At 43.8% G+C, this 69,815-nt stretch overlaps 3 protein-coding genes across 4 annotated transcripts; 1 reads left to right on the forward strand and 2 right to left on the reverse strand.

The window, feature by feature from the left end:
- Positions 1-4,764: 4,764 nt before the first annotated feature.
- On the forward strand, positions 4,765-30,993 carry RMND5A (required for meiotic nuclear division 5 homolog A (S. cerevisiae)). Of its 2 annotated transcripts, XM_010577836.1 has the most exons (10): positions 4,765-4,798; positions 4,838-5,065; positions 9,672-9,814; positions 16,144-16,278; positions 16,441-16,541; positions 21,653-21,819; positions 22,562-22,727; positions 25,432-25,534; positions 27,766-27,920; positions 29,289-30,993. In XM_010577836.1, the coding sequence occupies exons 2-10, from the start codon at positions 4,924-4,926 to the stop codon at positions 29,350-29,352; spliced, it is 1,176 nt and encodes a 391-aa protein (XP_010576138.1). In that variant the 5' UTR covers positions 4,765-4,798; positions 4,838-4,923; the 3' UTR covers positions 29,353-30,993. The 2 variants fall into 2 exon arrangements, with proteins under 2 accessions (XP_010576138.1, XP_010576146.1); XM_010577844.1 differs by lacking the exons at positions 4,765-4,798; positions 4,838-5,065 and adding an exon at positions 5,705-5,793.
- Positions 30,994-39,211: 8,218 nt separating this feature from the next.
- Positions 39,212-46,314, reverse strand: CD8A (CD8a molecule). Its single transcript, XM_010577855.1, has 6 exons — positions 45,967-46,314; positions 45,020-45,388; positions 44,319-44,408; positions 43,684-43,800; positions 42,096-42,126; positions 39,212-39,737 (listed from the first exon to the last, which is right to left on the reverse strand). The coding sequence occupies exons 1-6, from the start codon at positions 46,010-46,012 to the stop codon at positions 39,683-39,685; spliced, it is 708 nt and encodes a 235-aa protein (XP_010576157.1). The 5' UTR covers positions 46,013-46,314; the 3' UTR covers positions 39,212-39,682.
- A 14,492-nt stretch (positions 46,315-60,806) lies between these two features.
- Positions 60,807-66,627, reverse strand: CD8B (CD8b molecule). Its single transcript, XM_010577866.1, has 5 exons — positions 66,582-66,627; positions 63,425-63,775; positions 61,494-61,589; positions 60,965-61,054; positions 60,807-60,847 (listed from the first exon to the last, which is right to left on the reverse strand). Exons 1-5 carry the CDS (start codon positions 66,625-66,627, stop codon positions 60,807-60,809), a joined length of 624 nt encoding a protein of 207 aa, XP_010576168.1.
- Positions 66,628-69,815: the final 3,188 nt, after the last annotated feature.

Consider the following 69,815-nt stretch of genomic DNA (forward strand, 5'->3'; position numbering starts at 1 on the left):
TAAAATCAAGCTTCGTCTTTGAGACGAAGGCTCTCCTCTGAAGGAAACTCAACGTTTCTTTTGTGTGTGTAAGTTATTTTCAGAATCCATAATTTGCATGAAAATCGCCGACTCATACAGTTGAGCACAAAAATAGCACAGGTTCATCTTAAAAACACTGACAACCCCCCAGAGTGCACACGCTGAAGTAATTTTGTGCTATCGAATTTCAAAAAGACACACTAATATTGACCTGTAGAAAGCATTTGAATGGCTGCTCTCCTCAGAGCCTTTAAAACACTTTTACAGGGTACTTGGCGTGCTGGTATGATTTAAAAAGGAGAAAAAAACTCCACCCAGGTTCAGCCCGTTTTGTCAGGTAGCCACCACGACTTCTTCAAGAAGAAAAATCATGGCACCCTCTTCTTCAGCAGCGGGCTCATTTTGTTTCTTGAAGGGGGAAGAGCAGAGGGATTGCAGAAGCAGCTGCTCACAAAACTAAGCCCTTAAGGGCTGGTGAATGTCGCGCCTTGCACTGGGAGTCATGCAAAACTTTATACTTCAGAATTTGTATGTGGTAAAGATTGGAGGTGGACTGCAAACCCCTATCTCTGCTGATGCTGCTCAATTAAATACAAAGGGATTTCAGCAGCTCAGCTGGGTCTGCAGCGAGCCTCGGGTGGGAAGTCCAGCCGGGACAGAACGTACTGGAGGGACGGTCCACTGAAGGAGCTCGCTGGAGGCCGGGCTGAAGTGCTGCTCGCTCTCTCCTTCAAAGCCGCTGCAGTTTGGTAAAATCCCCGTTCAAGAGAGCCAGGGGCCATCTCCCTGATGACAAAGTGGCAAAGCATCAGTAAGATGAATCCTTTCCCCTTGGCAAAAAACAAGAGAGCAGCTTTGTTATTGCAGCTGGCAGAGCCCAGGGACTTTCAATTAAACGCACGCGTAACATCACTCGTCATGGGGGCCAGAGGCAGGCTCTCCCCGAGCCCTGAAAAGACACCCTAGGAACAGAGTTATTTATCAAAAGCTTTGTGAAGGCCCATTGCTTTTGTCACACGTACAAGAAGTTGCCCGATTTCTCTTCCTTTTGTTTCGAGTGACCAGCTCGAGCGTTATGTGAAGTGATGGGCGGGAAGAAGGGATGGGAGTTAGGTGTTTGAAGAGGAACATTGTATGTTTACCTTGAGTTAGAAAACATATCGTTTGGGGGGGGGGGGGTTGGTTTGTTTGGTTTTGATGAGCACCGCAGACCCCCCTCCACCCGATCCCCGTGTTTCTCCCCTGCAACGCATTCGGGGATGCCCTCGCTTCCTCCAGCAGGAAGGCACCTACCAACAATGACGAGTCCACGCTCACAGCTAAACTATTTGTAACATCAACTGCTGGGGAGGCTGTCACCAGTATGTCATTTCCTAATGCTCATGGGCTGAGTTAAATCGATTCTTAACATTCCCCAGTGGTAACTGATGATGAGTCCCCTGCAGAGATGAAGCTCATCATCTGCCAAAACTCAGAACCCTGGAGTTGTTTCAAGAAAGTAAAAATGATGTTTCAAACCACTACTCGAACACCGCCAGCACAAACAAAAGCAAAGTGGCTACCAGCAGAGAAGCACCCAGGCAATGAGGCAGGACAGGGGCAGAGCTGGAAACGAAGAACAGGGACGGGTATGACCAAGAACTGCAGGTGATAAGTTGACCAAAGGCCTGGCAGAGAAAACCTAGTTCCTCTCGCAGGCTCTCTGGTCCTCTCTTTCCTCCCTACCTTTACATCCCTGATTTACTAAGCCAACCCTACCAGAAAATGTTACGTTTTCTAGATACAGCCATGATTTGTTGGTTTCCAGCTGCAACTCAGAACGTCTTTGACATGTCACCTGCAAACAATTTCTCAGGTAGTTTTAATTATCTGGAAAATCTAAATATCTTAACAGTGAACTAAAATTCATTTGGGCTGAAGACAAAGCTGACACACACTGGCATTTTTAAAGACCCCAGGGTTAATTCTACCTAATTAATGACACTGAACAGTCATCACTCAGTCAGTCCTGTGCTCATAGAGCAAATATTACAAATGTGAAGAAAATGAAGAATATAAATTCCACTGTTAAACAAAAACCCAAAGCAGGGATCTGCTTTTAAACAATTTTGGCAGCAAAAATATTTTACTGTGATTTACGAGAGAATGAGACCAAATCCTGAGAACTGGGACAGCCATCTTTTCTTGTCAGACAGCCAAATCTGAAGTCTTGGCTGCCCGTTGATAAATGGCAAGGATTCCCTCTCCTCCCCCATCCTCTCCTATGAGCAGTTGCTGACTGTGCAGCCTGGGAATACAGACAATAATCCACTTTCTGGACTTCTATGGGGAACATTAAGAAAAGTATTGGCATTCTGAAGTCACTAAAACCGAGGACTGAAAACCTTAATTCAATCCCTTACCATGTTAAAATATTATTATGCCTTTTTTTTTTTGACAGTTTTAATGTTGCCATATATCAAGATAACTTTCAGCTACCTGAAACACAGTTTTCCTAAGAGCTAGCCAACTCTGTAAATACAGTTGTTAGGAGTTCACTAACATAGAGTCTCTTGATGTACTTCTTAAACAGCACAGGTGCATCTCAACACATTTTCATGTGTGACCTGAAACTGTGACTACTTGTCATTTTCTGATATGAAATAAACCACAAGCCTGTATGACAGCCTCAAAGCAAGATGACAGAAGGCCAGATGCTATTTTATTGTACGTAGAGGAATTTTAAATCAGAAGATGTTTCCTACAATCTACAAGTGGCCAAATGGAAGCAGATTTAATATATAGGTGTTATTCTGTAATACAATGGCCAATATTTGACACCTCAGCTAAAGCACCGGCTGTTTGGGTGAGGCAATCCTGACGTGATCTAATAGTGATTCACCCAGTAATTCAGGTTGGACAGGAGCTCAGGAGGTTATGAAGTCCAACCTTCTGCTCAGCGCAGGGTCAGCTGTGGCACCACAGCAGGTTGCTCAGGGCTTTATGCAGTCTACATTTTTTTCTGATAGTCACCCCTTCCTCTCTTGTGGCAATTTTCCTTGCCTACAAACATGCAGTGGTCAACACCACAGAAACATACATCAGTCAAGGCCAAATGAACTTACGGGAGAAGAATACATTAATTAAAGCTTGAAATCTTAAGACACTTTTTTCCTAGGCAGTTGGTATTGTCTTTTTTTTTTGTAACAGTGAAAAACTATGTGTTGCCCCCTGGAGAAGACAGGCTCTGTTTAATGACCAAATAAAAAAAAATAATGGGGAGACCTTGCTTGAATGTGCTGAGAAGACCAAGGAGGCCATAGGGTAGAGAACTTAACAAACTAAACCACTGTGCTAATGACTCAAGAAACAAGAAGATACGTGCGTGTCTTTAAACATTGTCTATGATTACATGAAGAGCAAGGATACAAACAAAAGCAGAAGTCTGGGCCTAAATCTGACTGAGTGACAGTGACTTGTAAGGATCTACCCAAGTCATGTATTCTTATGAGAATACAGATTTCTTGATTTTCTTGTCCTGTTCCAGCAGTATGGGCACAGACGAAGCAACACTGTCCCAGGCTCAGACCAAATGCTGGTTTTGCAGTCAACTTTGTCCAGGTTTATTAGGAGCTTTGGTGGTACAGTCGCATGTGCCTTGTGCTGCCGTTTCCACATACTGAAGCTGGAGTATGTTAAGCAAGTGGTATTCGAGCCAAGAAATGTCTTTTGAGCACATTTTTACAAGGCGCTTGCCAGTCAGATGCATGGTTTCAGTCTGTAAGCCAACATAAAACTGAAGAGGAAGTCTACTGACCAAGTTAACGACCTAACCACAGACTAAATGTTCTGTTCCCGGCACTCCAGGCGTCTTAATGCAGCCCTGACTCTGTTTAAACCCGCTCTTCGGTATGTCCTCGTGAAACGTCCGGGCCGGCTGCGAGATGCGTTCCCCACAGCCTGACTGGAAGCGAACCCCCTTCTGCCCCCGGTGCCACACCACTGCGCTGATCCCCCCCCCCCCCCTCCCCCCGCCCTTTCCCCCCCCCCGGGGGGTTTACCTCAGCGCCGACACTACACCCCCCCCACCGGCCCTAGCGCAGGCCTCGGCCTGCCGCCGCCCCCCCGCAGGTGCTGCGCGCCGCCAGGCACCGAGCCCAAGGGGTGGCGGAGCCCGACCGTGAGGGCGAGAGGAGCCGTCCCAGGCCCCGAGGCCTTCTACGGGGCCGGGGCAGCCCGGGGAGTTGTTGCCAGCCCCGGCCCCGCCCGACCCGACCCCGCCGCCTCCCCGGGCGCTCCCATCGGCCTCCACGTCGCCATGGCAACAGCGCCCCGCCTCAGGCCCCCGCTCTTAGCTGCCTACCTTCCTGCCTGAGCCGTAACACCTCCAGGATCCCCTCTCCCCAAGCTGATATCCCCACCGCCTGCCCCATGGGACACCTAACCGAAAAGCCTAAAGCCCAGCGCCACCCGGGACCCCCGAGGCCATCCGGGACGGCGGGGAACCGGCAGAAATCACCCGGCCCCCTCCCCCCCCCCCGCCACCGGCCCTGAGGGCTGTCCGCCGCGCTGCCTGAGTAATAATCTCTGCTCCTCCCTTCGCGGGCTTCGGCGAGGTCCCCGGCCGGGGTTGTCCGCGGCGCTGCCTGTACCCAGCGCCGCTGAGGTCCCCGCCTGCCCTCGGCGACTGCCTGCGCACAACTGCCGCAGCCTGAGGAGACGGGGAAGTTGGGAGCGGGCGGCGCTCCGGGCCGGGCCGAGCTGGGCCGCGCCGGCGGGACGGTGCTGGCGGAGGGCGGCGAGGGTGGGGCGGGCAGAGAGGGGGGCCCGGGCAGAGAGGGGGGCCCGGCGGCGGAGGAGGAAGAGGAGGAAGAGGAGGAGGAAGAGGAGGAGGAGGAGGAGCGCGGCCCGGTGCCGGCCGCTATGGACCAGTGCGTGACGGTGGAGCGGGAGCTGGAGAAGGTGCTGCAGAAGTTCTCGGGCTACGGGCAGCTCTGCGAGCGCAGCCTGGAAGAGCTCATCCAGTACGCGGGCGGGCTGCGCCGGGAGATCCTCCAGACCGAGAGTACGTGGAGACATTTCCCCCCCCTCCCCTTTTCCCCCCCCTGTCCCTGAGGAGAAGGGGCCCGGCTCCTTCCTCCGGGGTTAAAAAGCTCAAAAGTTTGGGCCTTTGCGGGCTGGGGGTACCCCTCCAGGGAGAACCGTCCCCCTCCGGGCTGAGCAGCCCTCTCCCGCTCCCGGGGGGTTCCAGCCCCGCTTACGGGCCGGCCCCGGGGAGCAGGGGAGGTCTCTCTGCCGGGGGGGGCTGGGCTGGAGGTCTCCCCCCTCCTGGAGTCGGAGCTTTGTGTGCGTTTCTGATGGGGTAAAGTTAAAGGTAAGAGCAGGTATCGGCCCTCCCGGGCCTTCTATACGCTGCCGGAGTGTTTGTTCCTGATCGGCAGGTACGGCGTGACCCCGGTCAGCCTGTTCATGCCTCCTGTGCCTCTACGTTGAGTTACAATGGGGTTGGTCACCCCCAGGGGGAATAAACAGCAGGGCTGCCCTGTTTTTTCCTCCCCTCCCCCTTATTTCTCCCCCCTCCCCGCCTCCTAAGTCACTAAGTTGTTTTCTTTTGCTGTGGCTCGGTTTGGAAGTGTTTAGGCTAAAGCCGCTCTTTAGCAGGAAGTAAACGCGGCCTCCTAAGTGTTGTCTGTGTTTTACAGCTGATGTTGAGCACTTGCGCAGGCGGGCTAGATGGCCAAAGCCCGCTGTAAACAAGAGACATTTAAACCTTGCGAAATCCCTGAGATGGAGGTAAACGCAGTGTTTATTGATGGAGTGGGAGGGGATGGTGAGGCAGCTGAAGTGATTTACCCAAGGCCGTGCAGGAAGCAACTGATGGCTCAGGGATTAAAAATGGGAACGTGCAGGCTCCTGAGCCCAAATTTGAGAGCAGACTGTGCTATTTCACTGTTTTCTGGAATCTGCTTTTGTCTGGTTCAGAGAAAAATGTGTTTGCGGTAGTCCTGTACAAATACAGGTGCAAAGCTCACTCACAAGTGCATATAATTCCAGGAACGTAAACAAGAATGTATTAGAGCTGCTGTGTGTACACAGCAATTTCCATAGAGAACAAACATGGAACTCCGGTTCTGAGACATTTATTTGGGATGAAATAAGGTTTGTGGTTTTTGGCATTGTTTTGAACTGTCTTTCAATAAATGTATTTTGTGCTGTTCGAAACAGTTTGTGCTCGTGCATTAAGCACAGTCAATAAAATGTGTGTCTTCACAAACTGAGATGTTGACCTTGCCTGGAAAATTGTGGCGCGTGACCCTTACGCTTGTATTGATCTTCATAGGACTCTGTGAGGCTCTAAAGATTTGTCTGTGAGAATCCTGTTGCAGATTCAGAGCTTTTACTCTCTTTGTAATAAAATCAAAAGGTTTCAGTGTGCAGTTCCTTCAGGGTCCTCATTGGGTTTTCCATCCAGACTCATAATCTGAGTTTTTGGGACTGTCCTGTGAAGGCCCTGCACGTGTTTTCAGCACTTTCAAATAAGTGGTGAAGCTGTCCTTGCAGAGTGCATCCCAAATTGACCTTTCTTTCAGTAAGTACTCTAGAACAAAGCCAATATGTTACTACTCATGCACCCTCAAACATCTGGGCACTCTGTTCAGTTTTGGCATCTGAGGGTAAGGTGGCTTCATATGCGGAAAAATTGGTTTTGGTGTTTTTTTTTTTCTTTAACGTGTTATTTATTTCTAATAAGAACAGGTATTTGCAGCTTTTGTATACTGTATCCTGAGTATTTTTGAAAATTGATGGAAGTGGAAGCAGCCAGACATCTTAATGTGGAGCTCTGTAATTCAGGGGTGTGAACTGCAGAAATATCCTTGTGTATACAATTTCAAAGGAGAAAATGAAAAGAAAAGAAAAACCTCACTGCTGAAGAAGACATTGATGCTGTAGGACAAGATTTGAGGGCAGAGGTGTATGAAAAGGCCTTAAATATAGGCAGTGAATATAAAAAGGAAGTGGATGGAGAAAATGAAACTGTTAGAAGCTGCTTCAACCTCTAAACTGGTTTTCTTTTCCCCACTCATACAGTCCCTTAAAATTTATTGAGCTGTATTCATATTAAAGCCTAAGCACAGAACAGCTCTATGCTAAGGCCTGTGAATAGGAAGACAAAGTTTGTTTTTCTTCTGTCTTTCCCCAATATATCTCACCTCCTGGAGTAGCCAAGGCAGGATTGTGAATTCTTGGATGGTGTGAATGTGTCTGGCTGAGTAAACTTGGCTTTGGACTCTACTCTGTGCCTGGTGTCTGCTCGCTAATGTATTTTTTAAAAAATTGTGACTGTGTACACAATGCAGAGAGAAGCTGTCGGTCTGTAGTGTTCTCTGAACACTGAATTACTGGTATAACTGTCTGCAGGCTTTCTTCTGATGATTTATGAGAAGTATCTCATAGTTTAATTAAAGCTGAAAGAGGTGGGTGCAGGGGAGAAATCTTTTCTCTTATGGCTCTGATGGCTCTTCCTGTGTAGACATTTTCATTGCTTTACTGTAGTTGGTTTCTGCTACAGTAAGTGTTAAGGGACAGTAATTCACTTATTTGCTTGGGGTAGAAACAGTTACGCATGTAAGTTGTTTGGGTTTTAGCTTAATGGCTTTTCTTGCAAAAAAAATGGCTATTAAGAGCGTGTATTTTAACCTCTCTGTTTATTGGGGAATGAGTATTTCTATTTTGCTTGTTGCGTAATCTCTGACTGATCATTTTGTCTTGGAAAAAGTCATGAGACAGTTATTTAAGAGCCTGCATGTGATTCTAAATGTCTATCATAGAAATTAAATAGCAACCAAGAAATAATGACTATTCTTGAAATAATTTTAGGAGGTGAACTTTATGTAATAGTTGAGTGAAATTTTCATTTTTAATATAGGGTGCATAGAGTTGTTAGTGAATATGCGCTGAAGAGACTGTTTTGATCCTATTACTCCTCGCTTATACACTAGGAAAAATGCAGAGCCCTATTAGCCGTTTGCCCAGGAGGCAGAAAAAAAGTTAAAGCTTTTTTTTTTTTTTTTCTTAAAAGCTATGGCTGTTGCAAAAATGCTATTAAAGCTTCCTCAGCGGGGGCATGTAGGGGTGAACAGGAGCTATTTACTTTTCTAGAAATGCGCTAGTGTATAGTGTGTAACAACAGAAGGTTGTTTTCACTGTTGATGTCAGCAGCAGGGTTGAGAGTCAGGATGGATAAAGGAAGGTATCTAGAATAACTGACTGGTAAATTATTACACACCCCCACCCCCCATGATTACAGCTTTTTTCTGGATTTCCTTTGCTCTCATCAGAGGCATACTGCTATAAGAGTTACAGTTTGTTTTTGTTGTTCTTGGGTTGCTGGTCCTGCAGCAGCAGTTCGATGCACCTGCATTTTGCTTTCCGTGAAATACCAGAAACTGGACTCTAACGTGCTGCTGAAACCAAAGGCATGTTAAAATACACAATGAGAAAGGAACAAATTTTATGGAAAACATAGTTTCTTTAGAAGAAAGATTTAAAAAGCGATATTTTGGGGATTTTATTTTTTCACATAAAGGGTTTGGATCCGGTATGTTAGGGAAGTATTTCTGGGCTGCTCTCCCACTTAAATTAGTCTTCCTGTGCAGTTGAAGACTGTTAAGTCTGTGTCCCCAAAAGAAAAATTCTTCATGTAGAATGAACTTTTGAGCAAAGAGAGACCTTCAGAGGTAAGACTGGAAAAGAGCTTCTCTTTGTATTTTGAAATCAAAACCTGAAAGGGAGGGCTGGAGTAAAGCACAAAAGAATGTAAGGTGTTTTCTACTAAAGCTACTGAGTTGTGTTCGAGTTGAGGCACCGGCACAAGGAGTGTGAACTATTAAGTGTGGTGATGCAGTCAGGGGCTTGTAAACATTTCATATTTATTATTTTGTCCACAGAATGTGTCATACAGCATTGCACTGGTTAGTTGGACATCAGTTTAAAAGTGTCACAGTTTCTAGAGAATAAATCTTATAACAAGAAAGAGTGGATCTGATGTTCACAGTCAGGTCCTTTACGGGCTGTTTCTCGTCCACTGAGGAGAATTTAAGACTGGTTGGCTGTACTGTTTAGAGCTCTTTCCACAAGTTAGGAAGCAAAAGTTTCATACAGCTCAAATGCAAACAGAGTCTGCTATAAATGGGTAGCTTGCAGGGTAGGAATGAATTGGGCCCTCATTAATCCGAATTTTGCTTGCACCTAGTTGAAGTTAAACATGACCTTCTGATCTATCTTCAGAGAACTGCCTAAAAGAAAACTGATCCTGTAGTAGGTTCAGTAGCTTCCTATTATGTCCCGTGAGATTTGTGGATTGGGGTGTTTCTTTGACATGTGTTTATTAATCTGCTGTGACTGAGACACATGAGATCTTTACATTAATTTTTTAAACTGTTGCACTTGTTCAGGGTTATTGTGCACCCAACTGGATTCTGAATTCCATGGGTGAGCAGTCTCCTGTACATCTTCCTTCATTTAAACTGATCTTACTTTGCAAATACTCTCTAGATAGCATTTCTTTCTTTTAATACAATTTCTTGTCTTTATATGTTGTTGCATATTGAGAGATTTAATGTTAACAATTGTTTGTAACAAAGTTAGTAATTTTCCTCTCTTTTGTTTAGATCAAGATGGAGACTTGTCGGGGACAATTTCACTTGTTATGACACAGTGTTGTAAAAGAATAAAAGACACAGTTCAAAAACTGGCCTCTGATCATAAAGACATTCACAGCAGTGTATCCCGAGTTGGAAAAGCCATTGATAAGGTACTTATATTGTGGTTTGATTGTATTATCACATATATTCTGTGATATGTATTGTGCTTCACAAAATTTATACTACATTCTACATATACATGACATGCATATGTACCTATACCATGTGATTTATACTACAATCAATCTTAATTAAATCTTCCTGTCAACTACAGAAGCATAGGCTTGGGGCAGAGGCAAGACAGTGGGGTGTACAGTACTTGCTTTCAGAACTCATCATATATAGACTATTCCTTCTGGGGCAGCTCAGATCTCTTAATTTCTGAGAGAACATGCACTATAGATATTACTAGACTTAGTAGTAGTATGCGTTATATCGGTTTAGCAAAATGTTTGCTTCAATATCTGTCTCAATAAGGCATAGGTTTTTTAATAGATATATATTGCATTTCTAGTTAATTGTCAGTAGCAAATAACCCCAAAGTGGCATTTTGTTCTAGAAGGCAGTATAAAATCAGAATTTTAAAAGACATTTTGTACGTATTTCAGGGGTGTTGTCAGTTCTTAGGGCTTAATTTTATAACATGCAGTGTCCTTAATGCGAGTAGAGTAGATTCAACTTCTCATAGTGCCTGTGTCTATGCCATAATAAATAATAAGGTAGGGCAGCTTATCTTTGAAGCTTTGCATATGAGACATTATTATATGAATTCCAGGTTCAAGAGTAACTGGGATCTGAATATGTTTTTGTAGGTAGATATAACAATTCTTCCAAATAGTACTAAAACACTTTTTTTTTCTCTTTCTTTTTCTTTCAGTAAGTGGTGCTATACGTATGCTTTCAGGCCATGCTTTTCACCATCTGTGTATTCTTTCGTATAAAGTAGTTCTGTATGCAAAGAGTCTTGTACTTGCTTTTGTGGACATTCTTATGTGATAGTTTCATATCAGAGCATGCTTATGTTGATAGGGCCTAAACATTTGGTTTGAGGTGCACCTTGTCATCTTACTAAGGAAGACACTAGTAAATGAGTCTTCATCTGGACAAAGACATTTGCAGCATTACAGAATACTCATTCAACCTTTGGGAATCTCATTGAAACTTTGTTAGTAACGATAATCTGTTAAAGCAAAATTTAACAGTAGTGCAATGAAGAAACAAAGTACATAATGCTGCATTATTGGGTAGAATGTCTGTGCAACTGTTATATTTTTTCCTTATATTTATGACTGACCATCATGGAGAGCTCAAACTTTGTACTAATAGCTTTAATCCAAGCATCACTGTTATCCAAAGCTTAAGGACGCATCTGTCTCTAATCCTTGCTGCTATATCTAAACCAATTAACTGGAGTAAAATTCCATCCTTATTACTGGCTTGAAGCCTGAAATAAATCTATGTAATCTTGTCCTAAGTTTGAAACTTTCCTATTCTGCTTTAGCAAGTAGACTTTGTACACATAAGCTTTCAGGTTTGGCTATACCTTTTCATTTACATACTCTCAGGTAGAGCAGCCCTAGGCCCTATATAGAGCGTGCGAATATTCAATGCAAATTGGTGATGGTATTTCTTAGAATCCAAAGAAAACAACATTTGCAAGGTTAATAAAGTTTAGACTTTAGTCCAGTCTCCAAATAGCTGTTTCAGTTGTCATGTGCATAGTTTTTCCAGTGTTGTTTCTGTCCTGCTGTTTTAAGTTTATCTACTGTTTTTATTTGAGAAAGGATAGCTGTAAATAAAAGTATTTTTTTAAATTTCAAGTGTTTGGTTTTGTAAAATAGTAGAAAGGATACCGGTAATCTGCTCTGTGCCTGTTGAGTGTCAGAAGGGCTGTTTCAGTGAGGTGTTCAAAAATGAGCTCAATTCACTGTTTTCAGTGTGCTCATTCCTCTGGATTTTCAAGTTTGCTTAGTGCCTGTGGTGTTTACATCAAAAGACTAGAAGCAGTGGGAACTGCATGAGTCTCTGGTCCTGCTCTTAATGAAGGACGTATTTTTATGAAGTTCAGAGCATCAGTTAGGATTGTCTCCTTAAATATGAACTTTATGTTTGACTTTTTTTTAATGCAAGTAGTTTGAATTTTATATTTTCCTCGACTGTAGTATCTTAAGGGGACTATTTTAAAATGTACCTTGAAGTCTTGGCCTGTTTGTGAGATGAATACATGTAATGTATAAATCCAGGTGGAATTTAATGCTACCCTGGACAGTGACATTTGAAGGAAATCTTCCATATGTACTTAATGCAATTTCCATGTGCTGCTGGAAAATATGCTTGAAACCTGCCAGCAAAGTCTTTGTTGGCATCCGAGTCCCATAACCTATTGAAATTGCCCTCCCCCCCATTCCTTCACCATAATACACTTAAGCTTAAACCAATAGAAGTAATTAAGTGTAGTTGATACAGTGAATTGATTCTCAGCACGTTCTGGGCAAAATACTACTTCTTCCTAAATAAAGTGCTCGTTAGAATTTAAAGAAGCACAGCTCTTGCGTTGATTCATGAGATTTGAGTTTTGTTTCTGTCACATGTAAATCCTCATTTATTTTATAGCCAGATTAACATCTCTAGAATACTGCTATGGTCTTCCTAGCTGTATATTTTGGATTTTGAAAGAACTTGCTGTATTATCTGCTCGTGGCAAATTTCAGGTTAAATTGCTTTTTTCCAGTGTTGAGGCAGGGTTATACCTATATGTAAAGTTTAGTCTGGTCGTTTTTTAAGTTAGTGTAGTGATTGCTTATGAACTTGGATGGGACCTAGATTTGTCTGCCTGCAGAGTTCACTCTGAGAACAGAAGCTCCTAAGTGTTTGAAAAATGAGGTTCAAATTTGGCATCAAATATGAACCATGCTGAAGTCTGAAATACCAAAACTTTGTGTGTTGCTTTTTTTAGTTAGCAGTTCCTGGAAAGTTTATCTAATAAGCTAGACCTTTTTTCGTAGTAGTTCTATATGGATTACATGCTTTTGATCCATGAAGCATTATCCTTTCTTCCAAAGAGCATTTTCTCCTTTGAAAGGAAATGTTTGCATCCAGTTTTTCTCTTTATTGTACTAGCATTTGCTCTGCTTCCAGAACTCATCATGTCACTGTTGTTCAGCAAGTTGTTATCAGGTAGCTCACTCATCGGTCTCCCTTGTAAATCAATCACTCTTTTGGAATGATTTGAATTCATCTCAAAACATGTTTGATGGGGCTAGTAAATGTTCTCCCTCTAGCAGCAATCTGTCTGAGTAGTGGTTAAATGCCTTCATTCAGGAAAGTAAGTGGAGTAATTGGTAGCTCCTTCCATTTTTTCCCTGAATTTTAAGCCTGTTTTTAAAGGACCAACATTTTAATCCAATCTTTGTTTTGGGAAAGCAAACTTTTACCGAAGTTAGTGTTTGTTTCATGTGAAAACTTGTGTACAAACAAACAAAAAAAACCCTTTACTGAACATCACTTAATTATGTTGCTGTGAAGAATATGGCTAGATAAATACAGAGTCTTTGCAAGTCGAGCTTTATCTTGTGAACCAACAAACTGAACAGACAAGGTAAACATGTATTTTATCTGTATCTTGGGTCAGAATTCAGAAGAAGGGGGGAATGCATAAAGTAATCTCGACTGAGAAACTGAGGAATAAAACTGTCCTAAATAATCATCCTTCTTCCTATCATGTTGTTGCTAATAACACAGAAGTTTGTATGTTGGTTAAAATGGCCCATCTTTTGTGTCTGCACGTCTTGAAGTCCTTCTCGCATTTCAGCAGCTATCAGTAATGTACTTTACATTGTATCACTGGTATATTTAGCATGTAATATTCTATATTTTAGCCCTAGGCTTACTAGTTAGGCTTTTAAAAAAAGGCTTGTTTCTCAGGAACATTAGCTGACACTCTTCTAAGCTTAAAACCTGAAAAGCACAAAGTAACCTTTCTGGAGTTTGTAACTTATGGAATTTATTTCAACTTTGGAAATCTTATTAAATCCCACATGCTATCAATTAGCATACTGTTCACATTTAGAAAACTGAGAGATGTGTAGTCACCAGCATGTCATGCGTGCATGCCAGTTATGAAATATGTAAGCCAAAGGCAAGCAGTAATTTGTTCTGACATGTGACAGTCACTCACTGTAATATGTGCCGTCAGTTCTTGAAGCTCCTCAGGACCCAGAGGAGGCAGAGCTGTAGAATCCCACATTATATATATGTAATAAAGATCTCAGAAATTGTTAAAAAAAAAAAAAAAAAGTTATTGAAATGAGAACTTGGTCAAGACTGGGTTGATTGGAGAATGGCTGAGGAGGAAGAAAAAAACTGAGGCCCTCAGGTTGTGTGATGTGACTTGAATCTATAGCAAATCTAGGTGAATATGACTCATTGTTACCACCTTTTATGGATTTAAAAAAAAATCTAATTTACGATGGGGTTTTGAAAAGGTTCTCAAGGCTCATAGGTTTGTTGTTTCAGAACAAAATGTGGATTTTGTGAAGGAGCCGAGGTAAGTGGCTCTACCACCTCTGCCCCCAAGCAATAAGAAGGCTGTGACAACATTCAAGGCATAGGTTCAACTGTAATAGTTGATAACTGCCCAGAAGAATACAGTTTCTTCTTATAGGATTATACATTCAGTAGGACTTGAAATTTCATGAAAAACAACTTAGTCAACTATTTTTAGATTTCTGATGATCCCCCCCCCCCCGCCCCCCCCCAAAACCTAAGTAACAAAAGCAAGCTTCTTGCTACTGCTTCTGGTATTTCTCTAATGCATTGTTGATGGGTTTATGTTACCTGCTAGTGGTGTTTGGACAGTGATACCAGAATCGGCAATGGTGGTGAACCTTAAAGGCTTCAAAGGGTTGGCATAAATAAGAACAGTATTATTTAGTCTTCAAGATTTCTAAGTTTTTTTCAAGATACAGCTTAAAGATGAGCAGTATGACAAGGAGCTTACAGGTTAAGATACCCAAGTGAAAATGTTGTTAAACATGAGACTTGACTTAGTGGCAGTAATTTAAATGCTTGTCTTGTTCCACCATCTCTGAAAGATGGAAGAGGTGATTTGCTAGCCTAAGGTTAATGTTTTACTGAAAGTTTGCTAAGAGACCTGAAGAGACTGGTGGTTTTGAAGCCACACGTGCAGGGATTCTCACAATGACAGAGCAGCATCAAAGGAGATGCGGAGGTGACCGATGAAGGAAATTAGTAAGTGGTGAATAAAAGGACGATGCAGTGCAGAGCTGAGCTGTGCAGAGTACTGGAAGATAGCTCGTACCAACTTTGTGTTATTTGCTCCGCCTGCTTTGACAGAAGCATGCATTTGTGCTAGGTCAGTGTTCCCATATTGTGCAGGACTGCCAGCTGTCACAGAGCCACAGCTGAAGCACTGCTATTTTCACTATAATTCTGACTTCTGAAGTTCCTTCTTGGGAGAGAGCCATAGTCATCAGGTCATGCAGCAAGCAATGCACTGACTTCTAGACACTGTTTCTTTTGAAAGAGGATGGTTATAGGCAATGGGTGAGGATTTTTATTCAAATTAACCTGCCTGCCCCGATCATAAAACATGTTAGCAGTTAAAATCCTGTTTTATATCTTGGATTAGAGTAAGTGTTGCTCTCCTGCTGCCAAGAGGCGCAGTGCCAAGCAGTGCCAAGTGTTACTGAAGAGTCACCGTGACAATATTTTTACTTATTCCTGGAATATGTCTGTAGGCCACTGGCCTAAAAATACACAGCAGTAGGATCGTCAGTGTTAGATCTGTAAAAGATCTCTCAGATCTTCAAAGCTCATCCTGTTGCTGGAATGTTGAGGTCTTTAGAGATTTGAATTTCATTGTTGTTTGGGGGTGGGGAGAAATGACATTTTCCTTCTTCAGCATTGTCTACCCCCCCAGCTATGTAAAAAATTCTTGAGTTAAAGCTTTTACTTCTAATTTGGTGCGCTGTAGTGACAGTGATGCATTGATAACGGTATTTTAATTCTAGTGTAGGCAATTTTGTTTTCTGTTCTCTATGCATTTTCTGTTTTCACATATGGAAAAAGCCTTTCCTGCAGATAATTCCTTCAAAAATGCATCATGGTCTGCAAACCCCTTTATTGGTTAACTAGATTTCTAATTTGCTAGCTAGACTTGTAATTTGTCAGTGTAATTCCTTATAGTGAATAATATTCAGACTTGAAACGAGCAAGCAAAAGGATTTTTTCTTCTGTACACAGGAGATAATGAAGCAGCTGACAGATACATTTCACTTTGAACAGAAGGTAATTGAGGGCCAACTGAGTAATAGGCAGAAAGCATCAGGGTGGAGACATAGGTGTCCTGCATAATTAAAGAAAAAATCATGTGGGGAGATTTGTTCCAGCATATTAACTGTTAATTTGTACATTTCAGAATTTTGACTCTGACATCAGCAGTGTGGGGATAGATGGGTGCTGGCAGGCTGACAGCCAGCGAATCCTCAACGAGGTGATGGTGGAGCACTTCTTCCGGCAGGGGATGTTGGATGTAGCCGAGGAACTTTGTCAGGTAATAAGTGTGGATGTTGAATGTTATCGACCATGGAAAATGACATTTTGCAGTAGCATCCTTATTTGAATGTTCCAGGTGAATGTTTAAGCTGTCAGAAGAACAGCAGTTTAATCCCATTGGTTTTTATGCTTTAACTAAAGACTGCCTTTGTTTTTTCAGGAATCTGGTCTATCAATAGATCAAAGTCAAAAAGAACCATTTGTGGAGTTAAATCGAATATTGGAAGCATTAAAAGTTAGAGTTTTGAGACCTGCGCTAGAGTGAGTCTACTCAGGTTTTTTTTTTCTCTCTTTTTTGAATGCTTTTAACAAATCCTTAGTTTTTCACTTTAAATACTGTCTTTAGTATATTTCGATGTGTCCCTGTTTGTCCTTTGAAAGGTCTAGTTACTGAGTGAACCCCTTCCTTTCATCCCCTGTGTCCCTCCCCATGGGCAGTGCTTAACTAAGGGTGTCTTCCTTAGATTAAGGATTAACTTGAATCATTTGTGATGCCGATTTAAGATTTCAGGAAGAAACATAACTTGGAGAAACAGTTGTCTGCCATGATGGTACTTAGCCTTATAGTGAATCATTAGTGAACCTTATTTTAAAAGGTCCAGTTATGAAGGATACCAGGACTTATTAAAGGTGTTGGGTACCACCAAGTCTTTTTGGCTTCACCAAGCCTTTGGGGTGAGCAGAACTTGACTCTGGATCTAAGTTCTCACTTTTCCTCCATTTCCAGATAAGGGACCACAGGGCGGGAAGAGGGGGTGAAAGGATAGGTGTGTACTTAGCAGACTGCTGCTGCCAGGTAGGTGCCGAATAATGCTGGGTGAGAGGTGAGCTGCCGCTGGGAGCCTGGACTGACAGTGAGATCTGCTAGATTTTTTTCTGAACAAAACGATTCAGTTAATGCAAGTCGGTGCTGAACGCTCAGATGAAAACCAAGTCTGGAGGTATCTGAGGTTTATGAATCAACCTTAGACCAGGATGTTTTCTTGACCTTAGTAGACTTTGCAACCATTAGACATGTAAGCTGGTGCTAAAAGTGACAGTGAGGAGGGAAGATGATGAAATGTCTCATGGGCTACTGTTTTATGATTTACAGTAGTGGGTGTATAGCTGTGCTGTACCATTTCAGAATAGCTTTTATTTTAAAAATAAGAAAGCTTCAAACAAACCCTCAGCCTTTTTTTTTTTTTTTTTTTTTTAAGTTGTGAGAGCTTTGGTAAGCTTAGGTTGGTCTCAGAAGTAAGGAAGAAAACCCAACACCCAAACAAACACAAAACCCAAAAACAAACAAATAAACCCGAACCACCTTTGAAGTGACCTTTTAAAAATAGAAACAAGGAAACCAAAGCAAATTCAAAATTTCAGTGTTTCATTCCAGACAATTCATATACTTAAGATATCTTTTTTGCATTAATCAGTTAAGTACATTTTCATATTAACAAACACTTTCTTTTCCCTTTAACACGAACCAACACAAGTATGTCAATTCAGAGCTTATTGGCATCTAAACTAAGTGCAGGGGTACTCTGATATTCACACTGTGGTGTTCATAAACTAAATCCTGGATTATGCCTCTGGGTCATGCAAAGCTTGACCTAAATAGTTGGTCTTTGAATATAGTTACAGAGAAAGAAAGCTCAGGTGGCTTATTGCTATTGAATTGGCTAATAGAAGGGAAGCAACACTGAAAGGCCTGGTGTTAAACTGAAACAGGATTTACTGTCAGCCACACCACATACTTCTTGTAGTTCAAATAGTAGCATAGCTGTTGTAAAGGATACTCTCTGAGGAACAGTAACTTGCTGTTATGTCTATTCACGTGAAGTCACTAAATGCAATTTAGCTCCAGTTTGCTAGGCCTTATGCCTTACTCGTTGCTACTTAGTCGTATCTTGTAGTTCCTGCAGTGTGTTAAATATTTTTCAAACAAAGGAGAAGGCGTGGCCTTTCTTCAAAGGAACTCTTATTCTGAAGACAGCTGAATGGACAGAGAATAATAGTGTGTATTGTCATCACAGTTTGTATGCTGGTCTCCCTCCCCTGCTCTGTCTCATGTATGTTTATTCTCTTTAAACTCTTCAGTGCAAAAGCTATCTGCTTCTCTTTGCCTGCTGCTGGGCACAGAGTGTCATTATTTATGTGATGCTTATGTAAAAAATATGGTTGTTGGTGAGGATGATCAAAATGTCACAAAACTATACAGTTTAGGAGGTAACCGATGTCTTAAATACCCAGTTATTCTGCAGAACTGCTGATGCTAGTGAAGGTATTTCCCATATTATTTCCCAGCAGACATGGGTGTTCAGGAGGAGGGATAGAAACTGCTCCTGGAGGGATGGCCTCTATGTGAGAGGCGCTTGGGGGGGTGGCATTGCGCTCTTTGGGCAAAAAGCTAATAAATGGCTAAATTTGGTGTCAGTAAATACAGCTTCATGGGTACATAAAAGCAGTCCCAAACTGTCCCATTCTAGGGTTAGGCTACTGACAGTGGTGTTGAAGCAGAAAGCAGGTGTTATGCAAGGATAATTAATTACAGTGTCATGAACCAGGAAGGGGAGTATAGCAGGGTTTACCCATGCAAAATTGTGGAACGTTGGGATGAAAACAATAACCAGTCTCTCTGGCTCTGTCAGTGCTCTGCAGTTGGTGCTTAGCTTAACTCAGTGTTAGAAATGAAGCAAACACGGCTGTCTTCTGGTCACTGCCATCAAAAGGGAGTTGTCAGACTAATGACTTTTCAAAAAGACTTTCGAAGCCCTGCTGTGGTGATAGAGAGAAGTTAGTATTCATATCTAACTTAAAAACCAAAAAACACCCAAACCCCCTAGCTATAGTTTTTTCAGATTTTCTTACTAATACAAATTCCAACACTTAAAAATACTACACTTCAGAATTAAATACAGTATGACTGGCCATAAGGTTTTTCTTTTGTTGTGGGGTGTGCAACTTGACTTTGCAGATGCCCAGTCTGATCCTGCACCCTAAGCTGTGTAATCTGTGTACCTCCATGGGTTCCCATTAATTTCCAGTGACTTTTCTTACTGTAATTTGATGACGGGGGAGGAAATCCATAGGTTCTTTCTGGGTGGATCCTGGCCCTTCTGAGCCCAGGTGGGTGTGGTGGAAATGACTTGCAGCAGGTTCAAAGCTTTTGACTGTAATCTCCTCGGGAAGAGGTACTGTCTTCTCTTTTGTCTGTCGAGCAGCAAGGTGCACAGGTCCTGGTATTTGCTGGGACCTTTGGGGTATGGTTTGAACTTAAATTAATCTTTGCTACGTTTTGCAAAATTCATTTTAACTAAATCCCATGTGGGAGCTAGAAGAGGCTCTGTGTACCTGTTGTTTGAATAGTATACTGTAAACTTTAAAAAATTAAGATAGATTTGAGTCTTAGAAGTGAAAACACTCAAAGTATTGTTTTGAGAGGAGGTAGAGACAGGTGTTGTGATTACTAACGATTTTGGATGGCGGTAGAGAGTATGTGGGTTGAATGTTTTAAACCTCACTTGTTGGTTTTTTGTTTTTTTTGTTGGAAACAGGAACAGCATGTCCTAGACCAAACACCTCAGGCCTTGCTTCTGTGGCTGCTTTCTTCTGATACAAATCTGTGCTGCCACTCAAAGAGCTAAAAATGGAAAGCCTGCCTAAAAGCTAATTTGGAAAAATAGACTCGATCTCAGCAAGATGAAGTACTATCATGTGGTTGTGAATATTGGCTAGGGAGAGGATGGAGGCTCTCTTGATGCAATACAAATTAATATCTCATTAATGGGACTGTGGACTAGTCTTACTGTTTATTGATAATAGTTTTTTGTCTTTCAGCTGCTTATTGGTCTACGGTTAACGTCAGGCTTTTGTTTTGTTAATTAGGAGTGAGCTTTATTGCCACTATACTCGGTTTAAACTATGGACACGGATCATAAAACAAAAAACACCAAAAAAACCCAAAACAAAAAAAAAACCCAAAAAAAGCAAACAAAACAAGCAAACAGAAAACCCTCCACAACCAATGGTTAGTGAGTGTGCCCTTCCCTCCTGGTGGAGGTTACAGTGTTGACAGTCTTGTGAGGCTGCTCAGCTGAAACTGCTTGAAACTGGGGACAGTAGAGCTTGTTCTTAGTTCAAAGGCTGCATTTTTTCACTGTTTCCTGCTGAAAGGTTACTGCTGTCATTACAAAGCCTTGCCAGTAAAGTCAGACTCCTGACACTTTGACCACAACAAATTGAAAGTAGATACTTGCTCATTAATGCTACATCTTAATGCAGCAGGCTAACTTGCATTGAAAGCTTTACCAGTACTGTAAGAATGCTTAATTTTCTTATTTTAGTATTGGTTGAAAAGAACAGAAGTCTCACATACCCCTTCTTTTTAAGGAACACAGACTACCTCACTTCCTTGCTGAAAAGTGAAAAGCTCTTTGCTTAATGGGGCCCCCACAGTGAAAGCAGTATAACTAATTAACGCTAATGAGAAACAGATGTACCAAAGAACATTGAAACTTGAAGTTAAGAGAAAGATTGGATTGATTTAGGCCTGACTAAATTGAATTAAGGAAAAAAACCCCCACAAAACACAAAAAAACAAGAAAGGGATGAATAAAATCTAAATAATAACTTTTTATGAAATGCTTTGAAAGTTCCAGTTCATTTTACTTGGTGTGTGTTTAAGAATTCTTCCATGTTATTTGGGAGCCAAACATTAGTGTTGTCATGGTGAATGAGACCCGGAAAGTGAGAAGTATTTTTATTGTCTAAGTTGAAAATAACACAGAAAGCAAAGTTTAAGCAGGATAAAGTATGATATTTAAACTGATTGCCCTTCCCTTCCCCCTATCCTCTATTGTAAGGTCTTGATAATGTCTATCTTCAAGGCCCCCATAGACGCATTTCCCCTCTCCAGGGCAACATATGCACATATATAAACATAGCGGCTTAAAGGAAATATTTGGTGAGTGAGGAAGTTGGAAAATATGTTCTTGAAAGGCTTGGTCAAACTTCTTCAACATGCAGCTGGACTATCTGTAATTGTTAAGATTCGGAGGGGTATTAATCCAAATACAGTATATTCTAGCTATTTCTACCTTATATTGTGCCTAATTCAGTCCTGCCTTCCAGCCACCATGTGTTGAATTTTCCAGAGGTTAACCTGTACAGCAGCACCAGAAGTACCATCGTTCATGTGTTGTGTGCCCTGTGTAGCTCCGTTACTTGTAAAGGGTCTTGTCATTTTCTGTGCTCTGTATAGGCTCATAGAAGTTCAGGGAACAGTCATACTCTTCTTGAAATAGGTGTTTGATAATTGTAATAATTTCATATGGTGTAGGCTGACAGTTACTCTTGTGTCACGTCCCATTGTACCTCCTCGTTACTTCTAGGTGGGCGGTATCCAACAGAGAAATGCTCATGGCACAGAATAGCTCATTGGAATTTAAACTACACAGATTGTATTTTATTAGTTTATTGATGGGTGGAACAGCAAATCAAAGAGAAGCACTTCAGTATGCGAAAAACTTCCAGCCGTTTGCCCTAAATCATCAGAAAGGTAAGTCTTCAGTCATATTAAGGGGATTTAAAGCACTTGGATGTGGCACCTCATAGTAAAATATAAATCATGTTACAAATGTGTTTTACTCCATTATTTTCATTTTGTTAGAGGCTTCTTATTTTTGTATTTAACGTGTATAACCTGAGTACTTACAATTTGAATTAACTCCCCTTTTTTTTTAAGAGGGCACAAAATTATGTTTTAATATATCTGCACATTTGCTTAAATTTAAGGTTTTTGACTCTTTAAATAATATGCAGATTACATCTAGAATAGGCCTGCTGCCAGGGTAAAGTGTTAAAAATGCACAGAAATGTTCTTGGAATAGTCATCTGCTATTTTCTGCTGCGTGGGGTAATACAAAGAGAAATGAAACTTTTGAAAAATGGGGAACATGTGAGTTAAGTGAACCATCTCAAACTGAATCCAGTAAAGCCTAATTTGTAGGGTACTGTGTGTGTCAGAAAGCTTACAAAAAGGTAAACCTGTTCGAAGCAAATTAATAGGCAGCATGCCATGCTTGTAGAGGGGCAGATGACCCCTCCAGTCTATCACAGTGAACTGGAGCTCTCATAGCTGTAGACGTCTGTACTGTGATGGCTATAGTTGTATTTTGCAGAGGTGAGGATTTGTAGTATTGATTTCATGTATCTGCCTGTTTTGCATGTAAAAGCTAAAACTGTAGTCACTAGCTTTTATTTGTAATATTAAATAACTAACTGTTCCTGGTCCCTCACAGATATTCAGGTTTTGATGGGCAGCCTGGTATATCTGCGGCAAGGTATAGAGAACTCTCCATACGTTCATCTATTAGATGCAAACCAGTGGGCGGACATCTGTGACATCTTTACAAGAGATGCCTGTGCTCTTCTGGGTCTCTCAGTTGAATCACCTCTCAGTGTTAGGTATGCTGTTTTTCCCTTGCTTTTAAGACGAGGTACACGGTGGTTTGGTTTCTATTTCTTGTTCAGGACAAGAGAAACTGCTTTTGAGAAGTAGTCTCATCTAGCTTGTATTAAATAAAGAGTGTAGTTACAACTAGCTCAAACAAGATTTGCAAAGATTAGAAATCAGAGGTTCCCGTGTGCTGTGCTTTAGCCTGCACCTTTGCAGCTCAAGAGGAAGCATTCATGGATGGAATTTGGCTTCTGTAGTTTAGACATCAGTGAGAAAGATGAGGATGGCAATCAGCCAGCTATTCCCACAGCAAATGTGTGAAAACTGTCCCTGCTGTTTAACTGCAGAAAACCCCCCCAAACTGTGGCCATGATTCTGTCAGCATTTGATCATCTTGGTTTTTAATCCACATGTTACTTTACCTGTCATCTCCTTAGAAGAATGCTTAAGAGTTATGTTGTGATTTCAGCTGCTAAAAATTCCAAATTGTTTGCTGGACCTCATTTGCAAAGAAGGAAGAGGCACTTTCAAGCTCAGTAGCTAATCTGACAAAATGCAAATCTGTAGGAGGCTGTTGGAAATGTGAAGAAAAACCAACCTAATCTTCTTCTAGCTTCTCTGAAGATAAAATGGATTAGCTGCTATTTAGCCTTTGGATGTCAATTCCCCTGATATACGTGCCTGATGTTCTTGTTTTCATTTCAGACATTAAATAGAAAATAAATTCTGTGTATCTTTCTGGGCTAGATTTGGTAATTAGCAGAAGCTTCACTACCTCTTCTTTTTTTTTGTTTTGTTTGTTATGGCTTTTTTCTTTTACTGTTTGCATGTTACTATTATTAGACTTCTGTGCTTAGTTTAGAGCTCTTAAAATTGTCAAGCCTTTTGCTTCTCCTGTTTGCACCTCTCACAAAATACAAGAAAGACAACAAAGGGAGCACTTTCAGATTAATTGTCTTTCTACAGTAAACATTACGAGTTTCATTTTGAGGGTTTTACAGATATCTGAAACTTCTGTCTCTGGTTTTTGGTTTTAATCTTTTTCCTGTTTCAGTCAAATTAGCAGCAATCCTTTACATTTTAATTGCTCATGCACTGATGCTGTAATGCAGTTTTCAGTGCAAATGGCTAAGAGATTTTCGGTGAAGTGGAAAATCCCTGTTATTGATGTGTGGATTGGTTGGATGCTTGCTTTATGCTTGGTGTGAAATTGATTGCACCGAAATGTATTTACTGTATAGGTGGTATCAATAGTCTTGTCATAAACAAGACTGTTCTAAACTGGCGTGACCTTTGAGTGCTGCAAATCCTTTAGAAATTAAACCAGCTTGAAGTTAAATCCCTGCTATAAAACATATTGCTTTCTGGAACATGAGTAGTGGTCACTTTTTTTAAGACTGGTTGGTTTCTCCAATATTTATCTAATGCTGTACAGGCCTCATGGTCTGAGTTACTGCGTGGAGTCAGTGGCAAAACTCTTGTACTAAGGAGGTCATGGTTCAGGGTCTTGAAGGACTACAGGACGCCATTTGAATTTGCTATTTACTTGAGTTGTTATACTCTTAAAGGGCTTTTCCAGAGATGTTTTCATACAGAACCATTAAAGCAGTAATGCTTTTATTTCTACAAATACTACTTGTCTAAACTTTCCACAGCATTAACACAAGTTACACTTAGGGCTGAAATAACCAAAAAGCAAAGTGTAAGGATTAAAATGGCCAGTTGCAGGTGAGTAATATGATTTTTTTTTTTTTTTTTTTTTTTTTGCTTAGGCAAGGCATCCATACGTTTCAGGCACACTCCTCCCAAGTAAACTAGCCAGAATGTTCCTGCAGAAACATAAAAACAAGTACCTGGAACAGCAGAGTGGAGAGGAAGGTTGTGACTTCTGTAGAAAGTAAAAATTGCCCAAATAGTAAAATGACCTGCCAGAGAAACAGAGCAGGCTGATACGAAGGTCAAATCCTGTTTCTGTTTTTGCTGATTTCCAGGCCTATAGTACTGTCATTAGACTTAAATCCATTGAAACATCTGTTAATTTGTGGAAACTCAGTGTCATACTTTCTTTTGTAACATAGAGAAATATTTCAAAATAATGCAGTAAGTTCTGGTAATGGGTAACTCCCAGAGCAGGCTGAACTTCTGGGACACTGACTTTGTTCAGTTGTACACTGCCATTCTTGTTATAGGCTGTGGTTTCCTTCCTTCACTTGCCTTCCTATGTGTTTTCAACATTTGTTTTCTTGATTGAAGGTGGAAAGACATGTTTCTTTATGCGGTAATTACATATAATTAAAGGATTACGGGTTGCGTGTATGTGTGTATTATGTGGAAACTCTTAGGCTGCATGTGTTCTTCCATAGTTCAGAGAGCAACTACCTATGTAAACTAACATGATGTCTTCCTCTTGTACAGCTCAAAATCAAAGTAGGTGGTATAGAAAATAAATTCATTGTAAGGCTCAGAGCAGGGATTAACTGTTGTTTTCAGTCCAGAATATAGTACATGAGGGTGCTAGCCTAAGATGGAGGGTAACTGATAACCTGCCCCATAACTCTTGCTTGTTATACTTGAAGGGAGCTTAGAAGTACAGACAATAACTGAATGAAGTAGTACAATGCTCTTGTGTCCCAGTTAACCTTTAAAGTGGAAAGACAAAAAAATGCTGGTTTCCTAACAGGCACCGTATGGTAACATTTCCTTTTTCTGCAGTTTTTCAGCAGGTTGTGTAGCATTACCAGCTCTAATTAATATCAAGGCAGTTATTGAACAAAGGCAGTGCACAGGTGTGTGGAACCAGAAGGATGAACTACCGGTGAGTTCATGCTAAGCTGTCCCAGGGCAGATTTCTAATGTTGAATGCTGTTTTCAGGTTTCTTCTGTGCTGAACATTAAGAGATGTTATACACGTCCGCTACTTCCAGCAGCTCAGGCCTTGGGTCTTCTTACTGTACAGAGACGTCTGAGTCTCCATCCCAGGCTGATGGACATGGCTGCTGCTTTCCTGTTTGGAAGTTCAACCAGTAGTGAAGCTGAGTATGAATCGCAGACACCCACACACATACACACACAAAGGACACTGATACAACCAGCTACACAGGCTGCCACAGACAAGGCGCTGCCTTCAGCAGCACCCACGTACAGGACTTGGATAAAACAGAAGTAGAGACAGCCAGGATCTCTTCCTCCTCTTTGGCTGGTAAAGATTGAAATTCAGTGGTGAAAGCACACATACAGCACTCTAGATTCACAAGCAAATGCATGTTCAGGGACCCTCAAATACTGGCATGGCCCTTCTGGCCCTTTTATACCCCTTTCTGGCCATTCCTCCCCAATTCCCTTCCCCTGCACGCTCCTCCTGCAGTTCGTATAGTTCTGCTGACCCCTCCTCCTCTGAGACCCTCAGGTTTGCATTCTTACCTGTTGCAAAGTCCCAGGTTTGGTTGCAGTTTCTTGATGACCTGTCAATTAGTGTGACTGACAAGGTTGTTTCCTATTATTGTCTCCATTATGTTTGTCTGTCAGGTTTGTATCTCTCGGTTTTGTTTGTTGCTCCCCCCTTCACTTGTTATTCCCTTTCACATTGAAAAGGTCTTTGATCAAATGACCTTAACAAAACAGATGCTCTCACCTTCCACTTAACCCTTACACTGAACGTATGAGATGTTTCTGTGTAACTGGAAAGGAAATGCATCCCACTGAGAAACAATAACTTTCTTTAGCTAGGCTTGAGCTCTGTCCACAGGTTGCTTTGCACTGACTCTTTATCAGGCAGATAGGAGATGAAAGAATTAGTGCTACATCTGGGAACACGGGAACTGAATTGGGATCCAGTGCATTATGCTTCTAGCAGAACTCATTTATATCAGTTGAAATGAAGTTCAGTTGTTATGAAACCACAGTTTCCTGTTATAGCTCTTGCCAGGTGTGTGCAGCTCTCAAGTGGCCTGCTCCTGATTTGGAAAGAAAACCTATTTAGTGCAAATTGGCCATGAACTGAGTTAGCCTCTTTGTAGCTGGAAGAGATTCATTTATAGTGTAAGTACATGCGTTGAGTTTCTCCCAGATAAGTTTTCTGTAACGCTGAGAGTGTAACCTCCAAGTGTGACAGATTCATGCCCTGCCATCCAGACAGGAATGATTGGCTAGGGAGCATTTGGGAAAAGATTGCTGTCAGGTGCAGATCAGTTAATAATAAGTAAATATGCCTCCTTGCATTTTCTAAACCTAAGGGTCTTTAGTGTGTACTGCTAAGGCAGTATGGGGATGGGAAGCCTTATTTTCATCATGCAAAGACAGAGATTAAGTAGCATGAAAAGGTTACATTGTCAGGTTTTGTTGAAGGTTAAACCTATCGGAACTGAGGACTTGTCAGAGCAGAGCCAGGAGCTTCAGGTACAGAAGCTGTGACTTTTTTTTTTTTTTTTTTAGTTTTCAATCAGTTCCTGAAGTCACAGACCCATTCTTCTCTGTGAGATGTCCCTCTCTGAAATAGTTTCGTCCTGATGGCAAGAATTCTGCTGTACCAGTGTCTTCTGTGTTGATACTGAAAATAAATGATTCTCGTACACTTGATTATTGACATGACATGTAGGTGTTGGGAGAGTCTTTCAGGAAGCTGTAGAACATGAACATAATCAATCCAAGGGTTTTTATCTCTTATTTTCTCCCTGCCCCCCCTCGGCTTTAAATGAGCTCTACATCTAAACCACTTTGGAAACCACTGGCTAGGAAATACAGAAAGTCTTGTTGGGTCATCAGCTCAGTTTTCCTGCCAGGGCATAGATGTGCACTAAAACATGCACTTATTCCTTGGCAGAATACTCTGCTTTGTTGGGAATGGGGAGAGGCAACATAAATCACCATTTTAAGATCACAATTAAGTATTTTTGGCTGGGAAATTGTCAGGCATCCACAGGATGGATTTTGCTGCCTTCACAGCTGAATTGTGAAATCCAATAATAAGGGCCATGACTTAAAGGGATAATTGTCTGGAAATGTAGTTTCTCAAGATAAATTGTTATGTTAATTTTTTTTTTTTCACAGATTGAAGTGGACCTTGGTAAAAAGTGCTGGTATCATTCAATATTTGCCTGCCCCATTCTTCGTCAGCAAACAACAGATAATAATCCACCTATGAAATTAGTCTGTGGTCATATTATATCAAGAGATGCTTTGAATAAAATGTTTAATGGCAGCAAGTAAGTACCATTCTTTTATTTCAAGCAACACATAGACAAGGACAGATCTTAAGACCAGAATACTGTGTTTTGGGAAAACTGAGTCCATAATTACATAACTGGTGGAAGCTTGTTAATCTTAGAGAATGACTTAAAAGCCAGATAAGCTGGGTAGATGCGCTGGAGAAAAGCGTAATAAAGCCTCTGACATTGTAGAAAGTGAGATTACATGAAGGAGTGCAATGAGCAGAGTAATTTTCCAAGTTGTACGTACCATTGTGTTGTCTTAAATTCAAAAGGGAAGCTTTTACACACACAGTTTTTCATTGGGAGCAAGGTTAGTAATGCATGAAACATCCCTTAAAAAATAAAATTAAACCTCTGGGGAAATACGGCTTAATAATTGAGCAGGTGATTGAATTATCACTGTGGAAATACTCCTTAGATAATCAGTAGGGTGCCTACAGGCTTTTGGAAAGGAGGAAATGGGAAAGAGCGAGCTATACAGGTTTCCGTGAGGAAGAACCAGTGATAATTTGAATATTTGGAGCTTCCGTGGAGGCTGTCAGCTTAATTTGGAGCTGTAAATTGTTTTGCAAAATCCAGTGTGGAAGTAAGTGATGACACGAATGAATATGTCGAGTGATGTTTGTGTTCTTTGTCCTGTTAGAAAAGCCTAAAGATAGCCCTTCATGGGTGACTTTAGCCATTTGAAGCCACTAAACCTGCTGCTACGTTATTCCTGTCTCTGATTGCTTGTTCCTGATGCTTTCATTGATCAGCTTGAGTGACAGCACAACTCTGACAATATTAACTTGGGATGGGTTAAAGGCCCAAACTTAGACATGGGGAAAAATAGATCAATTTTTCCACTAGAAAGAGGAAATATTGTAAGCAGGTGGAATTTTATCAGTGGAGACTTCAGCAGGGAGGCCAGGCTGACCTCCTTAGTCATAGCTTGCAGGAGCTGGCTGATCTAAGCAGGTTGTAAAAATCACGGCATTTTGGGAACCAGGCAGTAAAATGCACTGGATACCAAGGAAGTCAAAGTGAAAGCTACCAGCCTATTTAAAATTACTAAAATGCAACAAACTAATCCAGAAGGAGAAATGATAGATTAATCATGAAGTGTAATTTCTTGGTATTTAATAATTCAGGGGTGTGTGGGTGAAAGGTGAGAAAGAATATAATTAGAAGAAAAAGCGTGATAAGGTCTCTCTCAACTAAAGTTGACTTTTAATGGAGCCATGTAAAGCATTATGGCTTAAGAGTACATTTGTTTCATGCTACAGGGGAAAAAAGAGGAAGGACTATCACTGCAAACTCGATCACTTTAATGCTCAGTTGTCACACATTGGTGCAATTCTAACATGTTGTCTTTGTCCCCAGATTAAAGTGCCCCTATTGTCCGATGGAACAGAGCCCCGGAGATGCCAAACAGATATTTTTCTGAAGAAAAGTTTCATTATGCAGTTTGTAAGTGACACTCTGGATTTCAGGAGAATTAAAACACACTTGTTCCGTTTTATGCAGCAGACTGAGGACTCCTATGTTTGTATAAGCTAATGCTACAGAAACTTTGCCAACATTTAGTATATACATACCAAGTGGAAATGCTACAGAAATATTATTACCATAGGGCTTTACTATACTCTTGGTCTCCATACCTGATCAAGTTACTACACCAGCAGTTGTCATTCAATGCAGGTTTTTGTACTTAATTATATGGTGACTTTTTACTTTTTAAAAGCAGAAATTGATCGCCCCCATTTGTTTAATATTCTTCCTGCTATTATTCTATCATTCTCTTGATAACTGTCACCTTAGAGAATGTTTGTGGAAAAAGTTTTATTTCCTGTAATGTGTGTACATAATTAAAGGTAAATACTTCAGAAAAAAAAAAAGTTTGATAAATTGAATAGTGGTTATAAAACTAATTTGTATTTTTTTCGCTGAAAAAGCTGTGATATATTCTGAGTTTTTCTTTCAAACATTTTTTCAACTTTTACATAGAATTCAAAGTAAATGTGCATATATATAAAGTATATAAAATATATAGCCCCGAGGGGCTACCTGTTAAAATCCATCACTAATTTATAAGGGTGATGTGTGGCTAAATTACTACTGGAGCAGAGAGGGAATAGAAAATCCTGTTCCTCTGGTTTCACAACCGAGAAGTGTTTGTGTAAGAGAACATTCAATAAATTCTGAAGTGGAAATGCTTTTAGTCGATGACATTTGCTCTCTGGCCTTTGTAGTCATGTTCTTTGAACTTTGTATTCAGGATTAGGCTATAAATGTCATGTTGCTGTATAGTTTAATAGTCATTATAGTGTGCTATTTATAAACAGTTATCAAAACCAAATAAATTGTAGAAGTATTCATTGTTAAATGGGGGAAAAGCATGTTCTGATGCAATCTACTGATCATGACTCTGCACTTGGCAGAACTGGGCCCTACGTCATATATTAGGAGGTAGCAAGTTTTCTGTAGCTTGAGAACACTTTGCTTCTAGCCTTGTTTTTGTAGTAGAATATTACTGCCATTGCCACTTTTTCTGCTAAATTTGTCATATTGTTGACTAGGTAAATTTGTACTCGTAAACGAGATGTAGATCATGGCAGTTAAATCTTTTCTAGTGTGCATATATTTGTATTTATTGCACTGTCCTATAGTAGGGCAAGCAGCCATAAGGCATGCAAAGCTACATGTAAAATTATATTTCTGTATTGTGTAGTTAAACCCCAAGCTTATATGGTTGAATACTGACACACTGGTTGAATGCACTAGCACAATGCACTACAGAGAAGATCGTCTTTGAGAAATCTACACCTTTTGAATTTGTATGTCACCTGACTTGAGAGACTGAGTTGGACTCTATTGGATCAGTGACAATGGACATCCCTAAAGAGACATTAAGAGGAGCAAGTCAAGGCACACAAATTTTAAACTTTAAATGTGTTTGATACATGTGAAAAATACAGGTGTGTGATTTTCTGCAAAACTTAAATTGTATTCACACTGAGTTCAAAACAACAGCGTTACCAAGTGGTAAAATCAACAATAAACGGGTGAGGATATTATTTTCCATGTAGGTTTCCTAGTCTTGCTGAAATTGCTTTTAATCTTTTCTTTTGAGTGGAATTGCTTAATGCTTTGGATTTATATGAAATGTCATAGGAATTTTTAAAAAAACCCACAATAATAACAAAACCCTCAAAACCCATGCTGAAATGTAAGTGCTGAATCTCTTTCTCTCTTATGCTGCTGGTATTTTGGCATTGGTGTGAACACCGGTTAGTGTTGATAGTGCCTCTAATGCAATTGCTTAGAGTACAAGAATGGCACAATTATTAAACGGCAATAGGGTACAAATTCAACTTACATATTAGAATGTGTTTAATACAGCGTGGTCCCGTTCTCGCTTTTAAATAGTGCATATTATAGATCCTGAGCTAATTCAGAAACTCAGCTGTTTTCAGCAGATAACTGCAATTCTTTTTCTAGCTGTCTGTATGTTTACTTAAAAATAATTGCTTGCAGTTTTGAAGCTCCACCAATAGATGATGCTAGCAGTTTAATCTAGAAATGCTTATGTGCTTACAGTAATGAGCTATTGTGCTGGACATGTGTGAAACATGTCTGCATTTTGATTGTTACAGCTCTCCCGTTTGGCTTTTGAGGTGATGCAAGTTGTCTCCTACTACTGCCTGATATGCTTCTGGTAACTAGAGAAAGTGCATGCAGGGGGAAGAGTGAAGAATACTCTGAAGTTTTCATACTTAAAATACAGTTAGCACCTGATACTCATACTTCTTCTCTAATGGGGTTTGGGAATATCCATAGTAAAAAAGTATTTTATTTTTAAAGCTACAGTGGTATCTGAGGTCTGTCTCTATTACACTTTTGGACCAGATTGTGAAGCCTTTAACTAGTCCCTTTGTGCAGTAAGTGCCTTTTAATGAGACTGCTGCATAATGAGAGTAAGGAGACTCAGCACATTTATATCTATATCGAGATCACTGTGTCACTTCTGCATACTGCATTGGGCTTGCAACTGGTGCTTTCCCCCTTCTTTGCAAAATGTGTCAGAACAGCGGCTCTGCGGCAACAAGCGCACCAGTTAGTAACGTAGATGGGCCTTAAGCCAAGAATTTTTGACTGTGCTTATATAAAAGGTTTAGTTTAGCTTATGGGTGCTCCAAAAGTAATGGAAGTTAATAAATATGATTTATGTAGCAGCAGCTTGTTAGTAGTGTTAGTTCTATATCTATTAATGGACTGAGTTTTAATTTTTGTCGGTGTCTTAAATAGGAAATCTATTGTGATATGTTCTTGTGGGGTTTCAAGTCTGACTTGTGGTATATAACATAATCAAACTTTAAAAACATAGTAGGAAATGAAAACAGTGCATAGCCTTTTTGATCTCGAAAGGTATTGATCATTTTTGTAGTACTATGATTGTCATTAGCACAAAGCTTGTGTCCTTGCTTCCCGTTAGTAGTCTCGATGATCAGCTGCTCTGTGAAGTATTTTTGAATTAAGTGAAGTCTTCCTGCAGTGACTTCAGCACTACTCACTGCAGATGGACGTGGCTGAACAACCAATCTTCCCTCCTAAAAATCAGTGTTTCTCTACTGAAATACTGTCTTGATTTCAGTCTTCTATCTGTAAGCCAGGTTAATTAATGTGTGTAGAAGCTGCAGTGAAAGCTGTGTGTTACAAGTAATGAGTTAGAGCTTCTGTTCCTTGTGAACTTAGACCTGTCTCCATCCTGTTGCTTTTGTTCTTTCTTCTTAAAATTTTACAGGATGGCTGTTGCTAAAATTTAAGGTTGAAGTTATTTGTGACTACTCTGAGCCAACTCGCCAAGTTTAACACAGTAAGTTTGGGTTAGATTTTCCTTGCAAGGTTTGTTTGCCTACTGCAAGATACCTTTTTCCTTTGTGTGCTTATCGCTGCAGAGGTTGATGAGTCTCTAGGAGGGGAAAAAATGCACGCTCCTTAATCCATCCCAACTCTTGTACTTTTCCTTTTGTGATTAGGAGACTGCAGTGTAGGGAAAGGCTCTCTGAGAACAAGGGAAAAAAAAAAGAGTGGCAGCAATGATCTGTAGTGAGTAGAGCTGTAAAGTAGTGCTACATTACTATTCTGAATTTAATTCGAGCCCTCTAATATATATAAAGGAAGAGTGGTTTACAGAAATATATATATTTGGGAGAAGAGTGATTTCATACTCCTTTATGACTTCATGTTTGCATTGAATTAGCAGTCCTATAGGGAAATATGGAAAATCGAGTTGTTCACAGCCTACTATAAGCTCTTACTGAATCCTGCTGGGCCTATATGTAGGAACTGGTGTTTTCAGATCACGCTGACTTGTGGTAGATTTTACAGGACAGCTGTATCTCTGTATTCAAATGCAAAAGCCCTGGTAGTGTTCTCCAGTTCCTATTCCACTTTAGAAGTAAGAATTTTTCACATTATAGAGGGGTTATTTTGAATGTAGCCAAGCAGCACGGTTCCAGTGCAGACTGGAACAAAGACTCAGCGCTGAAGCTGGTGGGTGCTGCGACCTGGACTGGAGTGAGCAAAGCTCAGCCTTTGAAAGGGATATCCCCTCTTCTCCTGCCTCATATTTATTTTTCAGACTTAGTGACCCTGCTATTGGTTTCTTCCTTCTTTGTAAGTGTCAAGTTATCGTTGTGGGTTTTCCTTTACTTTGGCTAAAGAAGCAAAGGGATGGGGAAGATGCAAATAGCATCTCAGTTCAAGTCTTAAGCATCATCAATAAGACATTTGCATGTGGGGGTAGGAACTAAATATACAAACACAGCTATTTTGTCTGATGATTTTTTTTCCCCCCTCAGAACTGAGGGCAAATCTCAGTATTTTCCTGGGTTTCTAAATTACATGAGAGGTTTCCAGGAACATGGAGCACAAGCAGATGTGATAGGTCTCCCACTACAAAAATCATATGTATTCAATTTATTCAGCACATGTCAGGATGGGAATCCAGTGATGGATAGGTCATGCTGACCCTGCATGTCAAATGGATTTGATTTCAGATGAATCAGAAGGAAAAAAACCTAGTTACAGGAAGGTCGTGTTTCACTGTCTCTTTACTGTTCTTCCAGAGATTTCTGTAATTCTTTCCTTGCCTTATTCTGCTTTTCTGTCTTGAATGCTGCAGAAACAGCAGCAAGGGTAGGGTTTCTGGAGGGTGCGAGTTTCCAAGCACTTGCACAACATGCGCCACAGCATTAGTCTGAGAAGTCTGGGATGAACTTGGGTGCCTTCACTGTGACAGGTCACCTGTCAAATACAGGCTTGGACGGACAAAGTGACTTCAACTGACCAGTCTAGTTACTGGCTCTTCTGGGATCATCTTAGCTGTGTTATTTATCTGGAGCTTATTTAACTCATCAAAATCCTTTATCGTTCGGAAAATACATCAGAGTAAGTGAAGCACTGGGTGGGGTAGAAGCGGTTGTCTAACGAAGGCAATAAATTCTAGATGCTTTATGTTGTGGGGGCATCTGATGCCTCCCTCAGCTTCATAGGGCTTTCAGTGACCATCTTGTGCCCTTTTTTCTTTCTTAATTGAGGTTTTGCTTAAATTGTAAATAAGCTTTTGCTCTTTCCGCCATTAAGTGTTAACTCCTAGGTTGTTTGCCTTTTAGCCCGTCAGCTTCTGAGAGTTTTGAGCTACTCCGCTATTAGTTTTGAGCAACTCTGCAATTAGGTAACCTTCAACCTCTGAACAAATTTAGTCCTTCCACATCTCTTTGAAAGTAATTCTCTATCTCAGACTCTTGTTTGCCTCGTATTAACCTGTAACAGCTTCCAGCTTTTGCTCCTGCAGCCGGTGCAGTCACCTCAGCGTGTAACATAGAACCTCCCTCACGCACTGTTAGCAAAAAGCTGTCAGATCTGTAGGGCCTGTCCAACAACAGCTTTCTGCACGGAGAAACGAGCACCCTCGAGCTGCTTCTCTAGAGTCCAGCTCAGCCAGTCCTCCTCTCTTTATCGGTGCAAGCAGCAGTCTAGGCTTCTTGCCCAGATGTTGCTACTCAGCCAGTTTGCTCCGGACTTGCTTGATTTTCTAGAGGCATCTACATACCTTCTAGCTTGATGCTGTGTTAGTCATTCACCTCTACGGCAGGGCTGGAGTTGCTTTCAGCTCCTTCCCTTCTCACTGCTGCACTGGTACTTGCATCTGGTTGTTGAGGTTTTGGTGCGAAAGATGTGGTTCTGTTTTTGCCTGCTATCAGTAGCTTATCAGTAGGGGTGCAAAGGTAAATATCTTGTGAAGAAAATGCAGGTCTTGCTAAGCTAATTGTAAAGATCATTGTTCTTCAGCTCTACATGTAAATGGAAAACTTAGCAGGCCTTCCTTGAGCTGTAGGTTTAAATCTGAGACGCAGTGCTGGCTACAGCTGACCTAAACTGGAAGATGAATCGATCCTGGGACTGTGGAAGGAAGAGCTGGCGAAGGAAACTCAGTCTTGTTTGGGGAGCTGTGCTGTGTCACCGCCTCTGCTGGAGGGTTCCTTGGTGAAGTCAGTCTGGTGGTTTAAAGCAAACTTCTTATGGATGTGTCTGCCCGTGAGGTGTTCCTCTTTTTTGGGGTATTCAACGTGATACTGGGAGCAGTGAGTAAAGAAGAGTAAGTGCTTGTTCTGGTGCATGCCCCAAGCTGCCTCTTCTGGTTCCCTCAGCCTTCTGACCTTCTGCAGAGGTAGTTTTGCTGGTTGGGTAGCAAATGCTGAATCACAGCAGTTCAGTCCAGTGTATTTGGTGTATTTCTAAAACAAATTTAAATTGCAGCAGTTCACAAATAGAAAGGCCCATGTAAGAAGAGAAGAGATCAACAACTTTTACCCCTGGTATCTTGGGAGGGACAGCAGTCCATGAACATGTACTTGTAGTAACTCACAGAGAGTCCGCAGGTGGAGAGCTGGATATGCTTTTAAAATTAATTCCTTAGTAGGTTTATGCTAACTTACGGTATCTGTTACAGTGGTACAGAGGGATAATATTTCTACTGATACTTTATGTGCAGTTTGCAGCCAAGCTTAATAGGCAGTTTGGGTGATGCATCCCTTTGGTCGTCTACAGATCTAAGAACCAAAATCAGACACCACCAAGATCTGTGTTTTAAAGAGAAGCAAAGACACGAATAAAGATAAAGAATTGAAGATGATGCCTGGCTGATAGTTAGCAAGTAAGAAGCTGAAAGCTGCTAATAGAGTTCAGTGAACAGTCATGTATTTTTAATAGCTTGATTATACCCAGTAAAAAGCCATGCCCTCATAGCTTACAGCTGTGATGATGCTGTCCAGAAGTTGGCAGGCAGGAGAATTTTTAATAAGTCCGTTAACTGGGCTTTCTTTGTATGTGAAGCATACCTCCTAAAGAGGGAATGTGCTATATAGGCAGTACTATTGCAATGAAAGTCCTGTCTTTGCAGTGCTGAAACTGCTGGGAGCTTGCTAGATTCATGAATTTATGAATGAAGGCTCCAGTTATCCTCAAAGATGAGATTTCAGTTTTGGTTTCTTTTAAGGCATCTGGCTGTGCAGCCAGAGCTTGAACCAGTAGATACTAGTTGCCGCAGGCAGTTGTGTGATGGTTGGTTTTTATCTGGTTTTGTGATACCTGGGTGCATGCTGGGTCCTGAGGGTTGTGCTGAGCAGGGTGTACCCCGGGGTGCTGCGTGAACTGTGGCCTGCAGAGTGCAGGCTGGGGGTTCAGCACAAAGTGCATAGAGGGAGGCAGGAGCCATCCCAAAGACTCCTGAATTCGGCATCGGGGTTAAAAGAGATCAACGATGTTCTGTGATTCTGAACTATTAAGTCAAAAATCCATAGCCCCCACTGCACGGTGGATTTTGTGCTGTATTCAGGAGGGTAATTACAACTGTCAGTGTTGTAATTTTTTTTTTTTAGGTGTTGGTTTCCTGTGCAAATGAAGACTACTAAAAAAAACCCAAACCCCAACAAACCATATACTCCTTCCAGTTCTTTGCTCCATTCATCTGTGGTGTCAGGAGGGCTTTGGCTGCATCGATCTCGCTTTAGGACCAGGGTCTTGGTGCAGCGCTGCACGGTGGAGCATTACTATTAGTAATGTCAGTAGTTAGTAATGCCTAAATATATGTATTTTACATTGCTTGGGGTATTATCTTGCTCTGTTTATCGTGCATGCAGTTTCTGTAGCGAGGGATTTGTTGTACATGTGTTCATCTTATTGAAATGCTTTTTGATTTTAAATACCCATATCCTGTTTTTCACTGCAGGATTGACCTCTGTAGGCTTTCATAGCAGAAGAACTAGCAATAAGTATTTAACCGGTGGATCATGAAATAATAATTTCATTTGAAAGAATAGCATAGCTTACAGGGAGTAAAATACAGAAAAATGCTTCTGCTAGGTTTTCTGTTCAATGTTTAATGCTATACATTTAATCTTGGCGTGTGTCACATGCCACATTCAACTACTGTGCCAGAGAAAATGCATTTTCTTGAAATGCAAGGAAATGCTCCCGTGCATAATGTGGCCTTTTGTGGGGAAAAGAGATGCATGCAGTCAGATCATTTCACCTTCTGTCTACAAAACCATTTGAAAGAGCTGGAGTGGGAGGGGAAGGTCACTGTGGAAGTGTGGAGACAATCTGGTGGAAAAGGATTTAGGTTTGGGGGTTGGTACCAGGTCAGGAGGAGCATTGCCTGGCAGCCTGGGTTACAGGAACGTGGCATGATGTACACCAAAGCGCTGGTATAATGTGAAAACCCAGGATAAAATGATTGAGAATAGTGGGGAAAGAGCTGTAGAGAATGCTATCAGTGAGATAGTGAAGTTCCTGCCTTTTGTAAGCTGTTTTGCAGAAATGCTTTATGAGTTAAGACTTTATAAGTGAAAACTTTTAGCTCAAACTAAGTCAACAAGAGACTCTGGGACAACCTAATAATAAAATTGATGCCCACAGGAGAGAGAGAAAAGGTATGAGCTTTTCATCTGCATGGTTAGAGCTGACTGTAGGATGAGATCGGACTGATTCAGGTAACCGTAACGTATTAAAACGGGGCTAAAGGTTGGACCTAGTCTGTCTAGAAACAGGTTGGTGAGTGGATCTGCTTCACGTTGTTGTCAAAATGCAGCTGCACGTTGGTGACAAGGCTGACGCGGTGATGGGGCAGACTGGCACCGCAGGTGCCGCGAGACCCTCGCTTCGCCCCAGCTTGGCACCTGGGGTATAAACGAGGTCACCCTTAGTAGATTGAATGTGTCTTAGTGTTTCTTAATGCCTGTGAATTCATAAGACATTTTAATGTTAAGGCTTTTCTGTTAATTTTTTCTTTAGTGTGTAGATACACGTAGTTGTCATTCAGTATTTGCTTGCTATTGTTTACACTTACCGAGTCCCTGGTTTTTTGAGGGTTGGTTTTTTTTTTTTAAAAATTATTACAAAAAACTAAGTTTGGAAGAACTTTGTTTCTCTCTGAATTTCTCTCTTTCCCAGCTTGTTTGCAGGGAAGCAGACTAGCAAAGGGTTTCTTTCATTCTTTTTTCCCCCAGGTTTTTATCAGCCCCTTGGCAAGAATACGTGAATACCTCCAGAGTCTTTATCTCATCCACCTTCACAGCATCTCCCTGTGATGGGGGAGTGTTATGGGGCCCATCTTGCAAGTCCCTTGGAAAATAGTTTTAGATAATTTTAGGCAGTGGTAATCTGGAAGCTGAACTCTGGCATTCTAAAGCTCAGGTTGGTATGTAGATTGCTGGCTTTTCTCTTACCCAAGACTTCCTCAAACCCTCACTTATTATCTTCACAAAGGATTTTAGCTTTTCTGAGGCTAGGAACTGAAGAAAGAAAGAAACCTTATTGAGTCTGACTAGAAACAGTGTTTTATTTTTTTTTCTCAGTTCTTGATTGCAAGTGCAGTAAGGAAGTAGTTACATCAAATACAGAGCTGAAAAAACAGAATTCCTTTTAGTCAATCAATATGTCCCAAGTCAGTATGCTAAAAGTTCTGCTTAAACAAAACAAGTGACAAAGACTTTTTTTTTTCCTTCCTTTACCAGTTGGCTATTTCTTTCAGAAAGAAAATCCTACCTTCCCTGCTCAGGCAAAACTCCAGCTGAAATCGGTAGAAGTGGGGCTAGCAGCAGAACAAGGATAGCAAGAGGGGAAACAGTAAACCATAGCCCCCAGGACTGTAAAAGCCTAAAAAGTAAGACCCTTTAATCCATATTTACCTTCTCAGTGCAGCCTTGTGTTACAGTAGATAAAACAGTAAAACTCTTAGGAGATACATGGCACCACAAAAAGAGGATGTGTTAAGTGAGGGCATTTATTTTTATGTCATTTTGTAGCAAATTCAAATTTTGGCTGCATTTTAGAAAGAAGTATCGCACACCCTTGAGCAAAGGTCCAGCTAATACCCTTATTTCTTATCAGCTTATGCCTGATACAGGTCAGCATCAGGATTGATCTGTTTCTTTAGCTGGAACCACAGAGCTCCGTCACTGGGAACAGAGATGGCATTTGGCCTTGGGAATTAACTTGAAAACCTCAAGTTTTGGAAGGAGCTGTGCTTCAGTGTGCAGTTCACAGAAAAAGTGCTTGCTTGCTGTCTGTGTGTCTCTGCTCCATCCTGTCTTTTCAAATTTCTCAGGGTAGACTGCACGAGTAGTAGTAGCATTATAGGTACCGTAGGTGATGGGCTTATGCGGTGACAGCTCCCAGAAGATGGTCCAGAAGCCAAAAGGTGCAGATGCTTATGTGTGTTGGTTTGGTGTCCTAGGTTTCACATTGGGCTTCCCGTTCACAGGTCTAGAGGGAGAAAAGGGTTTGATTTACTTCGACGTGAAAGGAACAAGAAGGCAATTAATGTATGGCTGCTGATCAGCTCGTTCAGCCTTGGTCTGCAGCCAGGGACCTCCAAGAGCAGGCTGCAAAGTGTTCCTAAATCCTCTTCGTGCTAGTGAAGGATCTGCCAGCATTTCAACTAGTGACAGCCAGAAGGACTTCTTAAGATACACTGCTAATCAATTTTTTTTTTTAATTTACCTCTGACTTCTGCACACTCCTGTCCTCTCATCGAGCCCTTCTCCATATTCAGAAATGAATGAAGAAAGAATTGCTCAGGGCTTTTTTTGGAGTTGGAGAAACTGTTATCAATTCATAAGGACTTTTTCTTGTCACAAACCATTTTCCTGCACAGCAGTTTAAAAGGAGGCTTTCTAGACAACCAGCGTGCTCCCAAAATGATAGAAATTACTGGTCTCTAGCAACTGATAGTTTTATGCTGATTTAATGAGTTGGAGATTTGGCACCCATTTTCACTGAAGATTAATTTGTGGTGGAAAATGAATCCTTCAGCTGCCAGCAAGAATCCCAGGCCAGATCCTGAGGCGCTCTTTAATTGAGTGAATTGCACTATTAACTTCCAAAGAGCTTCATTTCAGTGAGTGGGAACAGCTCAGAGCAGCAGGAATTTCCTCTCTAAATAAAAGCTTAAATATGCTACAGTTGCTTAAACCAGAACTCTGTCATGTTACTGCTGCCGCCGAAGGAAACCTGTCCTTGATGAGATGATTTCCTGAGGCACTTGTAACCCAACCGCTCCATCGGTGCAAAATTGAAGAGCTCTGCAGTGTGTTTTTTCCCCTTAGGGACAGAACATCTTTGCACAGGGCTGGCAACAGGGATTGAGATAAGTGAAGAATGTGAGTATCGTCCTAAACAAGGCTGCTAGAAGAGCTCTTCATTATCACTTAGCCCTTGGAAAGCCAGGCGAGGATTAGAAGAGCACTGGGTGTAATAAATATCCATCATAAAAACGACAGGCTGTTCCCTTTTTTCAGACAGGTAAAAAAAAAAGGCAGGTCTGTGGGTGCAGCTGTATTCTGATACGTACATAGAAAGATTGCACCCAAAGGGCAGAAGGCATTGCCGCTCAGTGCCACTTCCCTTAAATGCTGCTGTTGCTCAAGTAATGATTTCTGATGTGTTCTGCCTTTAAAAAAAAAATTGTAGGAATCTATTTTCTGTTCATGTAAGGGGACGGGGGTTCTTTCTGAGCGATACTGTTACTTTGGACAACTAAAAAACTGAACTTTTTTACTATGAAACCCATGCATGTGTAACAGGGAATTTGAATTCATCTGACTTAAAAGATGCTTGATTTGCAAAGCATAAGGCTCCGGAGGTGTGACAATAATGTTCCAAACTTTCTTGCGAGCCAGCTTTTCCAAGTGCTAGCCCAGCAGTGGCCTGGCCGGAGCAGTAGCGGGGATTTTGGTGCTGAAGCACTCTCTTGCCAAAAGCCCTAGGGTGCACTCTCGGCACAAGGCTTGCAAAACTGCCAAAGTGGTTTTCTGCAGAGCAGGCGAGGTGAAGAAACCGGCCGCGGGGAGGTCGATTTGCAGAAGCAAAATGCACATTTGTTGCAGGCAAAAGGATTTCTTGTTCCAAACTGGCAAATTGCAATTCCTATTCCGATAGTGTTTTCCTGGTGACTCAGGATGATGGGTGGGTTGGGGAGGCAGGAGGGAAGGCATAAAAAAATGGTTCCTGTCTGTCCTAGAAAATGGGTTAACTCTAAAGCTATATATATATTTATCTGCACTGCTGTTTCTCGAGAAAGTCACCTAAGGCTGCATCAGCCTCTCTGCTACTGTTACTTAGTGCCTGTTGGGGAAATAGAAGCATAAAGCTGTGATGATGTTGGTCCAAAATTGTGCAAAGGAGAATATGGGATGCAATAACTTGCATCTAATCCATGGGCACAACCTGAAGGTCCAGTGATGAAATCAAATGAACAGTTTGGGGAGGGGAAGGGATGAAACACGGTCACCCCCAGGCTCGAGTTGGAGTGGTGCATGAGGAGCACACAAATGTGATATTAATTATAAGCATCAGGTGATGCACAAAGTTTTTAGGCTGGCACAAACACCTCCTGTCTTTCTGTTTCATATCTACTGCAGTGTCAATGCTCACTGAACACGGGAGAAGAGTCTTATCTCTCTCTTTTTTCACCCCCTTAATTCATTACACAGTCCCTTCCCATCCACCGTACATCGGATGAAGAATTTTTAGGTCACCTTTTGACACCTGCCTGCTTTATCACTTGAGGGCGAGATGCTGCCAAGTTTAAGAGAAAAATGTCAACATCTCTCACTTACTAACCTTTTACATCTGCATCTTCGTCTTCTGGTTTCTAAAATAAAAAAGAAAATGGTTTAGTTCCAAGATCCCATGGCACAGCTCAGTAAAGAAACACTGCAGCAAGGTAGGGCTGGCAATTCCCTAGCAACTTGCTATCTTTAAGACTAACAACGGATAACCCAAACTTATTTTTGAGGAAAGCCATGCAACGGAGCGGTGCTATAGCTTACATTTGCCCAGCAGTCCACTTCAGTATTTTCATTAATTAAATTTTCATGTGAGTAACAGTGGCAGGGTCAGCCTGGGAACACTGATGGTGAATAATTTTTTTTGCTGTTTCCAGTGACTTTGGCATGTTGCTGAAAATCCATTGGCAGCAATTAATTTCTACAACGGGCAGGTGGCAATAATGCCACGCAGCACGCAACCAAGTTGAACGATAATCTCCTCCATTTTAGCATCTGTGTCGTTACTTTGGGCTGTATCCGGCAAAATACAATGTCCTGCCATTAATTTTAGTAGAGGGTAAAGATCCGTCCTTGAGGGCTTAGGCTGCCTGCTGCAGAAACTAATTGCAGCTAATGGCTTTTCACTGATCATTCATGTCAGCATTAAAAGGCAGAAATAAATCACTGACTGGCGTTTGTACGTTAATGATGTTGCAGGTCACTGGGGAATCCTAGTGCACATGGGGAGCTTCTGGTGACTTCAGAGGGAATTCGGACCAACTCTGGGTGCTCTGCTGCATCATCAGCTATTTCCCTCGAGAAGAATGATTTTTGGCTGCGGCTTATTATTGTTTTTTCATGTATTCCTTCCTATCGCTGCAGACCGTGGTGAATTAGCATTTTTCAGGGCTGAAAGATGCTGAAAAATTGTACTTTTTTTAACTGGGTCAGCTGGTAAATTCATCTTGCATCAGCTCCAGGCTGCGGGGTCAGTGAGGATCTAGTTATGTTAACTCAGCAGCAAAACACTTTGGTGTTCCAGGCAAATGAGCTGAGCCAGTTTAATGAAATCGGTGTAACTGCTGGGGGTATCGGAAAGTTAAACTGATTTCAGCAAGCGTTAAATTGATTTAAATACATTTGCACTCGCTGCTTGCTCAGGGTAATTTAAAGACATTTCAAACGTGAAATTTCACCAAAGGATTTTTGCCTACCCAGAGACTTTGCATTACTGCTTTAACCATAGCAGTCTCTGAACCCGGGCAATTAAGTTGCTTGTTTGGTTACAGCTCAGGCTGCTAATGAGAGTCTCGGCGTTTGAATTTGCAAGCCCTTTTTACCCCCTGATACACCAATTTAAGGATGATAGAGCCAATACAGTTTGATAGAGTAAGTTTTTTTTCTATTTATAATCTATTTTTCTTTCTTGTAGTGTAGACATTGATAATTATTTTCAGGCTAAGCCTACTGATGAGGAAAATATGAACCCCAATTTTTTTTTTTTTTTTTTTTTTTAACAGTGGCCCTTCTCTTGGGTTGACTGTGTCCTGGTTATCTGATGTCTACGTAAAGGGGATAGCTAGAAGATCCATTCCCCTAAAGGACAGGGCTGTGGTTTTGGGCTAAAGGACTATCTATGGGGGGTTACGGGTAAGTCTTACGTTGACACAGCACGGTGGTGACTATCAGGGCGATGAGGAGCAGGAGGCAGGCGCCGGACAAGGGAACCCAGATGAAGATGTCACAGAAGAAATTCAGCTGTTTCTCCTTACCGGTCTCTGCAGGAATAGAGAAGAGGAAAGGTCCGTCAGGTGCTCGCGGCTGGTGTTACCTGCTCGGCATTCAGCGAGGCTGGCGGTGAAGCCAAGGGCTTCCCCTGGCCCGCAAAGCAGAATTGGGCGCCAGGGATGTCCACGAGCGCAGGATGGGTGTCATCCCCAGCAGCGAGCGTTCATTAGTGCTGCTGCTCTCGGCATTTTCCTGGGGACTTGAGGGCGGACGCGGAGCCAAAAGTTTTCTTGCGTCCCCTGCCGAGGCTCTGCCCTCCCTCCACCTCTTCCCAAGGTACCCGGTCATGAGATATCCTTGTGCTTTTTAAGTGATCCTTAGCCTTTCCTATATGGGATGAAACGTTGGGGTTTTAACCCTCCCAGCTGCGCAGACCCACTTATCCAACTCTGATAAAGCTCTAAGGATTTTCCTCCCTCTGCTATTCCAAAATGCCTGCAGGATTCCCCTCGTTTCAGTGGACCAGAGCCCCCCGCTCTTGCCCTCTCCCTCCCTGCAGGTGGGCTACCTGGATCCGGAGTCTTCGGGCAGGAGTCGTTTTTGGTGATGCCACTCTGGGCGGTGGATGCTGGTACAGTGGGTGCTGTTGTGATGGTGACTGTAAATGAAAATGGATGAATACATTGTACAGGGTAATACAATAAAATAACTCTCTGCCCTTCTGCTCTCCCCCCCCTGCCAGGGCACGGCTGCTCCTGGGGCCAGCATAGGGCTCAGGTCTGGGGGGACTTCACTGAGCCCATTTTGGATGGTCACTCCCCCAGGAGGGCCCCCCAAAACCCAGTAAGGACCTGCAGGCTCCTCATTTCTTGCTTTCTGCCACCACCCTCAGAAAACCCGAGTACCCTGAGGTTGGTAGGACCTTTGGGACCTCTGTGAGGTGAGGAAGGAGGGGGTGGTGGTGGACTTTGCTTTAGTCTTATCCCTTCAGAGCCATGAATAGGATGGAGGAGTAGGGATGGGGAGTTGATGCTGGGTCTGCCCAATCACTTTTGTCTTTGGACAGGAGCGATACCACGAGAAGAGACAGCAAGCAGGGAGCCTCCGGCAGAAGGAGTGGTGCATTGGGCACAAGATGCCTTGGGCAAGCAAGCAGGGAAAATGGGATTTGTGGGACAGCGGGAGAGGCGGCTGATTAAAAAAGGCACGGGCAGGAGGTGCTGGGCATTTTGGCAGAGCTAAGCGAGGCTGGGTGGAGGTGTTGCTGACCTGGGATGAAGGCAGGCTGGCCACAGCTGAAGTACAGCACTTGGTTGCTGTTCATGAGACAGAAATAGTTCCCCTCGTCTCCCGATGTGAAAGACTTCACTACCAGGTGGTAGACACTGCCGAGTTTCCTCGCCTCAAAGCGTGTGGATGTCCTCTCGTTCCCCTTGAAGGTGGTGCGGAGCAGGGAAGAGATGAAGACGATGAAGTGAAGGGTCCCATCCTTGTCCTGGCGGACCCAGAATACGCCGCTGTCCTCCCTGGCACCCAGACACTCCAGCTCCAGCTTCTGTCCCAGCCGGGGTTGCGTGATGCTGCTGTCATGAAACCTGGCCGTCATCCTGTACGCCTGGACCTGGACCCCAGGGCAGCCTGCGGGAGAGAAATCCTCGTGGGAGCCGCTCGGGAGAAGGCACGTCCCCTCTGGGCAAACCTCGTTCCCTGTCCGCAGGGTGCGAGGTCAAACGCAGGGGGAGGACCACGCTGTCCGAGTGACTTGGAAATTTTATTGGAGTCCTTGCTGGGATCGTGCGCAGAGGGTGCTCAGCACCATCAGCCGCCCGGGCTTTAAAGATAGGTGCTGCCCTTCAGAAAAGCCTTTCAGCTGCCTTTGCAGGGACGTTACCCCTTCCCAGCTTCTCTGAAGTGACTCCCTAAAAACGCTGACTGCTAAACCCCCTTTTTTTCCCCTTTCCCCTCCAGAATCACTTCTCCGACCGGGCTCCCTTCCTGGCGCGCGTGATGCTGCAGCCACCCCTGTGGCTGCCCTACGCTGGCTGAGGGGGTGCCACCTTCACCCCCGCGATTACTGAGCAAACCTCAAAGTCAGCCTTCTTGGTTTGCTTTTTAGTTTCCCTTCCATTATTTAGCCCAATTTCTTGGATTCAGTGGAAGGGGTTTTACTTGCCCATCTCGGTGAAGGTGACGCACGACCCTGTGTCCATACTCACAGAGCCCCAGACTGAGCAGAAGGAGCAGCGCAGGAGACCCGGCCATCTTCTCGGGGTGGTTGTCCTCGGGGATGGTGTGGTGGAGCAGAGGTGATCTTTCTTCCTTGACTTGGGAGGCTGCGTCGCTCTTTGGAGAGGATGTGATGTCATCAGGACCCTCTTCGGTAAAGAGAAGATGTTCAGCATCTGCGGCAAAATGAAAGGGGAAGAAAAAGAAAAAGATTTCTGAAGAAATTCGGTTCTAATCCAGAATTTGGACTCATGTACCGTTATCAGTTCTTAGTGATGCCTCAAGGATTTTGCCTCAATGACTTCCCTAGAGATTCAGACCGACGATGCTCGCACCTGAGGTAGGGTCAGCCGCCGCAGCCTGCTGTGTCCCACCCGTCTGGGGGTTCACAGCAGCTCCAGCTCTGCAGAAGTCACGGGACAAGTCCCAAGCTCTGACTGCAGGCCCCAGGTTGTGTTTCTTGGCAGGAATTCTGCTGCCTTCGCTTGCGTGCACTCGGGGTCTCATGCGGATGGCAGAGCACGCCGTAGTGTATTACCCAGCACGGTGTCTCGTGGCATATATCCATATGTATGATTTATCTCCAAGCACGTGTGTTGCTGACACGCAGCCGAGTTCTGCAGGTGCTCAATTGTTCTCTTTGCAATTGCTCTGCAAAAGCTGCTTTGTGCAAGGCAGGTGGTCTGTGATCTGAAATCCACCGAGAAAGCCCCATGTCGCAGGGGTGTGCTTGTTTGTTTTTTTTTTTTTTTTTTTTGTGGTTTTTTTTTTTTTAAACATCTTGTGGTTTTCTTCTCTAACCACAGGGGCTTCCGCCCTGCCAGAAAAACCCTTGCATGCTTCAAAGGAGAGGGCCCTTGCTGCTGCCTCCAGGTGACCACTCGCACATGGGTATGAGCGATGCTTCCTGGAGCTTTGCACATACAACAGCAACAGTTTCACCAGACTGCGGGGCAGTGGGCTGGTGTATTATTTGTTTCTTCAGGTGGCACTTCCTGGCTTTCCTGCTGATTATTTTTCTGTGCGAGGTGTTTTTCTATTACTCCTTTGCAAAGCAAGCCCCCTTTTCCTGGGTATGTCAGAAACCAGGTGCTGCCGACTTTGATGCCGTAGCTGTTGTGGCTGCTACGTAGAGAGGAGTTATGGAAAATGGTTTAGGAACTGGGTTTATTTCATTGGGTATCAAAGCATGTTGGTGAATGAGATAAGCTGCTGTTGGGCCTGCTGGGATGTGTGAAATACATACTTTCATGAGGCTGTGAGACTTGTGAAATAGAGCGGATTTTGGCAAAATAAAGAGAAAATAGGTGTCAGTTAAATAATATTACAAGATCTGGATCTCAAAATCCCATCAAGCAGATGTGAACATCAGAGTTGAGCTAAACGTCACCTCTTCGCACTCCAGACATGAAGTGATGCTACTTGCCTAGGCTCCTTCTGGTTTCAGTGGGCAGTTTATTCCCCTTACCCTAAGTAGAATTAATCTTCCCTTTATAATGGGATAAGCTGCTCTTGGCAAGCGCCTGTCTTCACGGGCTGACGGAGGAACATAGACAAGGAACTGAAACTACGAGCCTGCCTTGTAGATGTCTGCAGCTGAGTCTCGTGTTTTCTGAAATGCTGAAGGAGCTGGTTCCTGCCAGCCATCGGGATTGTTGTGTGAGTACCCTCCCCCCCTTTCCATCACTATTACAGCTCGGTGACAGAAAATGAAATTTCAAAAGCATTTTCAAAAGCACAACACTCCCAAGACCAAAGTAGGAAAATTCCTGATTCCCACTTTCCAGTATGGTTCAAATGGAAGTGAACATGCTGGCAAACGAGGATGGATCAAATGTTCGTCAGGACGAGGTTCTCACTCTGCTGTAGAGCGTGGATGCTTAACTACAGCACGTAGTGCATGTCCTCAGGCATGTGGTGATGGATGTGCTAGGGGAACCTATGCAATTAAAGGATTATTCAGGAAGGGCTATTGACTTTCTTAGTAGGGACATCTTTCTTCTCTCTTACCTCTGATTAATGGTAAATTTTATTATGAATTAGTCTAGAGTACCAAACTGGAGCTCAGAGATTCCTCTCCTGGGTGTAGGGGTGTCCTTGATCTTGGTCCTCGTGGCCCACAGATTGAGTGGGTTTCCATGCAAGGCCACCGTTTCCATTGCGACGTTCAGACCCCACGTCACCGTTCAGAGGTTTCCTTTTTCTCTTCATACTCTTATTTGCTGAAGTGCTTTGTGACTCACCATTACACGAAAGATACCATCAGCCCCTGTTGCTTCTGACGCTTGCCCATGGTGCCGGGCAAGGGCGACGTTGGGGAGTCACAGGAGACGGCTTCAGGGGGAGCTATTCCTTTCTGCTGCCTGCAATAAACTGCTAATGAATATCCCCTTTTAAGGCAAGACAAAAGTTTATTGTCAGCGGAGAGATATATAGCTGCAAGCGGGCTGTCATGCATTTCTTTTCAGCATGGACACACATCGTTGGCCAGGGGAGGAACCAGGGAAGCGTAGCTCCGACGGAGACGTCTGGGTGCGATCAGACGAAACCACCCCTTTCCTGTGCCCCCATCTCATGTCTCCTAAATACTAAATTAGCTGGGGCAGGGATAATTTTTTTTTCTGGCTTCTGTGTTGAAGGCTCGCTCTATTTCACATAGTAACAAATAAGAACAACTAAACCAGTTGCAATGGCAATTATTTGATTATGAAAAGCAGGAGGGACAAGCAGGACCTCCAGGAAAGGCCCTAATTTAAAATCAACACTTGTATAAGTAATTTAGATCAGTATATGTAAGTTTTACGCTGATGACCTACTCCAAAACTAGGAGTAATAAGTGGTTAATCTAATTAAGGAATCTCTGACTTTAGGATGCTCTGGTTTGGCAATTTGCCCTCAAGATGGTATTTTGCAATAGACTTGTCATTGTTAGACTGAGGACCTAAGTCAAATCAGTGAAACACTAGCATTAATAATATGTTTTATTAGTTATTTCTGTTGCAGTGCCACAGTTATGATACGGCTAAGGAAGAAGAAAAAACTCAGACAACTAGTTACTTCTGCAGAGCATTGTATAAGAGATGTCAGGAGACCAGACAGGTTGGTTAGACAGTAGAAGGTAATTCCTTTTTTCTCCCAAACCTACCAATAAATTTCATTTTACTCATAGCTAAGGTTGCAGGGGTCTGATTGCTGGCGAACTCCAACCTAAGTTGCTCGTGACCGAGGCTTATCTTTATATACTAAGGCCAGCCTAGATCTGTATTTAATTAATGTCAAACAATTAAATAGAAGGAGACAGGAGCAAGGAGGGAAGAGATGGATTAACAAGGGTCTGCTTTTTTTGAATGGGGCTTGGCAGAAGGTGAGTTTAGGATTAGTTTTCTTTGTGCTTACTTACATCCATTTAACAGATGGGAAATGAGAGGGAGCTTAGGGCATCAGAGCTGGAGGAGATGCTGAGTTTCAGATATGATTGATTTCTTATTTTTGTGGAAGGATCTCAGTGACTTTTTCGTAGCGGTGAGAAACTCTTCAGCTTCTTTGTATCAGTAATATCAGACATCGCATGGATGTCTCAGTATTGCGTGACTGGCAGCAGGAGCACGTCCCAGGACATGGGATTTACGCTGCGATGGTTGGTAGACACAAAAGGAGCGTCAAAATGACCGTGCTCTCTCAGGTCCGTTGTTCCGTTGCCCATGGTTCCTCCTCGCAGGGCTTCAGAAGGACTTCTCATTGCTAAGCAATGATGCAACGTTGCTGACGATGAGCAGGTGCTGCTTGATCCCTGCGACTGATCACTGATGATAACTCGGGGAGCGACACCGGACCGTGTTTGCTTCAGTGTTGCCGATTCTTCCTGTTGTTAACCTTTGAAGGATCTCTTTTGTAAGGAGGAATGGAAAGTTTTAATGAAGATTTCAAAATTTAGTCGCAAATCACAAACTTTTGTTTCGAACAGAGGAAAAAAAAAAAAAAAGTTGACACTATAGCATACAGCTTTTCCGGTGTGAAATGAAGCTGTGGTTTATGAGCAACTTGCTGCCCCCCTTTCCTTTGCAAAGCTGCAGCACTAAAGGGGTTTGTAGAATGTCAAGTGCAACTGTCACGCAGCAGATACTCGCACACTGTCTTTCCACTGTAGCTGCATGTTTCCAGTTCAGTGGCCAATGCTGTCCTCTCTTCTGGGTACTCTCAGCGTAAACATCACATACCTTAAAATACCATATGCAAACCACAAACACTCCTGCACTTCTCCACTCTCTGTGGTGAAGACCTTTAACCTGAACACTGGGTTGAAAATCTCCATAATGTCCATGCTTGCTGGTACCTTAGCTGAGAGTTTGATAAAAGAAGACCTGAATGTGTTTACAAGTTTTCCTTGTTTCCTTCCCACACCTCCTCTCTTGATGCTGCAGACCTCGTTTGTGCAGACTTTTGGTAAATCAGCAATCTGTGACAGCATCTTTTGGGGACTGGTGACAATTTACTCTGCCAGTGCCACAGCTGGAGTTAACAGTGGGCAGGTTGGTTTTCTGCAGCGCCAATCTCCTCAATACCACAGAGATTCAGTCCAGAACTACAGAAAGACTTCCTATTTTCTAACACTGAATATAGACTTCCCTTAAGAAAAGGAAAATTATCTGTATAGCTCCAGTGTATCATTTTTTTTGTCTGAACAGCAGTTCCAGTAGTCTTTAATTGGTGAACTGGGCTCATTAGCTCACTTCCAATTCCCATAATTGAATTTCTGCTGGGTTTGAGGCACCGTTTGGTAGTTGTCCTCCTGGTTCAGTGCCCTTCCAGGGTCTCATAGCCTTGGTGTTATCCCCACAGCCCTGGGAGCTGACTTCTCCTGTCTCCATCTGTTGCGTCCCCAAAACGGAGTGACTCAGGTTCGTGGATTTCCTTTGTCAGAATTTAGGTGAAACGACACCAGTGGAGCTCAAACAACAATCAACATTTATTCAACCAAGCTAACCTTGCCCAAGTACAAGTGAACTTATCAATATGAACCTTGCAACATGTCATTAAGCCACTGTTTGAAAGGAGAAGGGCAGTGTAGAAAAAGGAGTGGGAAAAGCAACGTGAAACTGTGTCAGAAGGAGATCCCTCCCGTTGAGTCATGAGGTTAAGAGCAGACCCCCTTGCTTTCTGGACTCCTCAAAGAGGAGCCCAGGGGCGGCTGGATCCACTCCTAGTCTCAGACTTGGTCAATGGTTTTATGTCTTAAAGGATGAGGTGTGGAAAAGAAAGAAGGAAAAGAGGGAGAGAGAGAGGGAAAGAAAGAAAGAAAGAGAGAAGAAAAGGGTTTCACCGGTCCTGGGTCCAGCGTTGGTCCAGCCAGTGTAGAGATCCAGTTCCGGAGGGCGCGCGCCAAGGACTCATTCCCCCTTCTTTTACAGTGGGTTAGTCAGTGGTCTTGACATGCACAGTTCACGTTCCCCAGGGTTCTCTGGAATCGGTCGGTGAGCTTTGGGGAGGTCACTGGGGAGTTGCCTCTCTTTCCCTGCTGGCACGACCGCTTCAGATAGAAGCACAGCCCCATCCTCCATGGGGCCTCCTCCTCCGGGTGCATACGCTGTGCTCCGTCTCCTGATCACTTAAGATAAAGAATTGTGGCTTTGGAGAAGCGCGGTCCCACCCTCCGGGGGGCCCTCTCCTCTGGCCACATTGTCCTGTTCACGAAACTCCAGCTTTTTTACAGAGGCTGTTTTCTCCACCAAAGTTCTTTAACGACTGTTTGAGACATTGGCTATAATTTGTCAGGCCATCACATCATCAATGCAAAGTCTTGTCATGTCTGGTCTGTATAGAAACCCATGACTTGCTTGAGATTACTTGTTTCATCCATTTTGTGGTCCTATTAATAGTGTTGGCTGGCTCGTACAACTTGTTATTTCTTCTCAATTTGGCATTTACTTGAAAAAACCCAACCCTCGCTGTAGAATTAGACCTGAAAGGCACAACCCAAAGCCACAATACCTTTTTCAAAAGAGGCAGAGGGGAGATGGCCGCATCAAAAAGCAGCGGCTGGTTTAATGCTCTTCTATCATCAACAAAACAAACTAAATTTGGTGTTGAGTTTCACTTTTAACAGCCTGATCCCCACCGTTACTGTGAAGAGAAGTGTGTGATTAGTCTTTCCATACCTGTTCTCCTAGAGGTACCGCTCCCACCCTGTTTGTGAGTGTTGGACTCAGTAGCCATGTAACAATTTAAAACATACCCTGCAAACTTTATTTTTATGCACATTAATTTACTTGCATTTATGTATTGTAAATATAGAACTGCAGAAGGATCTTTCAGAGACTGGGCGATACAGGGGCAGGTGAAATTTGGAGTAGGTGAATGTGAAGTGATGCATGCAAGGAAAACCAGTCCTGGCTTTGCTATAAAAGGAGCCAAATATTGCCATTCAGGGGTGAAGATTTGGGTTAAGATAGGTACTACTGTGGAAACATCAATTCAGTGCCTAGGAGGGAAAGCAAATGAGATGTTAACAGGTAGGAAGGAAATTGGATATAAAATAGAGAACACAGCTATGTCATCGTATGCTCCAATGGTCCAGTTCATGGTCAATGCGTTGTATAAATCATTGAATGCTGTGTGTTGGTCTCACCCCCTCATCTTGAAGAGGGAACTAAAAAAAGAAGTAGTAGGACAAGAAAAGGTTCAGAGAAGGGCAAAATGGAGGATCAGAGGTCTGAGATGGGTTTTGTGTAGGCAGGCTAGGACACTTTAGCCATAAAACACAATTTAAGTGGATACACTAAAGTGTCCCGAATTGTGAGTGGTTGGGAGGGAGTGGAAAGGGATTGATTATTCACTGCCTTTTCCAATACAGAAAGTAAGGGGCAGCAGATAAAGCTGACGTTGGTGAGGCTGAAAGCAAATGAAGTTGTCCTTCACCCACGAATGTCCCTGCCAAAGGACACTGAGGGTGCAGAGCCTGGACAAGTGCTTGGAGGAGAGGTCCACTGTGGGTTACTCAATAGATAGGAACAGGCTCAGGAAGTCTTTTCAGTTAAAAATAGTCTGAATATTAAGGGAAAGTGTCATATATGATTGCCTTGTCCGTGTTATTCCTTAGCCATCTGTTTGTAGCCAGTGTCGGAGACAGAATAGTCGTCCAGATGGACCTTTGCTCTGAACCAAATCAGTCATTTTTATATTCTTAACTTTGAGATCTCATTACAATGTGTCACTCTAAGGAAGCCATTTGCTACAAAACTCCACGTCCATTTCCTCTGAAACACTATTAATCTTCCAATTATCTCATTCTTTAATGCAGAACACTTAAATCTTCCTTAGCTTTTGGCCCTGCACAAGGACATTTATCCCAAGAACGGATCCCGCGGTTCTCCGTAGCTCTCCCAACATCTCTGTCCTCTGCACCGCAGATACTGAGACAAAAGAGGGGGGTCCAACTTTTTCATGTGGTTACCATTGCATAGAGAAAGAAACTGTTTTCTGTGTGTTTACATTCAGGATATAGGAGATACGTACACATGAACTGCCTATGGCTTTCCGACCTGTGTCTCTAGTTGCATGAGCTGGAAGATGAGGGTCTGGAGACGGTTTGAACTTCACGTGGCCTCAGCCCTTCAGGGCAGCAGCATCCAGCCCTGCAGCCCCCGTGTCCGTGTCCCCGTCTGCTCCTGGTGGGAGAGGACTCCTTCCACAGCCCTTCGGGACTCTCCCTTGCTCGCTTCGCAGCCGTGAGCGGCACAGGGAAGGGAGAAGGGGCTATATCACCAGCTTCTCCATGGCATGCCCACCCATAAATGACACCACTGAGGATGCTATGGCCATCTTTGGTACATCACACCCCTTCATCCCTCCAGCAGGGACCATTGGAGCAATTCCCTGGTTACCTGGCACCTCGAGCAAGACACCTTTGGTCCTTGAGAGAAGGCAGGTGAGTTTTTCCTTTCTCTCTTTTACAGTCCAGGGCACCCTGGATGCCTCTTGGAAGAGGGATAATGGCCAGGAAAGAAGTTTGATCCTGGCCAGCTAGCTCGGTTTGTGTCCCAGCTTTGGGGAGGCGAGAAGGGACCCAGGTTTGGGACGAGGGGAATTTGCACGGTGGCAGCTGCCTTCCCCCGGCATCTCCTTGGGGATGGTGGCTTCGGATCTGCGCAGTGGGATGTGACCCACATTTCTAAGTTATATCAAAATTATCCTGGCTATAGTAGCAATGGGTGATTCAGATTAAAACAAAATGACCTGAGGAAAGGCATATATTTTAGTAATGGCTGTTCCACTGCCTCTCTGACTCATTTCCTCCTGCACCAAGATGACTCGAGACATATATTTTAATAACAGCAGTGTCATTTGCAGCTTGTTACTCAGGGCAGGAATATACAATCCCAGCCCGCAGGAATACTTTGTCTCGATTTCTTTGAAGACACCGATAGGAAATATCCCAACTTGAATTTTGCATTCAGTGCTGATGTTAAGATGTAATGTTTCGAAGCCCTGTGGCTGGGTCTCAGCACAGCCCAGCACCTCTCCCTGGAGTATCAACCACCCTGTTTACCTTGTGCTAATGCCGGACAACGATTACACCTCGAGTTTTGCTGAGGAACAGCAGCAGTTCTGCCTGTGACCCTGCCTGCAAGCCGGGTCCTCAGCAGCCCAGCATCTCCTCCCGCGGCGGTACCCAAAGAGATGTCAGACGTGGTGGGACTCCACCATGGTTTTCGTCACGGGCCATGCTGCAAGGTGGAAGAGCAGCTCCTCCGAGGATGCCCTGCCCGTCCCCGGAGCCAGCTGCCCAACACCTTGATTTTTCGGCTGCATTTCGTGTCGCCTGCACGGCCCCGCGGCCCCGGCTCTCCGCGCCGGGAGGGAGCAACAGGAAACGTGGTGGGCGAGATTCTGCGTGTAGGTCTGGGGACGGAGATATCTCTTAAGCCACAGCCCTCCTCCCTGCCCAGCCTTGCAGGGAGGGAGGTTGGTGGTACCCCGTATTTTGGTGCCTAACCTCCCGGCTAGATGTTTTAACCACAAGGAGAGAAGAAGAGCAGAAAAACGAACACGGCTTGCCCCTCGGGGAGGGTAAGGCTCGCTCCGTCGTGCTCGCAGGGTGGAGGAAGGTGTGGGGTGGGTACACGGGGCCGACCGCAACGGGTGGTTGGCACCAGCTTGTGGGCTCGTCGCTTCGCTTGGGAGGCATCCATCGCTTTCACGCAGAGAAATCGGGCGGGTTTTTTTGGCAGTTCCCCAGCAAAGCTCAAGGCCTTGAAAAACTCAGCGTTGCAAAACTTTGCCTGCGGGCGCGCACCGTTTCTGCAGGATCGGGTGTTCTGCTGCCTGATGCGGAGGGTCAGCCCGGTTTGGGCAAGGCGAAATGTAACCCTTACTCGTTGCCCGACCCCAAAAAAGTCAAGGAGACAAGCTCATGGGTGCCTGCATCGGCTCGGCTGTCTGACCCCTCCAAGGAGCTTTTTGGAGAGGGTGGAGAAGGCTTTGCCATTTGAGGAGGCTTCCTTTTCATATTGACTGCCAGCTGCTTTCCATAAGTGACTTGTCTTAGGGGTTTTTGGGTTTTTTATGTTAAATGAACTCAGTAAGTTGGTTGTGTGAGATCCTCATTGCAACAGCACATACATACGTTGCAGCTGGCAAAGAAAAAATTCTATTGATGCCATTATTGGGATTTTTTGGAGTGTTTCATATCTGGTTTTAATCTATTAACTAGATCAGAAAGTGCAAGTAGTAATAATGATACTCCCCAGCTTAGAAGTGTGAGGCAGTCCCCCTTCATACACTTGTATATCTTAAAGGCTAAATGAGAAGTTGAACTTTAGCAGAAAAAAATGAATGGCTGGGGAGGAACATTATACCTCCTGTCCCATTGCAAATATTTAAAGCACAGGGAGAGTTTTGTTTCATGTGAAAGCATCACTGGTGTATAAACTCAAAGTAATCTTTCCCATCGCAAGGTGGTAGAGAAGGAAAATACACAGCTTGTACAGATTTATTTTTAACTTGGTCTGATATGTGCTCCAGTTAAATGAATGCTGGAATAACAAATATTTGTATACAATTCCACAGAAGCTGCAGAGCTCACCCTGAGTGCACGCAGTATAGATATATTGATATACACAAATATTTGTTATTTCAGCAAGTAATTTAATAAGCAGAAATAATATTAAACAAAAATTGTAATAATGTTAAAGAAACCATTTCTGCTTTTTATATAAACCAGATATTTAATATGTTACTATTTGTGGTTTATTGAATGAAATGCGATGAAGTCCAGGGAAATATAGGCAAGAAGTACTTATGCTGCCTGAAGGTAGTTTTTTGTTCCCCGGTGGTTTTTTTTTAATAGCTATCTGTCAATCTATATAACTGTCAATCTATATAATAACACATATATAGCTATTTAGATATTATATATAATATATAACACATAATATATAAAATAATATCTATAATATGGTTATATATAATATATTCAAATGTAATATATAATAGATAACTATATTGAATATATTACATATATTTAACTGTAATAATAAGTTGTAATATAACTATATATAACAATACATAGTTAGAAAATTGTCAATATAAATAACTGTCAATATATATGATACAATATTTCTGTATTTAAGGTTCCTGTAAATTGTTTGAGATATGAAAGAGCAGGGTAGCCAGGTGAGGTGGTGTGTGCTGTGGGTGGAGGAGGGCTTCTGATCGTTGGATGCTTCTGAAAGACGGGGAAGAGAACTGCCCATGCCCTTTCTCAGGCGTATGCGTAGGGCTGTGTCTGTGCACTAACAGGGTTCAGGAGAAGCAGGTAAAAACTGGGATGGTTTTTTTTGTAGCTTCTGGGACATATCTGGTTTTATACAGTGGCAGAAAAAGACATTTTGAAATTCCCATTTAACAGGTCTTATCTGGATGCTTAGAAGTCCTGCTGTGAATCCATTTTTCATGCCAGGAGGATATATTTAATGAGCTGCTACGGTGCCGTTGTGGCCAAGGCTAAATGGGAAGGAATTTAAACAGCACTCATGGATATATATATCTCCTTTCCCTTTGCATGGATTTCAAGTTTAATCATTTAATAGAGATGTTACTCATCCTTTCTCTGTTAGCGTGCCCAACTCAGCTGTGTTTATGACTCTGCAAAATTATTTTTTTATATATTTAAAAGCTTTAAAATCAGATATAACTTCTGCTCTCGTGTCACTAGCTTGTTTTCAATTGAACGTTTTCAGCTGCACCTGATTTGATTTACTTGTTTGTGTTATAAAAACACAGACTAGCCACATAAAAATGACTGGGCAGGTTAAAAGAATAAAGAAGAATTGAGCAGTGCCAATATTAGATCAGCAACTGAGATATTCTGGAAAGACTGACAATTTTTTTTTAATCCATTTACAGAAGTTTTACAAAAACATGAAGACTATTTACTGTAATGCCTGAAATACCTGCATTTCTGTTCTGCTTTCTGTCCTTTGAATATTTTAATGCTTTCAGGATACGCATGCACTGTTTATTGAAAGAATAACTGTAGTATTTTTAAGAATACAGAATATATATTCTATATATAGAATATAGAGACAATATAAATGTAGACCATAAAATAATAATAAAATAATAATAATAACAACAGATTATTGCCACATGTAATTTTTGACCTCTGTTACAATTCCTTGCCTGATGATTCGCGGGGGTGGGCACACCATAGGTAACGCTTTGTACTTAAACCCATAGATCTGCAAAAACCTTCCTGTCCTATTCAAAAGCCTTTTGTCTTTGTCCAGTTTTTGCGGTGTCTCCTTTTGTCATTTAAGATGACATCATTTGTTTACTGCTGACGTGAGGGTTTGGGGTTATATATAAAATCCCATTATTTTCCTTTCTAGGTATGGATGTTCCTTGCTGTGGGGAGGAGGGTGACAGTGGGAGACAGGAGAAGGCTGGTCCATCCTCGGAAGGCAAAGAGGAATAAATGAGGGACTCTCGTTTGCCAGGACATGGTGGCTGGGGTGACACTGTGACGGGTGACGCCGTTACCCATTTCTCTCCCTCCATGAATCCGGGCACCATGCCATTAGCAGAGAGATGCACAGAAATATTTTCCCATTAGTTTTCATGGTGGAAGCTTCCCTTTTCCCCCACATGCCATAACACAGCATCCCTGACCCTTGGTATCATCATTGTGCTCTCAGCACAGTGACGAGGTAGCAAAGAAGACCAAAGAAGTTGCAGGTATCAGGGGACTGGGCTAATTTTCTCAGACATAAAAGCATCTTTTTATTAGTGTTTCTGTTTCTTTCTTATATATGCTCCGGGAAAAAAGTCTATGAAATGGGAGGAGATTTTTTTCCCACCGGCTCTCGCAGTTGTGAAACCTGCTGCTAAAATCTCTCTGAGGTTTACTGTCTTAAAACACCCTACTGATAATTACAGGATTTACTGCAGTATTTTTTATCTTGTTTCCATTGGCAAACTGCCCAAACCTGTGTTTCAACAGGACAGGTAGCATCCTTGAGTGTTGCTGTCCTCTCCTGTTTTCACTGCACACAGATGATGTGGAGTTTGGTTTTCTTCTATTTTTTTTTATTTTTTTCAAATGACAAAGGAGCAACAAAGCTGAATTGGGGAATTGAGCAAATTCTTTGCTGCCTTTTACAGTTATTCCCGGGGGTGGGCAGAGAGCCGAGGGGTAAATCCCCATCCTTTGAACGAGTGTTATTGGAATTGGGATAATCCAGTGGCTGAAGTCTATCAGGGTATCCCATTTGAGAGGAGGATTGGGCTGTTGCAGCCTGCCTTTCGCTGCCCAGACCTGGCGCTGGCTGCTTGGCCGTGGGAGGCCAGATCCTGTGCTGGCTGAGAGGTGAAGCAGGGATGGACATTAAGGTCAGGATGCCTCAAGCGTGGGAAAGTGAGCTGGGATTTCAAAAGCAGCTGGAGGCAGAGGGAAAACCCCCTGGTTTTGAAAGAATAAACCTTTGCCCATGGGAAGTTTCAAAGGGGTTTCCCGATAGCTGTCCTGTAAAAATACATATAATAAAAATAACCTGCTCCTGGGGCGAAGATCTGCACACCGAGTCCTTGCAGGGTAGAAAAATGGTGGGTTTAGTTCATTTGAGCTTTCCCAGAGGCTAAAATATGCTGCTGGTATGATGTGTCGAAGGCAGAGATGCTTGGGGACCACCCCTGCAGCATCCCTGGTGGGATGGGGTCTGGGATCGCCTGAGTGCCTGCGTGAGCATCACAGCCCGGGACGGCCAGCTCGGCGTGCACCACTGCTGGCTTTATTAGTGTGTCATTTAGGGGAAACATCCATCTCAAGGAGTGCCCGTGGCCTGCTTTCAGACCAAGCCCTCTAGAAAAATTTATATTAAAGTGGAGAGCGGCAGCTCCCTGGGGCTGGGAGGGGAGGGAGGGTAAGGCCAGAGGGATGCTGCTGTGCGACTGCGATGCTTTACAGCCACACAAGCTCTTCCCACGCCTGCGTTTGCCCAGGATCTTGGGACTTTGGAGCCACGCGAGTCCTTAGCTTGTGGGCAGCTGTAAGGACACACACAATGTGCAGTACAGGACATCCCCGCTGCTTCCCCAGCAGTAAAAATAGCTGGGGGAAGGAGGTATCTGGGCCACCTTCCCCTTGCACTCACTGCAGGTGATACAGCCTTCCCCTGGTGCCCATGTTGGAGCAGAGATGTGGGGCTGGGGATGCATCCGAGAGCGAGCATCCACAGTCTGCGCTCAGCAAGGTGCCGAATTTCCAGCCCCACATCAGCCTTGCAGCCCCGGGGCAGCGGCTGAGCCTTGTTAACATCCCTGGGGAGACCTGCCCTGCTTCTGGCATCGCTCAGGGCTCAGCACCCCCAGGTGTCAATCAGGGCCAGCGCATCACTCGGGGCTCAGCACACGTGAGCGTCGCTTAAGGGCTCAGCACCCACGGGCATCGCTCGGGGCTCAGCACCCACAGGCATCGCTCGGGGCAATTCTCGCCGGCTGTGCCGCGCTGCTGGGCTCAGCACCAGCCCCCCGCCACCGTTCTTTGCTCTCAGGAGCGGTGCTGGCCTTCAGGCTGAGCCAGGTGTTTGGCCTTGGGTACATCGCTTTGTCTGGCTTTCCTCTCCCACTCTTGGCTGTTTGCAATCTCCTGCTATCTGTCTCCCGGGAGAAGATACCCTCCCAGACCTGCTATCCACAGAGCTGTTTTTCTGCTTTAACTCTTGCTTGGGCAGAGGCCGTGGCTCCTTGCTCGCCACGCAGCCATGTCCCACATCGAGCGCAGCCACAAGACACCAGCCTGCAGAGCAAAACACTCAATATTTCTAACCAACATGCCTGTACAGAGCCTTTACAAGCTGCACAGTGACCTGCCCCTGCTGTCTGCCGGTTGGTCTCAAAGTGTTCGTTAGCAAAGTCTGATCAACCAGCGTTAGCAGGAGCAAACGAAAAGCACCCGTGAGCTGTGCCATGGGTGAACAGAGAGGAGAGACAAGAAGATCCCAAAGCATCTTTCCAGACCATCTGAATTCCTTTGGTACACCAGCCCCGGTGCCCCTGGTGCAGAGCCAGCCGTGGTGTTTGCCCTGCTCAGCACCCTTTGAGAAATGCTCAGCACGCTGCAGAATCTGGCCCGGTCCTTTTGCCAGCCATTGGATCACGGAAAAATATTAAAGTCATGGTCTGTCACAGGAAAGAAATGTCTGTCTTGCAGTGCAAGCCCACGTCCGTCCCATGCAATGTCCTTCCTGGGTCACATCCAGGCAGGGCTCAGCATCGTGCGGGGGGGGTCCGTAGCTTCTCCCTGCCTGCTCGAGACGGGGGGAGCCAGCGGGATTTACTGCCTGTGGATGCGAAGCCACAGCCTCCTCCGCAGACCTGGGGAGAGATGGTGTCCATCAGCCCCGGGACCTCCTCCTAGGTCCCCATCCTGCTCCCGGGCTGTCCCGGGGCCTGACCCCTCTCATGGTCCCCCAGGGCTGGCAGCATGCTTACGGTGGAGGCGGTGGGCGGTGGGGACCAGGCTCAGCAGGAGGACCAGGACGCTGGTGGCCAGGGGGACCCAGACCAGGGGGCTGCAGGCACCTGGAAAGCAGGAGGAGACATGGTGTGGATGCTCAGCACCCAGCATCATCCTGCTCTGGCAGCTTTAGGGGATGGAGTGTGGGGTGGGAAAGGGAGAAAAGCAAGGCAGGTCCTTAGAGGAAGGGTGGAGGACATGACTATCGCTCTGGGGTATCCCTTGGAAGATGCATGACACCTGAAGGCATTGCAGGGAACTTAGCTATGAGTCACGATAACCTAAATGGAAATGTATTCTGGCCCCTAAACCCTTGTATATTCCAGGGAACCACTCCTAAAGGCAGAGGTCAGCTCCATCCAGAGCACTGGCTCTAGGTGGACCCAGATGCCCACCCTGCAGGGTCACGTTGTGGTTGCCCCCACCCCAGGACAAACTCCAGCTGAACCCTGGGGACCCCAGAAACTCTGCAAACCCCTTTTGCAAGCCCACCCGGTGCCGTACCTTTCTTGTCAGCACCTTTGCTTTTGGTTATGCACCGCACGGGCTTTTTGGAGAGTGGTGCCTGAGTGGTCTTTGGAGGCAGAGGCAGAACATCAACTGGTGGATAAAGAGGAGAAGAGGATGGTCAATATGGCACCGAGTGCAGTGGAGATCTCAAACAGCAGGCAAGAAGGGCTGGAAATTTTGGCTTTTAAAATGAGCCCCATCCAGCGACCCCTGCAAAGGGCTGGGTTATCTGGAGGGGCTGGGAGCTTGACCTGATCCTCTTGGTGGCCACAGAAGTTGCCAACAGCTTGTAAAAGTGTTAATAAAGCAATGTACTAGGCAAACAAGGCCAGAAGGCTAAGGCAGAGAAAAAGGAAACTTCTTTGAGCTACATTTACTGCCAGGCACCATCTCATCAGCGTTGCACAAAATCACAGGTAGCAGGAGATTTCAGTAGCACTGGAAGGTTTTAAAGGATCCCTGGATCTTTTCCATATTCAGATTGCTCTAATCTTTGCTCAAAATTGGATTTTTTTTTTTTTTTTTCCTGATAAAATAAGGGCAGGATTTATTATGGTGTATCTAAATTACAATGGAGTACATACATCTCTGTAAAGTTGGTCAGGAAAATATCCCACTAATGTCGTCAAATAGCTGTACACCTGACCACTCGAACTCCACTTATTCAAAACTTTGGGTGATTGAAAACTATTTTTTTTCTGCTTCTATCCGGGACTGAAATTCCTACGGAAACCACCGTTCTTTTACATGGAAAGATGAGACATCAGGTGACTGGGATTTATCTGGACAACTTCTCCCTTACTTTATAATAAACTTAAAGAAAAGGAACTTAAAAGACAATTTGTTTTATCATGTGTACTAAATGAAAAAAAGAAAATACCCAGCAAGGCCTGAGTAATCTCAAAACACCTGTTGGCGTTTAGTTTTAAATTGGACTGTCCTTGATCATGCTGAATTTCAACCCTGTTTTTCATCCTTTGCTTTGCACATAGATATGTGCCCAGTTGATAAAAACCAGTTCTCATTTATCTCAAACCAGCTTTTCTTTGAGCCAGCAAGAAATCAAAAGGAATTTCTCAGCCAGCTCAAGGTGAAGGGCTTATTTGCGAAAAAAAACCCCAAACCAAAACCAGAAAGGTTGGGACACAGGAGATGCTTTAGAGCCAGCAGCCATAGCTGCATCTTGGTTAAATAAGTTATTTGTTTCCCTAAAAGTCTGCAAAAGAAGAGCTGAATCTTACTTCAAACGCATTGGTTTTTCTATACCACCTCCTGCTTGGTGGTCAAGGGGAAAATGCTGCTGTCTGACCCAGGGTCTGTAAAGCATCATTCCCCCAATGCCACCCACAGATCACTCTGATTTCTGGCTGGAGCTCCCCAGTGATGGTCGGTTGTGAGCTTTGAGGAATAAACCCCAATTCAATCCTTTATGTGAAGGACAGGCCTGAAACCTGCAGTCAGATCCACCCCAGCGATGCGAGGGGTGATGTCCTCTGTCCTTGATACTGCTCTTGCCACTTGGAGGAAAGGTAAGGGAAAACCGGGAGCTGAGCAGGGCACACATCCAGCCTCTCATCCAAAGTACTAGAGGGGATGAAGAAAATGCAGGGCATGGCAATACTGGGGGCTGAGCATCTTCCCATGGAAATCCTAAGATGCTAGGACCAACGCAGTGCTCAAGGCATGACCACAGCAGAGCAATTGCTGGTGGCAAAAGGACTGTCACATGCAGCTGACCTAAAATGTAGCTATTTTCTGTATTTTCTGCCTCATCTGGTCTCATAGGTCTCTTCAGAAAAACCCCAGAGCCCTAACCCTGCACCTCAAAATTGCAAAGGGTCTTCCAACATGCATCACCCCTCACCCTGGGGACCTCATCACAGCCTGCCGGTGGCACATTTTGGAGCCCCAGGGGTGATGCTTACCCACACTGAGCTGCGTTCCACTGCCCAGGAGGAGCTGGGAGGACTGGGAGATGGAGCAGTAATAGGTGCCGTTGTCCGAGGCATGGAGGTTACTGATGTGCAGGCTGTAAGAGCTGCGGGAACTTGCCCCAGGGACACTAAACTTGGCCTTACTGATGTTTGCGCCGTATACAGCTTTGCCAAATGGGTTGGAAAATACCAAGAACTCGAAATTTTGCTTCTCCTGGCTCCAGCGGTACCAGTACACCCCAGCATGCTCTGTCTTCAGCTCACAGAGGATTTCTGTTTTATTGTTAGTCTGGGCTAAAATACGGCGTGGAGTCTTGGATAAAAGTAGATTTGTAGAGAAACCTAAGAAAAAGACATAAATACAGAGTTATTATTTTCTTTTCATTGATGTTCTTCCATGCTAAGTACAGATTTTCTTTGTGGAATTAATAAGGTCAAGTAGTCACAGAGCAGGGGATCATACAAGCAAGAAACGGGAGCATCTTTATCAGGAACCTCAACCCATAGTCCCTCAGAGGCCTTTTTGGGTTGCCCAGCTATTTTTTGGTCAAGCCTAGTTATACAGGTAGATTTTTGCCCCATAAATACTCATCTAGGGAGGAGGCTCAGTGGCAGGGAGAGAGATGGAGGGATGATTTTGATGGTGTCCCCGGGGCTGTATGCCCAGGGAAGGGCATCCCCACCTGCTCCTGCAGATGTCCCTCTCCCACCCTCCCTTTTCTCTCTCATTTTTCAGAGAGGCTTCACCTCGCTTTCAACAGATTTTTTTTGAGCCTCTAAACTTATTTGCCAGATTTTTGTTCTAACAGAAGCAACACTGACAAACTTCACATGGCATCTCAGATACAGAAAAAGACCAAAAAACATGCAAAACATCTCAAAATGAGCCAGTTTGATATTAGTTTTCAGACGACATTAGTTTTGTATGAATTTTGAGACCTGGGAAGGAAAGGGAGTGAGACGCAGCGGTGGGGTTGAAAGCTTCCATTTGGCATCGCATCGCTGTGTTTGGGCTTTGCAGCTTTTGTAGAAATTGTCTATCTGAATCATGTTTGGCCCAGGCAGATGTAAGCGGTGTCTGTGAGCGAGGATGTGTCCTTGTGAAAAGAGTAACAGGTGACTCGTGATCCTTTCTGTTTGGCAAACAGTCCTACAAAGCTGCAGATAACCCGAGACCGAGTGAAAAATGGCCCTGTGGAGATAAGGATGCTCTCGCTTCCCCCGTCTCTTTCCCAGGCGTGTTTTAAAGCTGTGCGAAAAGCTCAACAAAACACATTTTTTGGCTTTTCAAACCTTAAAATGTCCCTATTCCTTCAAAATCCCAAAGCTGCTTACCGTAGTTGTTGCAAACAGCCTCGTGCCTCCCTGCAAACCCAGTGGTGCGGGAATGGGTTTGCATGACCACAAAGACACCTGAAGCCATCCTTGTTGGCCCATGGCCCTGATGTCCCCCATGTCCCTGATGGGGACAGGCAGAGGAGAGGGCTCTGGTGACTGACACAGGTCCAGACCCTTCCTCTGTCCCTGCACCGATGACCCCATCGGCTGCCGACACGCTGCAGAGACGAGCAGGCTTCAGCCCTAATATTGCAATGCCGAAATTCAGGCATTGGCACAGCAGCCGCAGCATTTCACCACATCCTCTGGTGCTGTGACAATATAAATGACTCCTTGTTATTAAAATACAAATTTCCAGGTTTTGGAGTGCAATCCTCTCAAACTTCGCTCTGGCAAACACCTGTGTGGGGTTTTTTTTTAGGGGATGAATGTGTGTGGCCATGGGCATCGTGGCTTCAGGGTCTCCTTGGCTGCCCTGAGGTCTGGCTCCGCTGGGCAACTTAACGCCCCAAGGAGAACCTTTTCCTCGAGCTGTGGGAGAGATTATTAGATGAATCAGAATGGATGAGAAGGGATCCTGGGAAATGCTCAGCTCAGCTCTGAGCCAGTGGTCAAGCTCCAGTGGGGTGAGCTGGGATGGAGCCAGAGCAGAAAAATCTCATCCTCTACCACACCTTCATCCCCCAAAACCTCCCTGTGCCCTTCCCCAGTGTATATTCTCACGGAGGAACATGGAGAATCAGGGTCGGATGGGTTTGTTTCCACGTGCTTGCCAGACCAGCCTGCAGCAGCTCAAAAACAGTCTCTTTCCCCTTTGCATGTGCAGAGCAAACTCTAAATTATTGGGGTTTTCTCAGCGGGGACTCCTCTGTACAGATCTATAGGATAGTACTACCTGTATAGAGGTGTCGATAAAGCGCCTTGGGCTGTTTGCTGCCAGACAGGCCATGTTATGCCGTGGCTGGATGACCATCACAGGACACGAACAAAACACCCTGCAGTCTTGGCAGCCTCTAGTGAGGATGCTGAGCAGCTGTGGACCCGCTTTGGGCATTGTCCCAGGGGACCAACTTGAGCTGCCACCCTAATATATACATTTAATGGGTGTTTCAAGCTCTCAACTTTTTCCACCTAAGAACCGATGGCACAATTTGTCCTGTAAAGCGTAATTCTACCACCTTGCCGTGACATCAACTGTATATATTCAGTCCAGACCTCCTGCAACCTGTCTGCAATAAGTTGAAGGCAGTATGGTTTTATAACACGCTGATTCCAGCTGTGGCCCTTGGGAAACGTTCAGTCCTTGGATAGATTTAGAAGAAAATTTGATGGGATGTTTACTGTCTTCATGTTACACAGGCAGCGTAGAGAGGTGCTACTTTAACTTCTCCATCAGCAGCTTCCCACAGTCCGTCTGCACTAAAAGAGTGCAGTAAAAACAAACTCTGCAGTGTCTATACCATTATAAATGGCACTATAAACAGAATAGAATAGAGTAGAGAGTAGAATAGAATAGAATAGAATAGAATAGAATAGAATATTTCAGTTGGAAGGGACCTACAACGATCATCTAGTCCAACTGCCTGACCACTTCAGGGCTGACCAAAAGCTAAAGCACAGTATTGATGACATTGTCCAAAATTATGGGTTGAAAGGTAGTATTATCCTGTAGCTCTATACTATGCCTGTATATTTAAACTTCCATCATCCAGATGCTGTGCAACGAATCCCACATGCTGGAGTGGGCTGGAGAAGAGGCTCCAGTGTGATTTTAGCTGCCCTCAACCCTTAAGAGACGTGTCCCTCTTACCTGGGATCTGCAGGCAGATGCAGAGATGGAGCCACAGCCGGGCCATGGCGGTGGAGCCAACAACGGAGGGGTTTTGTGCCAGTTCCCCCTTTCCACACACAGTCACCTCTTGGTTGTGGGGCTAGCTTCACCCCAGGAGGTTCTCGTCCGTCTTGGTACAGATGTCTCGCCGATGGCTGCCAAAAAGCGTCTGCCGCGGCAGCACCCGGAGCCTCAGCCCAGCAGCTGCTTCTGTGCTGAGCACCCGAACCAGGTGTGCGCCAGGGCGGCAGCCCCACGCGCTTCTCCAGCACTGCACGAGATCCCCTGAAATCCCCTTTAGGAAGAAAAAAATGAAAGCTCATTGATTTTGAATTATGATTTCTTCATATTTCATCACCTAGCTTTTTTCCGCCTTCTTTTAATCTAGTCCCGTGCAATTAAAAAATGACAAATGTAGGAGCTTGGCATTAAAAATAAAAGCAGGAAAGGATGAATTTTGGCTGGTTTCTCCTCTGATGAAATAAAAATGCATTCAAAATAAGGAAAAGATGCAATGTGAGCCGTGGGGTTGTTTTCTTCAGCAGAACCTTTAGCAGGAGGTGTTTTTCTCCAGGCCTGGAAAATGCTGAACGCCAAACTAGCTCACCATAAAGCAGAGGCGTGAGGCATCACAGAAAACTTTGAAGCCAAGAGCAAGAAACCTCAAACAAATTTAGTGGCTGAAAAACCACAAAAATAAGGAAATTCTGGTGGGGCTCCCCACCTTGCAGCGGGCGCTGCTTTGGTAGCTGTGACCGTGCCTGGCTCATATGCAGAAATATTTAAATGATAGACAAAATATCAGAGGGGCTTTGAAATGTCTTTGGGAGGAAGAGGTTTGAAGGACTCGGGGTTTAGGATTGAAAGAGTGAAATACGTGATGTGAAATTACAGGGGTGAACTGATGTCAGCAGCCTTCAGTATTTCCATGTTTGGGAAAAAAAATTACATTATTTATTATTTTTATTTATTCACTGCCCCCTTGACTGCCAAATGGGGTTTGGTTTTCTTTCATGCCCTACTTGTGCAGATACTCATGGTCCTTACAAAGTCTCAGCATCTCCCGGGGGCTGGCTCCGGGGGGGGGGGGGGTTTCCTGGGGGGGTCTCACGTGGGGGCACTGAGAAACCTCCCCTGGGGTTTGAGTTGGCGGACGAATCGGAAAAACGATTTTGCATCTCATGCAGTGCAATTTTTTGGTCCATTTTGCACCAGATTTTTCCATGCTGCTCTAACACATCCCCTCCGCATTTCTGTTTAAAATAATTTCCTGCTCAAAGCAGGTTGCTAACCACTAAAAGCCTTGCAACGAAGGGCTCCGCTGCTAAAATTTAGGGTCGGCTGAATCGCTCCTTAACTCTTTGCTGGCAGGAGAAAGTAATTTCAGTGCTTTCAAATGCATTTCAGTGCTTTCAAGGGCTCGTTTTCAGAGCTGAGCCCCCGGTTTCTCCCCTCCTTACCTCCTGCTTGCCTTTCCCCTCGCTCCCACACTGGGACCCCTCCAGAACTGGGTGTAGGCACCTCTTTTTGGGGGGAGGAGGGGTGTGGGTTTGCTTAATATGAGAAATGCCACTGCAAGCGAATTTTCCCTTTATCCCCATGGTGAAGTCGGTGAGCTGAGCTCGATGTCCCTGAGTGCTGCAATGGCTGCATCCCCCTTTTCTCACTGCTGCTGTCACCTGGAGCATCTTCTGGCCTCCTGGCCAAGACCAAAGTGCTCCCAGAGGTGGCTTCTGTCACCATTGCAACCTTGGACATAGGGTATGTTACACTAGGTGACACTGGGTTGTCTAAGCAGGTATTTTGGCTTGGGAGGATTCCCCAGGCCATTATCACAGCTTTAGGGATGCTTGCCTGCAGTGCTTTTACCTATAGGGTGTCTCCTATGGAAAGAAAAAGGAATATTTGCAATGTAAAAGCATAGTGTGTGTGCTGGAAGAGGGATTCATTTTCAATTTTTTTTTTTAAGCTGCTGTTTATATGCCGTTGAGCTATTTACTGGCAGCCAAGCTGTTCTCAGGACTGGATGGTGCTCCTACAAGAAAACATTTTGGAGATGGAATGCCTTTGTCTGGCAGCATATCGCTGACAAAAATAAAAGCACTGTGGGAATGTGCAGGCGAGCAGGTGCTGTTTATAACATCCCCACATTGTTTGGGGCTGCTGTTCTGGGAAGAAAATAGGGGAGGAAAAAACGGTGTTAGTTGAACTATCTGTTAATACAAGCAAGATCTGTTGGTGACCTTGCTGGGGTACAGAGGCTCCTCATCACGAGTGTTTGGCTCACAGCTGGGGCAAGATTTGGGAGACTGCTGAATTTTAGTGTATTAGTGTTATTTGGTTGCTCAATTTCTAGGGGGAATTTATTCTTTTTCTAAAAAGAAAGACAACCATCCCGGTCCCCAGCCCAGCCACCTCCCTGCCCCATCTTGGTGCTCTCCCTGTGGGTCTCCTCCTCGCACATCCCAGGGGGAAATAGCCCCTCTTCTTTTTCTCAGCCCACATTTCGGGTACCTCACCACACCGACATTAATTTCCTGTGCTTTCACCAGCTTTGTTACATTTTCAACTCCTAATTTTCTCCCTATGTTGGGTTTCTTACAGCAAAGTGTTTGCTCTCAGGGGGTTGGAGCAAAGCAATGGGGCAGGAGAAAGTGGTCTACAGACAAGAAGCAAGACCTCTCTGGGGTTTGTATCTCGGCTAAACTCCCATGTTGCAGCAGAGGTAATTGCAGCTGGGCTGTAAATGCCAGGCTGGAGGAACAGTTGTCATAAAAAATAAGGAAAAATCTGTTCCTGCTGTGCTTTCTGGGATACAAGGGCTGATTTTGGGGATCAGGGAGGACTGCTCAGTCTGAAACCTGGTCCAACACAGCCAGTACTGCAGGACCTAGAAATAAGGGCCCACTGGGGATAATGGGCTTCTGGATGGAAACTCTGCAGGACTCAAGCAGCCACGGGTGAACAATTTTTTGCTTTTAAAATTTTTTTAAATGATTTTATTCCGGGGAAGGGTGTAGCTTCTGGAGTATTTCGTTAGGGGGAAAAGCAGCAATGAAAATGATAGCATTTTCACCGAGTACTACCTTTTTCTTAGTGTAATAGCAGAAACAAAATCAAGGGGGTCAAGTTTTCTTTTCTAAACTGCTCTGAGCTAAGATGTGGTTTGTAGGGCGAGGTTGGGGGGGTGTCTGTCTGCCTCTGCAGGTGCAG

Source organism: Haliaeetus leucocephalus, unplaced genomic scaffold, assembly GCF_000737465.1.
Source record: "Haliaeetus leucocephalus isolate CR32 unplaced genomic scaffold, Haliaeetus_leucocephalus-4.0 Scaffold51, whole genome shotgun sequence".
NCBI lineage: Eukaryota > Metazoa > Chordata > Aves > Accipitriformes > Accipitridae > Haliaeetus > Haliaeetus leucocephalus.

Excerpts from the sequence above, each read along its gene's own strand:
- RMND5A (XM_010577836.1), top strand. The coding sequence starts at position 4,924 with ATGGACCAGTGCGTGACGGTGGAGCGGGAGCTGGAGAAGGTGCTGCAG. Across the intron at positions 5,066-9,671 it reads GGAGATCCTCCAGACCGAGA|ATCAAGATGGAGACTTGTCG; the intron begins GTACGTGGAGAC and ends TCTTTTGTTTAG. Across the intron at positions 27,921-29,288 it reads AAAATGTTTAATGGCAGCAA|ATTAAAGTGCCCCTATTGTC; the intron begins GTAAGTACCATT and ends CTTTGTCCCCAG.
- CD8A (XM_010577855.1), bottom strand. The coding sequence starts at position 46,012 with ATGGCCGGGTCTCCTGCGCTGCTCCTTCTGCTCAGTCTGGGGCTCT. Across the intron at positions 43,801-44,318 it reads CCCGAAGACTCCGGATCCAG|AGACCGGTAAGGAGAAACAG; the intron begins GTAGCCCACCTG and ends CTATTCCTGCAG. Across the intron at positions 39,738-42,095 it reads CGAAGATGCAGATGTAAAAG|ACCTGTGAACGGGAAGCCCA; the intron begins GTTAGTAAGTGA and ends TTCTCCCTCTAG.
- CD8B (XM_010577866.1), bottom strand. The coding sequence starts at position 66,627 with ATGGCCCGGCTGTGGCTCCATCTCTGCATCTGCCTGCAGATCCCAG. Across the intron at positions 61,590-63,424 it reads TGGAACGCAGCTCAGTGTGG|TTGATGTTCTGCCTCTGCCT; the intron begins GTAAGCATCACC and ends TTTATCCACCAG. Across the intron at positions 61,055-61,493 it reads CAAAGGTGCTGACAAGAAAG|GTGCCTGCAGCCCCCTGGTC; the intron begins GTACGGCACCGG and ends CCTGCTTTCCAG.